At 35.0% G+C, this 64,738-nt stretch overlaps 9 protein-coding genes across 18 annotated transcripts; 8 read left to right on the top strand and 1 right to left on the bottom strand.

The window, feature by feature from the left end:
* The first annotated feature begins 5,719 nt into the window (after positions 1 to 5,719).
* LOC141701873 (ABC transporter G family member 29-like) lies at positions 5,720 to 14,573 on the top strand. Its single transcript, XM_074505489.1, has 23 exons — positions 5,720 to 5,909; positions 6,019 to 6,413; positions 6,998 to 7,207; positions 7,306 to 7,390; positions 7,561 to 7,720; positions 7,815 to 7,891; positions 7,998 to 8,051; positions 8,325 to 8,415; positions 9,314 to 9,615; positions 9,710 to 10,308; positions 10,423 to 10,583; positions 10,694 to 10,803; positions 10,938 to 11,091; positions 11,195 to 11,350; positions 11,435 to 11,598; positions 11,680 to 12,012; positions 12,101 to 12,391; positions 12,478 to 12,561; positions 12,655 to 12,788; positions 12,878 to 13,105; positions 13,222 to 13,393; positions 13,488 to 13,742; positions 14,027 to 14,573. The coding sequence occupies exons 2-23, from the start codon at positions 6,022 to 6,024 to the stop codon at positions 14,297 to 14,299; spliced, it is 4,485 nt and encodes a 1,494-aa protein (XP_074361590.1). The 5' UTR covers positions 5,720 to 5,909; positions 6,019 to 6,021; the 3' UTR covers positions 14,300 to 14,573.
* Positions 14,574 to 15,995: 1,422 nt separating this feature from the next.
* LOC141701876 (NADP-dependent malic enzyme, chloroplastic-like) lies at positions 15,996 to 21,612 on the top strand. The gene is made up of 20 exons (XM_074505491.1): positions 15,996 to 16,157; positions 16,589 to 16,839; positions 17,317 to 17,437; positions 17,538 to 17,612; positions 17,845 to 17,996; positions 18,086 to 18,191; positions 18,323 to 18,388; positions 18,769 to 18,864; positions 18,947 to 19,018; positions 19,108 to 19,191; positions 19,255 to 19,353; positions 19,636 to 19,683; positions 19,763 to 19,816; positions 19,893 to 19,991; positions 20,070 to 20,159; positions 20,251 to 20,328; positions 20,464 to 20,538; positions 20,632 to 20,722; positions 20,897 to 21,025; positions 21,151 to 21,612. Exons 1-20 carry the CDS (start codon positions 16,128 to 16,130, stop codon positions 21,237 to 21,239), a joined length of 1,905 nt encoding a protein of 634 aa, XP_074361592.1. The 5' UTR covers positions 15,996 to 16,127; the 3' UTR covers positions 21,240 to 21,612.
* A 563-nt stretch (positions 21,613 to 22,175) lies between these two features.
* Positions 22,176 to 29,135, top strand: LOC141701877 (protein PAF1 homolog). Of its 2 annotated transcripts, XM_074505493.1 has the most exons (14): positions 22,176 to 22,313; positions 22,557 to 23,571; positions 23,741 to 23,809; positions 24,606 to 24,713; positions 24,802 to 24,985; positions 25,064 to 25,140; positions 25,211 to 25,330; positions 25,746 to 25,851; positions 26,662 to 26,748; positions 26,829 to 26,897; positions 26,977 to 27,048; positions 27,120 to 27,233; positions 27,328 to 27,511; positions 28,700 to 29,135. In XM_074505493.1, the coding sequence occupies exons 2-13, from the start codon at positions 22,703 to 22,705 to the stop codon at positions 27,466 to 27,468; spliced, it is 2,016 nt and encodes a 671-aa protein (XP_074361594.1). In that variant the 5' UTR covers positions 22,176 to 22,313; positions 22,557 to 22,702; the 3' UTR covers positions 27,469 to 27,511; positions 28,700 to 29,135. The 2 variants fall into 2 exon arrangements, with proteins under 2 accessions (XP_074361594.1, XP_074361593.1); XM_074505492.1 differs by lacking the exon at positions 28,700 to 29,135 and having other exon boundaries at positions 27,328 to 27,662.
* A 4,851-nt stretch (positions 29,136 to 33,986) lies between these two features.
* On the top strand, positions 33,987 to 37,562 carry LOC141701880 (auxin-responsive protein IAA26-like). 2 transcript variants are annotated; one of them, XM_074505496.1, is made up of 5 exons: positions 33,987 to 34,692; positions 35,896 to 36,167; positions 36,448 to 36,592; positions 37,037 to 37,101; positions 37,202 to 37,562. In XM_074505496.1, exons 1-5 carry the CDS (start codon positions 34,250 to 34,252, stop codon positions 37,252 to 37,254), a joined length of 978 nt encoding a protein of 325 aa, XP_074361597.1. In that variant the 5' UTR covers positions 33,987 to 34,249; the 3' UTR covers positions 37,255 to 37,562. The 2 variants fall into 2 exon arrangements, with proteins under 2 accessions (XP_074361597.1, XP_074361596.1); XM_074505495.1 differs by having other exon boundaries at positions 33,995 to 34,692; positions 35,896 to 36,179.
* Positions 37,563 to 42,512: 4,950 nt separating this feature from the next.
* LOC141701869 (protein IQ-domain 26-like) lies at positions 42,513 to 45,727 on the top strand. Of its 3 annotated transcripts, none has more exons than XM_074505480.1 (4): positions 42,513 to 42,675; positions 43,814 to 44,212; positions 44,674 to 44,880; positions 44,965 to 45,727. In XM_074505480.1, exons 2-4 carry the CDS (start codon positions 43,817 to 43,819, stop codon positions 45,553 to 45,555), a joined length of 1,194 nt encoding a protein of 397 aa, XP_074361581.1. In that variant the 5' UTR covers positions 42,513 to 42,675; positions 43,814 to 43,816; the 3' UTR covers positions 45,556 to 45,727. The 3 variants fall into 3 exon arrangements, with proteins under 3 accessions (XP_074361581.1, XP_074361580.1, XP_074361582.1); XM_074505479.1 differs by lacking the exon at positions 42,513 to 42,675 and adding an exon at positions 42,780 to 43,212; XM_074505481.1 differs by lacking the exon at positions 42,513 to 42,675 and adding an exon at positions 43,258 to 43,426.
* Positions 45,728 to 47,446: 1,719 nt separating this feature from the next.
* LOC141701871 (uncharacterized) lies at positions 47,447 to 50,595 on the top strand. Of its 2 annotated transcripts, none has more exons than XM_074505483.1 (3): positions 47,447 to 47,681; positions 47,985 to 50,185; positions 50,295 to 50,595. In XM_074505483.1, the coding sequence occupies exons 1-3, from the start codon at positions 47,627 to 47,629 to the stop codon at positions 50,385 to 50,387; spliced, it is 2,349 nt and encodes a 782-aa protein (XP_074361584.1). In that variant the 5' UTR covers positions 47,447 to 47,626; the 3' UTR covers positions 50,388 to 50,595. The 2 variants fall into 2 exon arrangements, with proteins under 2 accessions (XP_074361584.1, XP_074361585.1); XM_074505484.1 differs by having other exon boundaries at positions 47,449 to 47,681; positions 50,298 to 50,595.
* A 368-nt stretch (positions 50,596 to 50,963) lies between these two features.
* Positions 50,964 to 53,532, top strand: LOC141701872 (putative F-box protein At4g09190). Of its 5 annotated transcripts, none has more exons than XR_012566932.1 (2): positions 50,964 to 51,370; positions 51,591 to 53,532. XR_012566932.1 is itself a non-coding variant. In XM_074505488.1 (2 exons), exons 1-2 carry the CDS (start codon positions 51,091 to 51,093, stop codon positions 52,156 to 52,158), a joined length of 840 nt encoding a protein of 279 aa, XP_074361589.1. In that variant the 5' UTR covers positions 50,964 to 51,090; the 3' UTR covers positions 52,159 to 53,531. The 5 variants fall into 5 exon arrangements, 4 of the variants coding, with proteins under 4 accessions (XP_074361589.1, XP_074361586.1, XP_074361587.1 ...); XM_074505488.1 differs by having other exon boundaries at positions 51,599 to 53,531; XM_074505485.1 differs by having other exon boundaries at positions 50,964 to 52,175; positions 52,706 to 53,528.
* Positions 53,533 to 54,558: 1,026 nt separating this feature from the next.
* Positions 54,559 to 55,632, top strand: LOC141701870 (F-box/kelch-repeat protein At3g23880-like). Its single transcript, XM_074505482.1, has one exon. It carries the CDS (start codon positions 54,559 to 54,561, stop codon positions 55,630 to 55,632), a length of 1,074 nt encoding a protein of 357 aa, XP_074361583.1.
* A 525-nt stretch (positions 55,633 to 56,157) lies between these two features.
* Positions 56,158 to 57,174, bottom strand: LOC141701878 (uncharacterized). The gene is made up of 2 exons (XM_074505494.1): positions 56,724 to 57,174; positions 56,158 to 56,598 (listed from the first exon to the last, which is right to left on the bottom strand). The coding sequence occupies exons 1-2, from the start codon at positions 57,038 to 57,040 to the stop codon at positions 56,292 to 56,294; spliced, it is 624 nt and encodes a 207-aa protein (XP_074361595.1). The 5' UTR covers positions 57,041 to 57,174; the 3' UTR covers positions 56,158 to 56,291.
* Positions 57,175 to 64,738: the final 7,564 nt, after the last annotated feature.

A 64,738-nucleotide genomic window follows, 5' to 3' on the forward strand; every position in this document is an offset into this window, starting at 1 on the left:
AAAATACACTGACTGACTTATATATCAAGATCCTTAAGCCTGCACTACTCTAACAAACTCCCTAACTAACTTTGCTGAGCTGGAGTTGCTGAGCTGGAATGAAGCTGTGCTGTGATGATGTTACCAGATGAATGCAGAACAGCCTCTGTATATGAATTACATAGGCCGAGACATGCATGAATCTTTTATCGTTCCAGGTCACGTGAAATTTGAGCCGAACAAATTTCGTATACGAGCCGAATTTGAATATATATATATATATATATATTGTATTCAATCTAATTTGGCTCAAATTTATTATTAAGTTTTACTTTTATTACATAGTAATGAATAATATATTTTTATTTTGTAAAATAATAAGCTCAAAAGACGAGAGAGTATATAAGTTCAGCTCGATTAATTCTGGAGTAAACTCAACTGATCACGTTTTTTATACGAGTCGAGTTGGATTTTACATGAAGTTTATTTCAACTAAACGAGTGTCTCAAAATGTTTAAAAATACTTGAACTTGAACTCATTTAACTTGGCCCCAACACCGATCCTCCTCAAACCCTAAAAAAAAGCTCTTTCAGCCACTCTTTTTTCTAGCCGCCGTTCGGGGCTTCTGTCGGTTTTCACCGGTGGAAAACCCCAAATCATCTATTTTTGTTGCTTTGTTCGTATTTTTCAATAATACTCCTCCCCGTGTAAGGATTTTTATCGTTTAAGATTGTATTTTTGTTTGATAAAATCTTTGTTGGGTGAGATTTGTTCCCAATTTATTTGGGTTTTGTTTATTTTCTCCTTATGTGTTTTGGTGTGATTCGATGTTCAGGACGTTAGATTTGTCGGATTTTCAGAGGTTTGATTCAGTGATAAAGATTTATATGAGATTGCAATTACGATCGATAGCTCAAATTGGTTTTGGTGAAGACGATACATGTGTATATATCAATTTCAACAAATCGCTTGATTGTGTCTTCATAAAGACTAGATTAATCAGCGATAAGATCTATTTTATGTTTGTTCGACTCGATTGTTCTTGTAGATGATTTTTCTTTATTGAATTAATTCTGATTTTTTTTAAAAATAAAATAAAAAATCCTCCTCTTATATTATAAGAGATTATTATAATTCAATTCTATAGGTTATTGATTAATATAAGAGTAAGTTGCATTTGGGTGGTGGCTATAATTTCAAATTTATAATGAGTTTATAATGAGTTGAAAAATAAAATAAAAAATAAAATAAAAAATAGCGTATCGGTTAATTAAATCAATTGATTATTTGTAAATAATCGATCTGATCGAATAAGTAATAATAATTTGTAATAAATAATAATAATTCCTAATAATTAGGGATTCATTATTTTAAAACACAATAATTATTAATTAATTATTTAAAAATATGATTAAGGATTGTTTAATTATAATTAATTATTTATAATTAATTATTAATTAATTAAATCTTGTTTAATTCATAATAATTCAACCGTTAGTCCGATTTGAGCGAAACGAAGACTCCTAGACTCAGAAAAATGAGACGAATCCAATAAAAATAGTTGTAAGTTATAATTTCTTCTGAAAGAAAGTGGTTTGGTGATAATTGATAGTTCGTAGGTCCTAGTAGGAGTATAATTGAGCCGAATAAATCCCGAAAAATTATAATAAAATCAGATAAGACTAGTAATGCAGGTATAAGTCTAGAATTGATTCTAAAAATATTTATAAATCTAGAAATTGATTATGTGCTTTATGTGCTACGTGTTTTACGTGATTATATGAACCTATGTGTTGTATAAATGTATGTGTATATATACGAGTCAGATAGAAATGCAGGGGTAGACCGATAAGGTTGCGTGTTATCAATTCAAGATACACGTATATAGTAAGTTATCTAAATGCCTATCTTTCCATGATTTGTTCAGTGTTAGCAAGGCCAAGCAAGTTAGGGTCAGAATGTTTATGTATTTAATTATAAACTCATTATAATGAGTTTATAATGAGTTTATTTTTTAAAAAATAAAATAAAAAATCCTCCTCTTATATTGATTAATATAAGAGTAATTTGATAAGATCTTTTTTTTTACAAATGGATGGCTGTAGTTTATAATGAGTTGAAAAAAGTAAATATATAATATATTGAAAAAATAGAAGTCAGCAATATACGTGAAAATAATAATTTAAAAACATATATCGATAAAAGATAGTTAATTTTTAAAAGTAAAAATGTTATCAAGTTCAAATTGAAAACAATTTTGAAATAATCGTATAATTATGATTTAAATCGAGTCATTCGAACCTAATGATAAGCTGACTCAAAATTAACTAAAAATAAGTAGTATACTATTTCGAGCTCTAGTTTCAACAAATTATTTAGAGTCAATAACGAATGTTTATGTATTTAATTATGTGTTATCAAATTATTTTCTAAATTATTAAGTAATATTTATTCCCATATATTACTAATTTTTTATATTTGCAAAATTATTAAATCACGATCACCTTTTTAAAATCAGTACAATTTTTTTGCAAATCATTATAAACTGCAGCTACCGATTTGTTAAAATTAATGTATTATAACTTTTTTAAAATTTCGTGAAAAGTTTGATCATTGAATTGCAAATTTGAAATTATAGCAATCTTTTTGAAATTCGGTATAAACTGTGAATCTGTGATCACCAAAAATATAACTAACTCTTAATATAATCTTTTTTTAAGGGTAATATAATCTTATTTTACTGCCAGTTTTATTATTCGGTCGGCTTAAAACAGGTCACGAAATAATCTCCGATTAAATAAAGCTGTAATTAATTTAAGGGGTACCAAACATGCACATGCACATGCACAAAATGATTATAAGCTTGGAAGTCGGAATAAGGCGTTTATACTTTATAGCAGAGGTGGTCACGGTTCGGCTAAAATCGCATAATCTGTATAAAATGAATCAATATTAAATTGATCCAAACCGAAATTAAAATGTGACTTGCGGATACGGTTCAACTATTTTAAAAATCTGCGGGTTATGAGTTGTTTTTGGTTTGAATTTAATCCAACACGCTTCCGACCCGAATCGCATTAATCTGTGTATATATAAACACAGTTTTATATTTATGATTATATAACATAAAACAATTATATCCTATGATTATTAACTAAATTCTTGTTAAATCTTATTAAATAATCACGAACTTATCATAAATTTCAATAGATTGTATATTGTTTTCCTTTAAAAATACTGTTCAAAACTTTTTTATTTCTTTTATATTGAACATTTATTATTGCTACTAACTCAACAACATTTTATTAGATGTTAATCATTTGTAATTAATACGAATCATATACTTTACTGTAAAAGAATACATAAATGGTAAGAAGGAAAGTTTAAATAGAATATATGTTGCTTAGATAAAAAAAATAAAGAAGAAATGTTATTTGAGTTCACCAATAAAAAATGCCATAAACCGCCAAAATCTGCTAATCAAACCGAATAAAATCGAACCGAATGGTCTGGTTTTATTGGGTTACGAGGTGCGGGTTGGTTTGAATTTTTTTCAAACCGCAATTATAGGGTTTGGTTCTGATTTAATATATAAACCGAACCAAATCGGCCCGCAATCACCCCTACTTTATAGGATCACAAAGTTGTACAATTTTATGTAAATAATATTGACAAATTTTTGCACGGCTAAACCTCAATAAATAAATATTCTTGTGATACATTATTTATTAATTTATCAAAATTATTCAGTTTAAAACATTTTAAATGCATCGCCTCAATTTCAATGCCGGGATAAAAACTTATTTAAATATCGAACATTCCTATATTATTGAAGTTGTGGTTTTAACTTATATAGGTATTATAAACCTACTAATAATGAAGAAATATCATAATTAAGAGGACAGCTTCCTTACAAAAGATATTAAGTTCAAATATAAGTAATTTAATGGAAGTATTTTAGGGGTTACTTAAATTACTAAAACACCCTACTCACTCCTCAACCTTATTTTTAAAATAATACAAGCCATATTTTATATCTTTTTCATCAATAAAAAAATTCATTTATCTCTTATTTTTATTTTTTTCTCCTTTTTTACTTTTTTTTTTCCATTTCTCGTCTATATCCTTTAAAATTTATTAAATTTATTATTATTATACTAGTAAGGAAGAAGTATAAATAAGATTGTTGGAGTTGAAATTCAATATCATATTCAAAATCACTAATTATTTTATAACATTTATAAGGTACTCGTTACCAGATTGTTGGAAATACTCTAAGCAACTTGCTTAAGGTCGTGCATGTAGTTTTGCTTACTTATTTTAACAATTATAAATATCAAACCAAAAATAAAAATAATTAATAAATACTTATGTAATTATGTCGAGTCTTAATCATAATTATAGAGTTCTGCCGATTTTTAAATTGGTCAAAAATATTTAACCAATTCAATACATTCAATTTTTTAAAAAATAATCGATAATTCATAAATCAATACCTCAACCGATTCCGATTTCCGAAATATATAATCATCGTCTTAAGCATTAAATAAAGAAATAAGACGATATTAAGAATTTAATCTAGGGGTAAGGTTTTATGAATTTCTTTACCTAATTTCTGAAGAAAAACAAACACTTAAAATTCTAATTTATGAAGGTGTGAACTTAATTCATGAAAATGAAATCTTAAATAATAAATGCATTTGAAAAGCTAAATAACACTCCTACTAGAGTACTAGTTTGTGGATAGAAATAAGGAGGCGAACAAATTGACTAGGGGTCATGTTGCAATTTGCATCACCATTCTCTCATTCATATTCAAGGCTGTGGACACTTGATTTGTTTGAACACTGTGTGCAACCGCAGTACTCAAATTTAGCACGAGGTAGTTTTAAAAGTACTCCCTCCGTTCCATCGGAATCGGGACATATACGTGCACTATTTGCACGTATTTCGAAATTTTGATAAAATATAATTTAATAATATTTTTTTCTGAATAAAATTCAAATATAAAAACTTTATCCAATAAAAATTTTAAAAAAATATTATGAAACTATAAACTAAAATTAGGAAAATCTAAAAATATTGTATTATCCAGTATGTAGTTTCCTGTATTGTACTCAAAATACGCGTTACGTGAATGCCTCTTAAAGTTGATTAAGCATTTTAAGAATGCTTACACAGTATATTACTGCGTCCATATTTGGGTATTCAGTAAAATTAAATATATAATACAGATTACTCCTGTAACGAATGTGTAATATATATTATTCTATTCTCAAATGCGTATCATATCCGTTAAAATTAGGCAATTTTTTCGAACCGGCTAGTTTTGTCATTTTCTTATTAAAATTGGCTTTTTTTATCGCTCGCTCTTGTAAAAGACCCCTACTTAAATTCGTGAATTAACTTGAAATTGAAGCTAAATGTTAAATATATGATCCAATTGGATCTTACTCTAATATCTTAAGTTTTTAGATTAACTGGTTACTTAAGAGCTTAGGCTCCCCTCTCCAACTCATAAATGAGTTTTGGGGTGAAGGGAGTGTTTAATATTTGATCCTATTGAGATTTTTCTTAACACCGCGGTTACTCAATACTAAAACCTTAGATGATAGGTTCTTATAGTCATGTCCGGTTGAGTTATTCGGGATATGTAGAAATTGTCTCAAAAGCCGTTCTTGTATACGTGTGATCCGGCCATCCCTATATATAAACAATAAAACACACCAATTCTTTCCACCTACATCTTCCTTCTCTCTTTCACAAGCCAAGAGAGAAAGGTCAAAATATCAAACTCTTTCTACAAATCTTTGAAAAAATAAGTAACACTTTCAACATTCCACCAACCCCACACCTTACATTTGTGTTAAAAAACACACAACCTGCTACAACAAATCAACTCAACTTCTCCTCTTTCTCTCAATCACAAGTAATTTCACATAATGTTCATTATTCTTGTCTTCAATTCATGTTTTTGTCATGCATGTAGCTGAGCTGACTAGTACTAAACGTATCGATATTTCTCGTAAATTTTTCAGAAAATGGAGGAAGAAAAAGCAGGCAGGCAACATTCGGAGAGGAGAACTAGCCGGAGCATGAGCAGGAGCGTGAGCAGGAGTGTGAGCCGAGCCGCGGCGAGTTTAGGCGTGGAAGACGTGTTCGGGAGCATGCGAAGGAGTAGCCGAGCTGCGGATGATGATGAAGAGGCCTTAAGATGGGCTGCATTAGAGAAACTGCCAACTTATGATAGGTTAAGAACTACTATTATGAAAAATTATAATGCAGATTCGAGAAACCAGGATGCGTTTCATAAGGAAGTCGATGTTCGAAAACTCGGGGTTGATGATAAACAACAGTTCATTGATAAGCTGTTTAAGGTTGCAGAAGAAGATAATGAGAGGTTTCTGATGAAGCTCAGAGACAGAGTTGACAAGTACGTGTTCATCATCATACTAATTATTTAATTTCATATTTTTATTAGGTTAACTACTTTTATACAGTTGAGAAGTTTACTTATATATTTAAATCCTATTTTTAAGATACATTTCGTGAAACATTCGTAAACATATGTCATGACAGAGGCCTCTTTCAGTTTTTGAGCAGAAATTATGTAAGCATTGTTCACCTAATACAGGGCGGCCGCTCTCGAGTTTAAGGAATTTTAGTCGAAATCAGTTTTCGGGGCACGAGAAAATGTCATTCATGGTTTATACATAATATCCTTTCCGATCACCGAAAGTTACTAGAATGTAAATAATTTTTTTTATTAGGGATAAATGATTATATTGTTAAAGAGTATAAGATCTTGTTCGGGTTTTCCCCTACTACCTTAAGGCTTTAAACAGACTATATCACCTTAATACAAGTTTCATGCAGGCTATGCAAAGTGGACTTTTGACATTAAAATACTGCATTTTGGGTTTTAGCTTAATCAAGTTTAGTTAAAGCAAGTACAACTACTAAATCAAGTAGTTAATTTGTTATCATTTAATTAATATTTTGAGGTGAAAATTGCAGAGTTGGAATAACACTTCCGACAGTAGAAGTCAGGTATGAGCATCTGACAATAGAAGCAGATTGTTTCATCGGAGACAGAGCACTTCCGACATTACCTAACACCGTTCGCAACATTTTTGAATCGGCTCTGAGTGTTTTTGGAATTAGTCTGGCTGAGAAAACAAGGCTCACCATTCTTAAAGATGCTTCTGGTATTATTAAGCCATCAAGGTATGTAGAATATTATAATGTTACACTTTTAATCATGCAAGTATGCAACTGGTATGTAGAAAGTGATGTGTTATATATGTTTTTTGCCGAAATTACAGGATGACCCTACTGTTAGGCCCACCGTCTTCCGGGAAAACAACTCTTCTGCTGGCTTTGGCTGGAAAACTGGACTCTAGCTTGAAGGTCTGTTCCAATTTGCAAGCTACTTTTGTTGACTTGATTGGTGCTTACTAATATGGATAGGATATTCTAATGATGTATTTGACGTTATGGTCAAGTATCTACTTGCTATGTGTTGCGAGAGTATTGTGCACTTAACTAATTAAATTTATCTGACTAACTATGATAAACAGGTTAGAGGAGAAATCACATACAATGGTCACAAGCTTAAGGAGTTTGTGCCACAGAAGACATCGGCCTACATTAGCCAAAATGATGTTCATGTCGGAGAAATGACAGTGAAAGAAACTCTGGATTTCTCTGCTAGATGTCAGGGTGTTGGATCCAGATATGGTACTTAAGTTCTTTAACCAAACTGTAAACTGACAATTGTCGGAGTTTTAAATCATTATCTTGATGTCTAAATTTATCGGTAAATAATGTGTAGAACTCCTGACTGAGTTAGCAAGACGAGAAAAGGATGCTGGGATTTTCCCTGAAGCTGAGATTGATCTGTTCATGAAGGTATAAACTTCTTAACAAATGATCTCATTAGTAATGTGTGTAAATGACATTAAAACGCGTAAATTTGTGCCATTTTGTTAATAGACTCGTTTTACTTCTTATCTAGGCGACTTCAATTGAAGGGGTCGAAAGCAGCTTGTTTACTGATTACACATTAAGGGTAAGTCTGAGAGCTTCAAACTGAACTCAACATTATCTTAATAAGCATGGAGCATGTCTGTAAGAAGGGCCCTCTATCACTGTTTGTTTCCTTTTGTTGGCGAACAACTCTTTTTTGTATAATAGCAGACCGTTAAGCTCTTGTCCTTTTGCAATCAAATGCAACAAGGGGTTTATATAAAATTACAGACTAATTGTAATATTGTTTGAAAATCTCTTCACCTAACAAGGAAAATGAAGTCTTATTTGGACCTTTTATTACCAACCAATGCAGATACTTGGACTTGATGTTTGTCGAGATACTATCGTTGGGGATGACATGATTCGAGGTATCTCAGGAGGTCAGAAGAAGAGAGTAACAACAGGTAATTAACCTGATTTTATTTACCTCCTGATATTCATCGAGGAATATCAGGAGGTCTTCCTGTTTGTCGATTGTCGTTCTGTATAATGGATTAAGAGAACCAAACAACTTTTCAACAATCATGGAATTTTGATTAGTCAGAAAAAAATTCAATATAGAATTGGTGAAGAAAATGATGTTGCTGACTTATTCTTAACATTTGGACCAACCCCATCAGTCTCATTATCTCCAGAGAATGAAGTGTGAAAATTCGCGTCTGTCTGTTCATTGAAGGTGACATAAAGATAGCAAGGTTGTTTAGTCAGACATTAATTTGAATGGTTACAAGAAAATCAAAGAAACAAAGACAATTAAGAGAGACAGTAGCCAAACCAAATAAAGTGCACTGGGTCACCCTGATAATTTTACACAGATTAGTTTCTATCTTAACAACTACTCTACTTGTATGCAAAACAACCCTGTCATTATTTGTTTTAGTGCCTCTAGATGAATCAATCATTATGTAAGTGTGACGTAGCTGTGATAATGTTATACACCTGTATGGTCCCTGCTGTTCTTTGTAGAGTATGTGAACATCTTCAGCCCGTGTCAAAACTTTATCATTTACTACACAAATGTTTATGACCTAAACCAGTTTTTTTCACTGGTAGTTTCTGCGTAAAAAACAGAAGCATTCTCTTATAGATTACTCCGCGTAAAGTTACCTATAATTTGTAAAGTGCTGCAGTTCTACAATGTATAAGTCTTAAGTTACTGCTGCATGAATCAAATAGTTGGACTCATTACTTGACAGACGCAGAATTCTTTAAGTACGGGGTTAAGAATGTATAGTTTACATGAAGTTGTGGACTGCAAAATATGAGAATTAAATTTTTTACTGTCTATGATCTTCTTTATAGGAGAAATGATTGTTGGACCTTGTAAGACACTGTTTATGGATGAAATTTCTACGGGTTTGGACAGCTCTACGACGTTCCAAATTGTCAAGTGCTTGCAACAAATTGTCCACTTAACTGAAGGCACCTTACTAATGTCCCTCCTTCAGCCAGCCCCTGAGACGTTCGACCTTTTTGATGATATCATCCTTTTATCTGAGGGCCGCATTGTTTACCATGGCCCGAGAGTACACATTGTTGAATTCTTTGAGAGCTGTGGGTTCAAGTGTCCAGAACGAAAAGGAACAGCTGACTTCTTGCAAGAGGTAGCTGCTTGATATTAAAAAATCAGTAAATTTTGTGAATGTTAATCCATAACTTTTATTTTGATAAGATACTGAACATGTGTAATGGACACAGGTTACTTCAAGAAAGGACCAGGAACAATATTGGGCGGACAAATCAAGAGAATACAGATACATTTCAGTGACAGAATTTGCCAACCGGTTCAAGCGTTTTCACGTAGGCCTGAGACTTGAAAATGAAGTGGCAGTACCATACGACAAGACCAGAAGCCACGATGCAGCTCTCGTGTTCAAGAAGTACTTGGTCCCTAAGATGGATCTCCTGAAGGCCTCATTCGACAAAGAATGGCTTCTGATACAGAGAAACTCTTTTGTTTATATCTTCAAGACTGTCCAAATCATCATTGTGGCAATAATTGCAGCAACCGTGTTTTTAAGGACAGAACTCAACACTAATACTGAAAATGATGGTGGAGTTTATGTTGGTGCCCTTTTATTCGCCATGGTCATCAATATGTTTAACGGTTTTGCTGAACTCTCTATGACCATACAGAGACTTCCTGTCTTTTACAAGCAGAGAGACCTTCTCTTTCACCCTCCCTGGACTTTTACACTTCCAAATTTTTTGCTCAGAGTACCAATCTCTTTTGTCGAAACTACTGTTTGGATGGTCGTAACGTACTACACTATTGGCTTCGCCCCGGAAGGCAGCAGGTAACTACTAACTATCCATTCATACAATGATAATTATTAAGTACTGCTGAATGCTATATTGCTATTATTCGACAAAAAATGTGAAATAAGAGTGTATTCTGTTGACGTTCTCAGGTTCTTCAAGCAATTTCTGCTGATATTTCTTATCCAACAAATGGCTGCTGGGGTTTTTAGGCTCATTTCTGGAGTTTGCAGAACCATGATCATTGCAAACACTGGAGGTGCACTTGTGCTACTTCTTGTATTTCTCTTGGGCGGTTTCATCCTACCTAAAAGTAAGTAAACTACGTAAACTTAGTTGGACAGAATCAGATTTTGTAGCTTGAACTTTGTGAAGACAACTGCGAGATTATTATAACTCACAAAATTCTGCTTCCTTTGACAGATGAAATTCCAAATTGGTGGGAGTGGGGCTATTGGGTTTCACCTCTGACTTACGGTTACAATGCCTTGGCTGTTAATGAATTGTATGCTCCGAGATGGATGAATAAACTGGTATGTTGTTCATCCACTTCTCGTACTTGTTTGAGTTTAAAGTCCGTGTTGTAAAAATTGTTCTCTTCAGTTAAAATAAATGCAGAAATGCTACTGCAAAAACAAGTTTGTTAACTGATGTTATACATTTGTAGGGCTCGGATAACACTACTAGATTGGGACTGGCGGTGTTGAAGAACTTGGATATCTATCAAAACCAAAATTGGGTTTGGATAGGTGCAGCAGCTCTTTTCGGTTTTGCAGTTCTCCTCAACATTTTGTTCACCTTTTCTCTCATGTACCTAAACCGTAAGTTTTGACTATATTTTTCAATATCGTAGTCCATAGACATGGATTGTTGATTTCTTACATTGCATTGAAGCTAATCTTTTCGGTCCTGTTCTTATGTCAGCTCTTGAAACTAAACAAGCTATAATATCCAAAGAGACAGCCATGGAGATGAAAGCTAGCCAGGAAGAATCTGCAGAATCACAAAGACTTAAAGGCAGTTCTAGGGGAGCTGAATCACTTACAAAATCTTTATCGAAATCTGATGGAAATAATACTAGTAAGACTTCTGAATGAACAAGTATATGACATTCATTACTGTCGAAAAAGAATTCCATTTTTCTAAATTGTCAGATGTTTTTAGGGGAAATGGCACTTCAGAGGATGTCCAGTAGAGGACTCAGTCGAAATGAAGATGCCAGGCTTGAGGCTGCTGCAGGTGTTTCTCCCAAAAGAGGGATGGTTCTTCCATTCACTCCCCTTGCTATGTCCTTCGATAAAGTGAATTACTTTGTTGATATGCCTCAGGTTTGAATCCTCTCTATTAACCATTACTGTAACATGTAGTAACATGGTTGCAATGCTGAAAGTTTGTTAACTTTTCTGCAGGAGATGAAGGACCAAGGCGTGAACGAGGATAGACTGCAGTTGCTTCAGGAAGTAACAGGTGCATTTAGGCCTGGAGTCCTGACTGCACTGATGGGAGTTAGTGGGGCTGGAAAGACAACATTAATGGATGTTCTGTCTGGAAGAAAGACAGGTGGTTATGTTGAAGGTGATATCAAGATTTCTGGATTTCCAAAGAAGCAAGAAACGTTTGCCCGAATCTCTGGATATTGTGAACAGAATGATATCCACTCGCCCCAAATCACGATTCAGGAATCATTGATTTATTCAGCTTTCCTTCGACTCCCCAAAGAAATTAGCAAGGAAGAAAAGATGGTAAGCATATAACAGTTCATGCCACATTAAGATTTTTTACGTTAGGTTCTTGAAAACTAAACCACTATATCTTCTTTTTTGCTGTAAGATTTTCGTGGAACAAGTGATCGAGCTGGTTGAACTGGATGACCTCAAGGATGCTATTGTAGGACTTCCAGGAGTCAGTGGTTTGTCTACAGAACAGAGAAAGAGGTTGACAATTGCAGTTGAGCTCGTTGCTAATCCGTCTATCATCTTCATGGATGAACCGACTTCTGGTCTTGATGCAAGAGCAGCAGCCATTGTCATGAGGACTGTTAGAAACACAGTGGACACTGGAAGAACTGTTGTTTGCACAATTCATCAGCCTAGCATCGACATATTTGAAGCTTTTGATGAGGTACAATAACGAATATGAATTCTTCATCTACCCCTAGCCTGCACATCTCTCCCAATTTCTTATATTATCATATTTTCGTGCATCAGCTGCTGCTTATGAAAAGAGGAGGACAGGTGATATACTCAGGACCATTAGGCAACAATTCTCACAAAGTTATAGAATATTTTGAGGTACCAGTTGTTTTGAAATTCTATAAATTAATTGGATATTAGTATACTTGTTAGTTTAATGGAAAACTGGGTGGATTTTCACAATCTATGAAGGTGATTCCTGGTGTCCCGAAAATCAAAGAAAAATACAATCCTGCAACATGGATGCTAGAAGTGAGTTCAGTTGCTGCAGAACGTCGACTTGGGATGGATTTTGCCGAGCATTACAGATCATCAGCCCTGCATCAGTAAGTCGAAAATTTAATAGCATTAGTAATGTGTTGAGGGGGTGTAGTATCATGTCTCCGGTCTAACTGATTCGTGTTTCTATAAGCAGAAGGAACCAGGCTTTAGTGAAGGAGTTGAGCATCCCACCTGCAGGGGCCAAAGACCTTTATTTTGCTACAGAGTATTCTCAGCCAACATGGGGACAATTCAAGTCTTGCTTATGGAAACAATGGGTTAGTTATTGGAGAAGTCCTGATTACAATCTTGTTCGATACTTTTTCACCTTGGCTGCTGCACTCATGGTGGGAACAATTTTCTGGAAAGTTGGCACCAAAAGGTCAGTCTTCATTTCTCCGTAAACTCTAAACTAATAATCTAGCATAATGCCTTTGCATCAAAGGTAATATCTCTTATTCTCTTCATTAATTCACTCCATTTCATTTTATGTTACAGGAACAGCAGCACCGATCTCTCAGTGATCATCGGTGCCATGTATTCAGCTGTACTATTTGTGGGAATTAACAATTGCTCAACGGTACAACCAATCGTTGCAGTAGAAAGAACAGTATTTTATCGAGAAAGAGCAGCTGGAATGTACTCTGCAATTCCTTATGCCTTATCACAGGTAAACATCTAAACCTTTACAATGTCATCTTTCAAATTATCAGTAAAACCATTCAGGCCTTATAATCACGACTCACGAGGCTTCATCGATGCAGGTATTTGTAGAGATACCATATGTGCTTGTCCAAACCACATACTATACTCTTATAGTGTATGCAATGGTGTGCTTTGAATGGACAGCTGCAAAATTCTTCTGGTTCTTCTTCGTCACATTTTTCTCCTTCCTCTACTTCACTTACTACGGAATGATGACTGTATCAATTACGCCAAACCAGCAAGTAGCAGCCATTTTTGCAGCTGCTTTTTATTCGCTCTTTAATCTCTTCTCCGGTTTCTTCATCCCTAAACCAGTATGTTACTTCCACTTCTTTTAACTTAAAAAAAACACCAAACATATAAAGGCCTGGGACTTTCTAAAGGCCACTACAGAAAACTTTTCTATAATGACGTTTAAATTCTCTTTCCCCGTATATAAAAATGTACACTCTCAAGTCCTTAAAGGCCACTACAGAAAACTTTTCTATAATGACGTTTAAATTCTATTTTCGCGTATATAAAAATGTACACTCTCAACTCCTAAGACTGTAGCCTTCGATACTAACTTTACATTTTGCGATTTTCAAAAAATTAACAGAAAATCCCGAAATGGTGGATATGGTACTACTACATCTGCCCCGTGGCATGGACCGTCTATGGATTAATCGTATCACAGTATGGCGACGTAACAGACACCATTACAGTTCCAGGAATGTCGACTAAACCAACAATCAAATGGTATGTGAAAAACCATTATGGCTATGAGTCTGATTTCATGGCGCCAGTGGCTGTGGTACTGGTAGGTTTTACGGTGTTTTTCGCGTTCTTGTATGCTTACTGCCTTAAAACATTGAACTTCCAGACAAGGTAGATGAACTGAGTATTTGTGCAGATCAAACAGAGGTCTGTGACTGAGTGTATATTGTTATTGTTTAGATATGGAAGAAATAGGGTTCATAATAGTTAGTTGAGTTGTAATTTGTAAGTGTCAAGTGTTGTGCATGTTAATATGAAGCAAAATATTAAGTAGATGTTAGCTAGCATATTGTTTAGTTGAGGTCTTGAGGATTCATTGTAAGACCTGATGGAGAATTATATTGAAATCCGAGTTCTCCATTCGAGATTATATATTCGTATTAATTTAATTTCATGAATTTTCTGACATCATCAATGACGATATCAATTATAATCGGTCGTATTATTATATGAACCAACGTTTCGAATACGATATCAATTGACCCGATTCGTAATTCGATTTATTGAAATAAAATTAGAAACGATCCAAACACGATTCGATTAATTTAAAATAATTTAAAAGTAATCCGTTAATAAAATTTGTATACTTCATACTTAATATATTCAATTTTATGATATTAATTTGTCCAAAATTGACCCGATACGATCGCGATCGGGTCCCCAGTCCAGATGCAAGTCACTATTTGTATAGGTTTCTAAAAGCAACAACTGTAGATTTGTAACCCTACTTGCACCGATTTACTGCCTACCTAACAAAGTGGTTCACCCCCCTCCTATAACTACACGTCTATATGATTATATTTATAATATGGGAAATAATCAGGAGCCAATGTGGGTTGGGGGACAGTCAGCCAACCCATAGCAATGAAACATTGCGGGGAAGGCAATGTTTCAATGCGGGTCTTGACTTCCGCAATAAAATATTACGGGATGTTGCCATGCACAGGAAATATTGCGCATTCCGCAATGTTTCATTGTTGGTTAGGCTCCCAATTTTTAATGTTCAAATTGCCTCTTTCTTTAGCTTATAGCGGATCCTAGCCATTCGGTTTTTACTTCAATGGTCCTGATTTGTTGGTTGTAAGTGGTCCCTATCCAACTATGGCCGTGGATAGGGACCCTTATAATAATTATGAAATACAAAATTAGCTAAAATTAAATTATATTTTTTTGTCGAAGAGATATAAAATCTCGAAACAAGATTGTACCGAGATAAAAAAAAAAGTTTCCTTCGTATAATAAAGTTTATCATCTAACCGAAAGTCATGCGTAATGGTCCCGAAAACTTAGACAATAACACCTAAAGATTTGAAGAGAGAATATCCGAATAAATAAAAGAAAGTATGGTCACTGAAATATATATTTATCTCAAGTATATGCTCAAGCAGACTACTTGTAGATTAATTCAAATTTTCGATTTTCGAATCTAGTCCAATTAACATCATGTTCAAAGACCATACCTGAGAATAAGCCCAATATTGCAGATAAAATTCAAGAATTTTTGGACGAAATTTATACGATCGATTCAAAATTATTTATAAAGTTAAACTACGATAATAATAATTTTTCGAAGGTCAATTAAAACTGGAACGGAATTGAGCCTTGCGGTGTTGCTTCTCACATTGTAACCATTTCCCAACCTCTGTCAACTTTCCTCCTCTTGTAAGTCACGCCAAACACTTCCTAAACAAATAAAGTAATGAAACCCCACGTTTGACAAAACCAAACTTTCAATCACAGCCGTTCATCAACATGTTTTTCATTTCATTAAGGGTATTAAAGTAAATTTGACTGAATTTGTATCTTGGCTACCATCTCCGCATAGTATAAATAAGCTGAGAAGCTTCGCCGTCATTTCTTTTTCTCTTTCTCTCACGGCGGCGAGTCGGTGCAGTTAACGTCTAATTCTCCGGCGCCGTCGTGTCTTCAGCTCACGTTTCACCATGATGTCTCTCAATGGAAGCACTTTTATGGTATCTCTCTCCCCCCCCCTCTCTCTCTCCCTCTCCCTCTCTCTCTTCCGCGCTCTCTCTCTCTCTTTTTCATCTCTTTCTCGTTTTCTCTCTCCCTCTCTCTCTCTCTCTCTCTCTCTCTCTCTCTCTCTCTCTCTCTCTCTCTCTCTCTCTCTCTCTCTCTCTTTCTTTCTCTCCTTCTCTCTCTCCCTCTCTCTATTGCCCTCTCTCTCTCTCTCTGTCCTTCCCTCTCTCCCTCTCCCTCTCTCCCTCTCTCTTCCGCTCTCTCTCTCTCTCTCTGTCATCTCTTTCTCGTTTTTTCTCTCCCTCTCTCTGATCTCTCTCTCCCTCTCTCTCCTCATGTGATCTATATACACGTGCACCTGTTTTAATTAATTGCTTCCAGTTAACTTTGATCTGTATGTAATGTGTGCTTATGATGACGTCGATAGTACAATCCGGTGATCGGAATATCCAGAAGCTATATGCAAAGGCGAGTTTCAGCTCCTTTAGTGGTGGTTTCATCGAGTTCGAGCGGAGATCGAAACGCTGCCGTTTTGATGGAGACTAATTTAAAATCAGCTGCTCCTGTGATCGAATCGGACTCGAAAGCTAGCGTTGGAGGTGGTGTTGAGGATGTTTACGGTGAGGATAGCGCCACCGAAGAACAAAATATCACTCCTTGGACCGTCTCGGTTGCTAGGTAAATTAGTATTGATTTGATATGAATTATGTTTATATAAGTTTGTCGAATGAATAATTTATTTTGGTGCGAATATAATAGGGACAATGTATTTTTTAATCTCGATGAATGAATAATATTCTCTGGTCTAAGAGTATTTGTTTGATATTCATTTATGGAGATTTAAGTGTATATTCATATTGTGTATATTCAATTATTCAGTCATTCACCTTTGGACATGGTGATCTTGAATTTAGGCCTTTTGTTAAATTAATGTGGTAGACATGGAGTAATAATTACTGTCGTCTTATTCTTCAAATTTAAGTGCTATTTGGCTGTAAATTTGAGTCAATATCTTTATTATGTAAGTGAGCTAAAATTTAGGGTTTGCGGAGCCTTTAAGAGATTGTGATCAAGTTAAGTTATTGTTTGTTCAAGCGAATTTGTTTTAAGTGACTAAAGGTGAAGATGATTTAGCTAATGAGATTATTTTTGTAGTGGGTACTCATTGCTGCGGGATCCTCACCACAACAAAGGGCTTGCCTTTAGTGAGAAAGAGAGGGATGCTCATTATCTTCGCGGACTTCTTCCTCCAGTTGTTGCCAGTCAAGACCTCCAGGTAATTAACGATGAGCTAAGAGGCACATAAAGCCTTAAGTAGTTCATCACTTACTTTTTTTCTGTTGTAAAAGTTGTAATTTTTTTTTGTCTACAATCAGGTCAAGAAATTGATGAACTGTATACGTAACTATCAAGTGCCTCTGCAGAAATATATGGCTATGATGGATTACCAGGTAAAATGTCTAAGAGAGCTATTAGTCCCTGTAAAATGTTTTTGTAAGTAGAAAGTGTCGCCCAAATATATAAGTTTACTGGACCTTTGTTGCAATTAGTGCTGCTTATGTTGTGTATCTCAATGCTTGTGGACTTCATTAATAATGTTAAGTTATAGACTTGTTTCCATGTAATTCTTTGTATTTTGTTGTACCAAAGACTTTTATGTTTAATTATTATCATTAATTGTAGGAACACAACGAGAGACTGTTCTATAAACTTCTTATTGAAAATGTGGAGGAGCTTCTGCCTATTGTCTATACTCCAACCGTCGGAGAGGCATGTCAGAAATATGGGAGCATCTTAGGGCGCCCTCAGGGTCTCTTTATCAGTTTAAAGGAAAAGTATGTGTATTCTTACCCTGTATATGTACACAGTAGCTTGTATATTGCATTATCTTGTTAGAAGTGATTACTGATCATATGTTTTGCAGAGGTAAAATTCTTGAAGTGCTGAAGAATTGGCCTGAGAAGAAAATTCAAGTCATTGTTGTCACTGACGGGGAGCGAATATTAGGACTTGGGGACCTTGGTTGCCAGGTATTCTACATCTGGTTGACATCTCAATTGTTATGCTTCATCGTTCAAAGTTTCAAGCAAAGCTAGTCGAGGGATTGCTTTGATTGACAAAAACTTTTTATGTGTGTGACTTGAGACTTCTATGTTATCAGGGTATGGGGATACCTGTAGGAAAACTAGCTCTGTATACAGCGCTTGGCGGAATTCGTCCCTCTTCTGTAAGTATTTTTTAGGCCAATGTTACCATTTTTTAAATGAATGGCGGACATTACTACTTTTCTTGTCATTATCAACTTCTGCGTCAAATCACACTGAAACTCAAGCACCACATGAATCATTTTATTGTCATTATCAACTTCTGCATCAAATCACTCTGAAACTCAAGCACCACATGAATCACATAATTGTTAATTTTGAACAGTAATTTGTAGTTGCTATTAAGTCGATGAAAGTTCTAATGCCATCATAGATTGAGAATACACATTGGTGGTTTTAGTTAGCTATAACATTGTTTCCTTGCTTTTTTCATTTTCTCTTTGTCCGTTCCTGAATAGAGAGATAAAAAACGGCACTTATAGTGTATTTTTACCATCTTTAGTGCTTGCCTGTAACGATTGATGTGGGGACAAACAATGAGGATTTGTTAAATGATGAGTTCTACATCGGGCTGAGGCAGAGAAGGGCAACCGGCCAGGTTATGATTTTTTGACATTCTCTGCCGCGAGTTGTCTTGGTGAGATTGAATTATTGAACCACGTGACCTTCCTTCTTAACAGGAATATGCCGAACTCCTACATGAATTTATGTCTGCAGTTAAGCAAAACTATGGAGAGAAAGTCCTCATACAGGTTAGTTACTTATTACTGCATGCTTTAGTTATTAATATCTGGACATTTAATTCTTACATTATTTGACATACCAATCCATGCATTTTCAGTTTGAAGACTTCGCGAACCATAATGCATTTGATCTTTTGGCAAAGTATGGAGCTACACATCTTGTTTTCAATGATGATATACAGGTATACCACGAGCCCCTCTGCGTGTTTAATGATTTATTATGTTTCTTACATATGTTGTTTCAGGGAACGGCCTCTGTGGTACTCGCAGGAGTTATGGCAGCACTAAAACTAGTTGGTGGCACCTTAGCTGACCAGAAGTTCCTGTTCCTTGGAGCAGGCGAGGTGTGGCTTTACTACCATCGTGAAAAAGATTTCTAGATATTATATTTTAGCCGAAAAAGACTAGGCACTAAAATGTGAATAAAAAAATTAATAATCAAAAGCATTTCCTCAGTCTTATCTGAGCACCTTCCTCTAGATCTTGCTCTTCTTCAGAACTTTCTTTGTATCTTCAAGATGATGCATTTTTTCCCCTTAAATCAGCTTGTTTCCACCCCCACAAATATGTTTCCCCTTCTAATAAATATGCTTATATTTGCTTAAGTCATCTCTTGGTTGCTTCAGGCTGGCACGGGTATTGCAGAGCTCATAGCACTTGAAATATCAAAGCAGGTAAAACTTTGCATAGTCTAAGTCTATAAGTTCAAAAAAGTTAGATTCCAGCAGTGTTTAAAACTGATGATATATGCAGACCGATACCCCATTGGAAGAGGCTCGAAAGAAGATTTTTCTTGTGGACTCAAAGGTAATGCAGCAGAGTACAATTCATTTTCTCTTAATCTGGAACAAACTACATTTTTATCTGTCTTTTCTTTGTGTAGGGTTTGATTGTCAGATCTCGCTTGGAATCACTTCAGCATTTCAAGAAACCGTGGGCCCATGAACATGAACCTATTAGAGAACTGGTGGATGCTGTGAAGGTTTGAAGAGACTCTCTTTTTCCGAGTTTAAAAAATATTGATTTTTATAGTCTTTATATTTTTGTTCTGAATCATCAGGCAATCAAGCCTACAGTGTTGATTGGATCATCGGGTGTGGGACGAACATTCACTAAAGATGTGGTGGAGACTATGGCTTCCTTAAACGAGGTTTGTAGTTATTATTTAAATTTGTTGTTTGTATACTAAAAATATATTATTTAACAGAGCTAACTTTGATGTGAATAATTGGTGCATGCAGAAACCGGTTATTTTCGCTCTTTCCAACCCAACTTCACAATCAGAATGTACAGCCAAAGAAGCATACACATGGAGCAAGGTAATGATGTGCAGAATCTGTACTTCACAATTGCAGAAGCTTTTTGACATCATTTATTATATTGTTAATTTGATGATTGGATTATGGAGTATGGACTGATAGTTTTGATTTTCTGTGATGCATTTTGTTGTTTAGGGCCGTGCTATATATGCGAGTGGAAGCCCATTCGACCCAATTGAGTATAATGGAAAAATTTATGCATCTGGACAGGTCTTTGATCATCTAATTTAACTCAAGTTAATACTAAGTACTAATATATCACTTTTTAATGACTTGTTCAATATTATTTTATTGTTCATTTAGGCAAACAACGCCTATATATTCCCTGGATTTGGTCTGGGTTTGATCATATCGGGTGCAATCCGTGTTCATGATGACATGCTTCTGGCAGCCTGTAAGTTCATAGCCTTATTGTTTTTATGAGCCCAGCTTTATATATGTATGTTCTAAAAAGAATAGCCACCATGAACCAGTTTTATTGAGAGTACTTATAATTAAAATTCCTTGTTTTCGTTTCAATTTCCCTGCGACTCATTCAATCTCCACTGTGATTGACTTCTTGCTGCAGCTGAAGCTCTAGCAGCTGAGGTTACACAAGAAAACTGTGACAAGGGACTCATATTTCCCCCATTTACCAATATTAGAAAGATTTCTGCACATATTGCTGCCAAGGTGGCTGCCAAAGCATATGAACTTGGTACGATGCACTTGTACTATCATTGCATTGCATTTATATATTTGTTTGTTTCCTGTGAGAAAAAAAGAAAGAGAGCCTGGAATAATCGAAAATCTGTGCCCTTCTGACTTGTTATTGCTTCATAGGTTTGGCTACTCGTCTCCCACAACCACATGATCTTGTAGCTTATGCAGAGAGCTGTATGTACAGCCCTAGTTATCGAAGTTACCGGTGATTCCAGAAGAATCTGAACTGCAATGTTGTAGACCATCATGTTGTGTTTCATATATTCTCCATTGTTTCCTTTATTCAAGTTGCTATGTAACTTATTAGGAACAATCTTGGTGGGGGTGTAGCTACCCTAACCAACAGCTTAAAACTTTAGCTTTGAAGAATTTTCGATGATTAGTAGTAATTCTTTCTTAATAAAATCGTAGATGGAAAACATATCTATTAGCATGCCAATGAGCATGCATGACAGGTGAATTTTCTGAAAAGTAGTAGAATATGTATAATTTGGATCCGATGATCTCGAAGTTTCAGATGTCGAAGAAAATCGAGTTATATTTTAATCTCGTTAAATGAATAAAATTTATTGGTCCCGCGTCTATTTATTTGTAGAGGTTTAACTGTATGAATGTTTTATCTGTATTTCTTCTGTAGGATGATTATACAAATATAGAAAGAAATAAATATAGAATCTTTGCTAATGACTTGACTAAGTACTATATATGTGTTGATGATGTCATATACTTTTGAAGAGTATTTGGTTATCTATATTTAAAAAGATTAGAAATAAATTAAAAGGGATGTCATTAAAACTTATTTTTTTATTAAAAAAATAATCTCATAATTTCTCTTGTTACATATAATAAATATATTACGGTATTTGATCATTGGTCAAACAAATGTAATACATATTTTTAGTTTCGAAAATTATATACAAAATTATAAATACAAAGTTAAATTTCTATTAACAACTTAAAAAAGTTAAAAAGATAAATCAAAATAAGAATCTTTATCCTACTTAAATACATATTCATTTAACATTTTTTTTCCTTTTTATATTCTGAAATCTATTTATATTCTAATTAGATTAACAAAATCCAGATTTTTATATTAATTTAAAAAACCATAAAATCCTATTTAGGAAAGAAATTAAAAGACCTATAAATTATCCAGTTAATTAAATAAATAGAACATAATAAAATAGATACATACACTGTATGCATATTTGAATTGGGGTGGACGGTCTATAGCTTAAACAACCGGAAGCTTCATAAATCTCTTCACCGGACTTCCTTTAAAGGTACAATCTTTTTACCTTTTTACCCTTTTACACACACTAAAAACACACACTTATAAATCTTGCAGGTAAAAATTGTATCTTTATGTGTTTTTCTTGTGTTTTGATTAGTTTTCTTGGATTTGTGATTGAAATTGGTATCTGGGTCTGTGTTGATTCTTGATTTTAGTTAAATATTGTGTTTTTAATTGATTGGTGTAGTTAAGAATTGAAGCTTAGTTGGGTTTGATTCATTTTTTGGTACAGGGTGTTCAAGATTCTGTGTTTAGGGTTTGAGTTGGGTGGAACTTGAAGTGAATTGAGATTGGGTTTTGGGTTTTTTTTGGTAGTGATTTGAGGTTTTAGGGGAGCCCTTTTGAGTGATTTAAGTAGGAAGGTCAAGATTCGGGTTTATGGCGTCGTATAGGCCATTCCCACCACCTCCTCAGTCTACTTTTGTTGCTCCACCTCCTCCCCCGAATCAGAACCCGCTTGCGCCTCCTCAATCACGAGGTGGATCAACTCAGTATTCGCAGAATTGGGGTGATGGGTCGGCTTTTCAACAAAGTTATCAGTCTAATGCGGGGTTTCAGCAACCGCATTATGGGGCTCCTCCGAGAAGTCAGGTTCCATTAGGTGTTCAGCCTCCACATCAGCAATATCCGTATCCCCCACCACCACCACCTGAGTCTTCTTACCCGCCTCCACCACCTCCGTTGGCCCAAAATTCAAAACCACCTCAACCGCCAATGTACTATCCTTCTTCACAATACTCCCAATTTAATAACCAGCCAATGCAACCACCTCCTCCTTCATCTCCCCCTAGTTTAAATGCTCCTCCACCTCCTCCCCCGCCATCATCACCCCCACCACCTCCTCCTACTCAAAGCAAAGATATCAAAGTAGAAGCAGCTGATAGGGTGGTTAAAAAGGATGGGGCTTTAATTCAAGGGTTGTCCTCTAAACCGCACAGGCCATCTATTCCTGTTGTACCAGGAAGAAGATCAAATGGGCCTTCGGGGAGGGTTGAGACAGAAGAGGAGAGGAGATTGCGCAAGAAAAAGGAATATGAAAAGCAAAGACAAGAAGAGAAGCATAGGCAGCAGTTGAAAGATTCTCAAAATAAAGTCCTGCATAAGACCCAAATGATATCCTCCGGAGCAAAAATGCCTGCATCGATCACCGGTTCACATATGGGTGACAGAAAGGCGACACCATTTCTGAGTGCAGACCGTATTGAAAATCGATTGAAGAAACCAACAACTTTTATCTGCAAGATGAAGTGAGTATGGCATGTATTTCTATTGGCAGATGTTATTCCACTAGTTACCATGTTTATTTACACAAAAACACAATGTTATTATGCGTATTGCAACTTAAAGAACACAAATACACAATGATATAGATTGTCTTGCAACTAATTGAATTTGTTCGTTTTTTGTTTTTGGAAGATTCCGGAATGAACTACCAGATCCGACAGAACAGCGAAAGCTTATGTATTTGAAAAGAGATAAAGATCGGTATGTAATCACTTTCTGATGATTCTTTTAGTAATTTTAGCCATTCATTACTAACAAATGCAATACATCCACACTTCTGAATTCTAAGAATTCTGACGCCAAGAACGATTCTTCAAAATGTTAGTTGAGATCATTGCCGATTTTGTGGTAATTTAACAATAATAGTGTTGCAAAATATTGTGACCTCAATCTCAGTGAGGTATTGGCTACATCATAGTGGTGTTATTGAGAATTTAGTTATTTTGTGAAAGGATGACACCATTTAGGGAAATCAGATGCAAGTAAAGGTGGCCATCTGTAACTAGTTAATTAATAAAGCTATGTTAATCAGTTGGCTTAGCTAAGCCAGCCCTTTTGCAGTTTTGCTTGTGCTTGGGTGCAATGCTCTCCCAATGCTCTAAAGCATTTTTTTTTTATCAATAATTATAAAAGTTAATTTTGGCAGAAGTTGCAAGAAAAAATTTAACCTTGAAATACAGCCTTTTCCAGTGGACTACGATATTTTGTGCTTTTTATCAAATTTAAATCAAGGAACCAATATGTTATATCTTGAATATCTGATGCACGTTAAATGGTAGGGAGATGTATTTTTTTATGTAATGCTTGGTCCAGACCCCAGTATGTCGAAGGTGCTTTATTAGGGCAATTTGAAGAAAGGGTATTCATAAATTGTTTTGAAATCAATTTGAAACTGTTCTTTAACTTTTACCATTGTGTCCTTCGGATTATTGTTGTTGCTAAGACTTAAGATGTTCCTTTTATTATTATCTTGTGATTTGCATGGTTATTTTTGCAGGTTATCAAAATACAGAATCACTTCCTTGGAAAAACTGCATAAGCCTCAATTATATGTTGAGCCAGATCTCGGTATTCCTCTTGATCTGCTTGATCTGAGTGTATACAAGTAAGCCTCTTCAAAGTTTATTCTTTAAGTATCCCAATATGCCAGAAGTTGTTATTTATGAGAAATACTCCCATCCCTACTTGACCAGTCCTCCAAAGGGTGAACACGTTTTCCTTGATCCAGAAGATGAGGAATTGTTGCGTGATGATGATCCTGTAACCCCAATTAAAAAGGATGGCATTAAGAGAAAGGATCGCCCTACTGACCAAGGGGTTTCTTGGCTAGTGAAAACGCAATATATCTCTTCTCTCAATATGGATTCCACAAAACAGGTATATATTAGTAAAGATAGTAGAAGCTGTTGATTTTATAAAATTGCGTGATAAGCTAACTATATTTTTGTTCTTTAGTCTCTTACTGAAAAACAAGCGAAAGAACTTAGAGACAAGCAAAGAGGCCGCGGTATTCCTGATGATTCTAACAATAGGTAGGTTATAACCATTCTTGTTTGCTGTATATGATGTTTGGGAAATGTAAATCACAAGTCTTTTTTTTAGTGGGAGGAGAATCCAAGAGATTCAGTCTTCATTTGAGGCATGCAAGACCCGACCTGTGCATTCAACCAAGAAAAATTTACAACCGTTAGAAGTTCTGCCGCTGTTCCCTGATTTTGATAGGTATGAATTTACTCTGCTAGAATCTGTACACAACTCTGACCGTTACGGGGTTATTACTTCCATCATTATGTATGTTATTTTCTACTGAATGCAGAAGCGAAAATATTCTGTAAACAAATGTTACACGAGAAATGGTAATTAGATTTTAAGAATTAGATTTATTGTAAAGCAAAAAGAAAAGGGGCTACAAAGTCAACCCACAAATATCATGAAACTCTGAACTAGCTCCTTGGCTTTGTATTAGGCTGCACTGAATATCTTTCTAGGAACATTTGATATTAACTAGACCCACTGACCAAGTATTTCTTGGTGTTGTGATTTACCAGCTGTAAATGTAATACCAGATCAAATTCTGTTTTAAATAACTTGCAGATAGTTTCCATGCTGATTGGTACATATGTTGTTTGTAATCCAGGTATGGTGAGCAGTTTGTTATTGTAAACTTTGATAGTGCTCCTACCGGTGATTCAGAAATCTACCAGAAGCTAGATAAATCAGTTCGTGATGCCCACGAATCTCAGGTAAATTTTATATGTTGACAAGGTGGTGATATATTGTGAATTTGGTCATGCAAGCTAAATGGAATATTAGACACGGTTAGCTTTTACGTATTATGTAGATGATCTTAGATTTCGACAGAGTTTGTGTGAGTAACTTTTTGGATTAAATAAGGATATTTGGAAATCATTTTGCATGTTCCTATCATAGAAATTTTAGTTTCCAATAAATTCGTGTCTACCCGTTTGGTACACGGAAGTACACTAATTATATACGAAAAAAATTAATGTGTAGAAAATACACTAGATATTAAAATTGTCTAGGATAGTAAACTACTAATTTCCGAATACATAATTATAGAGATAGAATATTCATATTTTTTATTTAGTATTAGAATAAGATATATAAATTATATTATAAATAATAAAAAATTAAAGATTATTTATATATTTATTTGTTCTGTGTACTTTCGTTCCGTGTCGTATACCTATTTCGGAAAACCAAACCCGACACTAATTATATTCATGTTTTTTCGTGTTCGTGTACCAAATTTTCGAATCCAAACACTAATTATTCGTGTCGTTTCGTACCGTGTTAACATGTCGTGTACCAAAATTGCCAGGTCTACCTGGAACAACTTTCCTTCCTGCTTGCGAAGCCAACACGCGGACCTTAAATTTTGTGTGATTTTTTTTACAACTTGTGTGATCTTGAGCATTCTCTATAGGATTTTCAATATATCTTCTAGAATAGCGGATGCTTACAAAGGCGAAAAACAAATCGATGTTTTCTGTAAGAGCTATATTCATTCGTCTGTTCTCTCTCTGTTACAGGCCATAATGAAAAGTTACAAGGGGACAGATTCGGACAATGGTGAGCAAGATAAATTTTTGGGTTACATGGTTCCTTCTCTGGATGAGGTAGATTTCTCAATACTAGTAAATTATCAGAACTAGCTACAAGTAACACATATTTATGTAATTTTGCTGTACTGTTGCAGCTCTCTAAAGACATGTATGATGAAAATGAAGATATATCATTCACATGGGTCCGCGAATATCACTATGATGTATGGGCAGTATTTTTATCAATCAACACAATCTAATTTTACTGAAATTTCTTTTTAGTAAAATCCTTTGCATGGACAGGTACGTAGCGAGGAGGCAGCAGATCTAACAACATACCTCGTCTCATTTGGTGAATCAGCAGCACACTACATGGTATTTGCCACTATTACTTCATAATCATATCCATGGTATTTGGTCTCACTGATTTGTATCTTTATACACAGCCTCTTCCTACTAAACTCGTCCTAAGGAAGAAGAGGGCAAGAGAAGGGAAATCGACAGATGAGATAGAACATTTTCCGGCACCCTCTGCAGTTACTGTAAGATGTGAATCTAAGGTAAAATAACCCGACCGGATTTGGCGCGTTATAAATCAGATTTGGATATCTTCCTTATTCCTAATGAAAGTCAAATGTTTTTGGTCTCTTACAGAGTTACTCAAGCGCCAGGGCGAGTGCCTCAATGTCCAAACGTCAAAGAATATATAATGGAAGCACTTCTCGACAGCGAAATGTTATTCACCATGAAAGAGATTATTCTAGTGGTGCTGAGGATGACTTGAATGATATATGATTAAAATTCAGCTCTAAAATGAAAATTATTCAGGAAGCTCAGGGTAACAAAAACTTCAGTCTTTCAGTTTTTATTTTTTTATTTTTAGTAAAGTTAATAGTTTTGTCGGCCAAAATGTTGGCTTCACCTTTTGTTTGACTCTTTTGGTTTAGATTATCTTTTACCTAATCTCAGCGCTTCAATTTCGATGGAGATTCCTCTATGATGTAAATTATCCGGGGAGGGTCGGGGAGGGTCGGGGAGGGGGGGGGGGGTTAGTCATTTTACCTAATATCAGCGCTTCAATTTCGATGGAGATTCCTCTATGATGTAAATTATCCGGGGAGGGTGGGGGGGGGGGTTTAGGCAAGTTGTGGGGAAAAAATGTAAACTAAACCAATATCAAATTGAACATGCAGTTTCTTCAAATAGCAGTTTGTATACTTGTGTGTAATTTTCTGCCAAACTAAAATAAATCAAAAATTAAATAAAGGTTGTGTAGTTGTATTTTTGTGCAATAAATAAAGTGAACTAGTTCCTTCAAGTCTCCAACACATTGCAATGTTCTGGTCCAATTATAAAGTTACACAGACTCCCCCGGAAATGTTTAATTGTCTGTTTAGATAGTTTTTCTTCGTTCTCAATGATAACATAACAAAGCAGGAACTCCCCCGGAAGTGTTTAATTGTCTGTTTAGATAGTTTTTCTTCGTTCTCAATGAGAACATAACAAAGAAGGAACTCCCATGGAAGTGTTTAATTGTCTCTTTAGATAGTTTTTCTTCGTTCTCAATGAGAACATAACAAAGCAGGACTACGGATAAATATGGCCTTTTAGATTAATTGTGTTGAGAATTTAACAAGAAGCTTTAGAGGCGAAAAAAAACAAGTAGAATAGCAGGAACTTCGATGTTTGTCGATTTCTTCTGGAGTTATCGTAGATTCTAAGCTTCCCTATGAGACATTGTGAAGGTAACATGTAAAGACTAAACCATGAGGATTAAGATGTAGCAACTTAACAGTCAGCACATAGCTAAAGTACCTGAGTCTGGAATAACGTTTGTATTGTATTCGATTTTATTGCACATCAAAACAAATTCAGTGGGGCTTAATTAGGACCCGAGGAACACTAGGTTACAAGTAATGCGTGATCTTAATTTTGGCCCAGTGTATAGTTAAATAGTTTCATTCATTTTGCTGCATGCTTATATTAGAAGATAGTAGAACTGTTCTCTTTACAATATAATGGGCAGGTCGGCAAGGCCCGGAGTGGTGGGGTTCCGAATGCCCAACAAACAAGTGGTGAAGAATACAGTAAAGCCTCCTCAAACTTAACAACATCAGTAATCATTGTTCAAGTTTGCTAATCATGAAAGCCTGGGGGATCTCGAGTCTTGACTCAACCTTCTTCGAGATTTGACCTTATGCTGATGATATCTACCTCAATCACAAATATAATTCCTAGATTCTAGCATATATTTGTCATTCTTAATAAGAAGTCGAGAGTTTGAGTTCTATTGATGGTAGATAAATTTGGTTACGATAAATATATAAAGTCGATAAGATGCTATGATTGGTGGCCTGGTGGGGGAGAATGTAGGGAAGTTGCTTTTTTGTTCCAAGTAGCAAAGTGGGTAGCTGTAGTTGTAAGAAATTCTTATATGGGGACATGTTGAAAGTGAAGTCACTAATATAGGACTAGATTAATTTTCCCACGTTCTTCAAAGGAAAGGGCGGTGTGATATCGATCTATATACTTATAACCTTGTTACCAGATATCGATTCTCTTATGTTTAGGATAGATTCTATCACTTAATTAAGGTATACTTAATCATTAGATACTCTAATGATGACGGTAATTAGTGTTGATTATTCCGTCTTTAGAACCACTCGAGTACAACATATGCCTTTATCATCTTCCATATTTTGTGAAGAGAGTGATTAGGAAGGGGGTAAATAGTTTCTATTGACATGGGTTTTATAAGCTAATTAGTATGCATTTATCTTATAGTTGAGCATTAATCGAATTCAGGACGCGGGATAACTCGTGACATAATTTTTGTTGGGTATTTGTATGAAAAGCCGACCTTACGTATAACGTGGAATTTAACGAGTTTAACTCGATCAAACATAAATTATTATGTCGGAAATATAGGATTCGTAATCAATTGTCTCAGAAAAATCGAAGGAAGCCTCCTAATTGTAACACTATAATCATCCTTCCCTTTTGCACTAAACCCACGCTTCTCATCATTACAAACACTAATTTACTTTGTTTATATAATCAGGGCATTGTTCAGAGTATTACGAGCAAAAGGCAAAGCAAGAACTGCTACAAAAGTATAATAACTTGGATAAGTAGGTGTCCTGTAGTAACTTAAGTGATTAGATTTGTATGTTTAGTAGTAAATGTAAGTAGACAAGAAACACGAAGATGACTCGAAGGGTAGAAGACTTAAAACACATCACTAACGGTCCTCGACTAAGGCGGACAAGACCTGCGGTCCTCGACTAAGGCGGACAAGACTTGTGTTTATACATAAGCGTTATTACCCACGGTACTCGACTAAGGCGGGCAAGACTTGCGTTTATATATAAGCGTTATTATCTCAGGGATAATAACGCTTATGTATCGCTTACGTATCTTGTAAAGATATCGTTGAATCAAATTCGTGATTTACCTCGTAAAGACATTGAAAATCAAATTCGTCTTAAATCACGTAAAATTTAGGGCTGGTCCCGAGACCGGAGTATACTTTTCTTGACTTGTAACATTATTTGTGTGGTTGGGATTCAAAATGTTAAAATTCCTGTTCTTCCTTTTTTCGCAAAAGTTAACATGTGGAAACTTCAAATGGGGCAAAGAGGAGTTGAAAAACAAATGGTGTGGGAGCAATTAGAGAAGTGAGAGTGATATTTGATCACAGTATACCAACAAGGAATTGGAAATGGTAGGCTACTTTGTCAATGTCTTGTTTGGTTTGTTGTACATGTTTTCATTTATAATGCATATGTTATTGTGCATTTGATGATTTTTCAAATGAAAAAATATTGTTTAAAATGTGTCTAATATTTGACAACAAATTTGGTAAAAGAATTGATGTTTACGTATGCATTTGAACTCGACTCAATGAGCAGGAGTCGGACCATGAACTATGTTTTTACGTTCTATGACCGAGTTAACGGGAACTGGAATCTATCTTATATTTATATGAACTATAATCGATTATAGAATACTCGATCGCTCAAGAAAAAATCTATAAATAAGTACTCATTTTGTCTCCCGGGTAGTATACGTTGGAGGACGGGGATTCAGCACGCATTTTAAGACTTCTTTAAAGTATAGTTTCATGAATAGTTTTTAATATATTTTATTTTGAATAAAATTTGTTGTTTAAAGTTTAATACATAAAAAGAAAAATATACAGCAATACTTAATATTTTCCTTAAAATACGTGTTGAGTATTGAAAAAAAGGGAATTTACCAAAAATACCACTTTTATGAAAATATTTGCAAAACTACGGATGATACGAGGTTGCATATGAGACTGAAACGGTTGCATAACCGGATACGAGTTTGGTCCGTATTTCTACAACTTGGATATTTATGCAAAAATCCCAAAAAAAACTACTCCCTCCGTCCCAAAATGATGTTCCTATATTGACTTTCGGTATTGTTTACGGTAAACGATTGACTACTAATTTACGTCTAATCTATAATATCAAACATAATCATGAGTGATCTCGTTGGATTCGTATTTATCAGTACTTTAATACAGTGAAATTTTTATATTTAATACTAATACGAATTTAAAGATTTTAACGATAAAAAATGTGCATTGGTAAACGTGTCCAACACAAAGAGAAAACGTTTTTAGGGACGGAGAGAGTATATGCAATTGGATGGGAAGTAACTTATAAGTCGAACCCAAACAGATACCTCTCGAACTTTTTTCGTTGTTGAAAAATTCTGCAAACCCTTCAATCTTACAAACATTCTAGAGGAGCCGGTGACTGGTTTTTTCGAGGGGACCATCAATTCAAACCCCATTATCTCACAAGTGTGATATTGAACAGGAACATCAAAGGTGGAGAAAAAGTAGAAACAAGATCGAACAAGACGATACCTTTTAAATCTTGTTTAGGTGATTTAAAGTTGAAAGAGAGAATAAAACATCATAAACACAGTAATTACATTGTTGATTTCTCTTAATAGGAGTCCTGATCATGGAGTTTGATGTGATAAAAAGTGGGGTGGTCTTGTTGAGTGATGTGAAACAAACCACTAACAAACAGCATTCTTAGAGTTTGTAGGCGCGCCTACTATCTGGATGCTCCATTTGTGATTGTCAGTTTTAAAGGCATTTGATTACACATGCTATTTTTTTAATTTTTTGTAAATTCTAATGTAAAGAAGAAAAAACCAAGATATATATACAGGAGTTACTCCAATAGAAACCAATTTATAATAAAAACTGGAAATCAAATATTTTTTTAAAAAATAATTCGAAATATAACACATATGATATGCAAATCGATCGTTGAGAGGTGTAGAAAAATACAGTGAAATCGGATTTTAAAAAAATTACGGTTTGACGGGAAATATCAAATTAAAAACGGAGGGAAAAGGCTGAAATTGGATGTGGGAGGGTGCAGGGTAGTTGGGTGGTGTGATTTAGGGGGAACCATTAGATTGGGTAGATCTAATGGCTTAGATTAGTTCTAAGTTTCTATTTTAATTTTAGTTTGTATTTGATCATTTATATATAGGGGTGTTTGTGTTACGCTTCAAAATATTGTTGGATCGCAAGTAAGGTTTAACTTGAAGATGGTATTATCTGCAGTAGTATGATATTGTCTTTTTTAATCTAATACGTGTATATTTATGTGCGCATCCGAAAAAGGTATCGCCTGCGGATTTCGTACGACAAAAAAAAGATATGTTACAGATAATAAAAAGACACGATATTTATGATAAAATTAACTGACCGATCTATATTTATGAGAACTCATTAATGTCATACTTAAGTTAGACACATCCGGACACTTGCACAGTTGTCATGTGCGGATTAGACATGTTTAAAAAATTCGAAATCTGAAATTCGATCAAGTTCCGAAGATAGACCGAAAAGATCGATCCAGAATAAAATCCAACTCAGTTTGGCCTAGTCCGCGGACCTTAAACAGGCCTCATATTTTTTAAAAAGTCCGGCCCGCCTGACCCGAATTTCAAAAAGCCCCGCCCGATCCTTATAGGTTGGCAATTTTGAATTTTTGGTCGGGTTCGTGTCGGGTTGGACGCACCTGAATTTTTTTTAGTTTGAACTGACCCGAAACGGGTTTTAAAAATAGTTACACGAACCCTACCTGGTAGGTACCCAAATTTCCTGAAACTTACCCGTTTGAAAAATTAACCGGCTAATCTATATATAAGAGAACTCCTCAATGTCATACATAAGTTGACACATCCGAATACTTGCATAGTTGTCATGTGCGAATTAGAGATGTTCAAAAAATCTGAAACCTGATTTAGTTAGAAAAAAGTTCGAAAAGTTTGATTCGATTTGGCCTAGTTTGCGAGCCTTAAACGGGCTTCATATTTTTTAGAATGCCCGGTTAGCTTGACCCAATTTTCAAAAATCCTCGCCCGATCCATTTTTTTTTTAAATCGATTTTTTTAAAATCCAGATAAAACCCAATCATCTCAGTACGGACTAGTTACATATTCGATTACTCCTCTTTTCCGTGGTGTTAATAAGCGTTAATGAGCTAAGGACGGCATTAGAGAGCCAAAGACGGGAAGAAGAGTGCGCACAAACTAAAAATCACAGGATTTGCATGCTCCCTATTGCCCTGTCCAACTCCTACAAATCTTCTTCATGCAAATCCTCTTTTTTTTTAAATTACAGAGTACATATTTTTTCCGACACATTCTCCCTAGCATCCTCGATATCTTGTAAAGGAAGTGGAATACCCTCGACTTTTTTTTTTATTCATCGTAACTAACCCGCGGCCGCTACTCTTCGGGTGCGTACTGAGTAAATCTTCAAGACTCATGCAATAGCCTGCAAATCACAAATTTTCCTCCTCTGGGATTCGAACCTGTGACAAAGAGGATAATTATCCCCTCTTTAACCAGCTGAGTCAACCCTTGCGGGCCCCTCGACTTTCATTAAATAAAACGAGAGTCATACCGTTGCATCGAGAGTTGTTTGGATGATTTTCAAAAATCGCCGATAAATCGCTTAAAAATTGGTTAAAAAAATTTGTCTGAATTCCAATAAATCGCTGATAAATCATCCGATTTTTTTAAAAATCGTCCGATAAATTGTAAATCAGTACCCCAACCGAATAGTTCCGATTTCCGAAATCTGTAACAATGATTATAATAATAATGATTAACTTTTTATTAAAATAAATATTATAATCAAGCTTGGCAGATGCTAATGTATAGGTAGAACAAAGGGTAGTAGACAATAATGTCAACCCACCAACAAACCAAATAAAAAATTCATATTTCAAGGCTAAAAGCCTTGCTTGTTCTCTCCTTAACTTCTCCTTTTATAAACCACTCCCACCCTTCATAGTTCATTCAATATATATACAACTCTCTCTACCTATTTCCTCTCCAACTCATCACAAATACTATAACTCTTCATTTACATACAACATATCTTCCCTTTCATTTTCTCTCATTTTCAAAAAAAAATAAAAATCTCCACTTTCTTCTCTATTCTTCAAGAAACTTGATTCTTTCACTTGGGTTTTTAAGTTTTCACAATTTTCACTTGTAAGACATATAAATGGAGGAGGGATTTGCAAGAAATGAGCTAGAACTAAGGCTAGCACCACCAGGTGATCAAGAACTCAACTTGACACATACTAAAACCACAACCAACACTACCAAACACATCTTTCAAGAAAAAGATCATAACCCTTCTCTCCTTTCTCTTGGAAACTCATATTCCACAATCATATCTCACACAACTTGTTCTGGTTCAAAAAGAGTTCTTGAAAAGAGCTGGTTAAATGAAAGTCAAACACAAACACACAAGTTCTCATCTTTAGATACCTTGAATGGTACTCCATGGTCATCATCTTGTTCAAAATATTATGACCAACAAAAAGACATGAAAAAGGAATCATTGGTGGCAGTGTTGCAGAACACAACTGAAAAGCAACAGGCATTTTTAACTGATGCTTCTGCTGTAAAAAACACAGATGGTCCCAACACATCTCAGAAAAGGTTTATTCTTTTTTCACTTTTTCAAGTTTTTTAACTGGTCAAGTGTGTACTATATTGTTTTCTTGTTGTACAGAGCATATTCACCTTGTTCACATTGTATATAGACTTATATTTGTACATGATAAGATAGGCCTTTAATCTTTTTTCTTATTTTCAAAAGAATGATTTTACTTGTCTTGCCAGGATTAGTTCATTGTTCCCTTAATCTTTGTAACTATTTAACCAACTTTATGAAATGATCACTTATTAAGTAAGTTATTAGTGTGCACGCCAAGAGTTATTCGAGATTAAAGACTAAATCTTTTTGGGGAAATAATTAATGTTAATAACTTGATTCGGCTATATGGAAAAGGTCTGATACCATGTTAAGTTAATAACTCACCTAAAATCGGCTCAAATGGAAAAGGTCCGATACTCTGTGGAAAAGGTCCGATACCATGTTAAGTTAATAACTCACCTAAAATCTCGGTGTTTGAAGGAGGGCGTGTGTAAATTAAAATTTGCTATTATGTGAACTAAAATTAAAAAAAAATCTTTGCTAGAATAAATTTTTGAGTCCATGTTAAAGGATTTTTGGATGTAGCAAAACTAAAAGAAAATTGGTATTTTTGAAGTTCTGGCTACTGGTTAGTATGCTGTATTGTTTTCTTGTTCTACAGAGCATATTCACCATATTCCCCTGCAATTATTTTTGGACTTAAGTGTGGGCATGTGGTCCATGCTATGATAAGATTATGCCTTTAATCTTTTATCTTCTGCAGTATCAACAGTGATGTTACTTTATACTACTTGTCTTGACAGGATTAGTTGATTAGGTTATTGTCCCCTTCAACAGCAGTTACTTCTATGTTATTACTGTGCAAGTATAAACTTGTTACTTATGCAATGACGGATCTAGTAAGGGGCACGGGGCACGTGTTCCTTCTAAACAAAATTTCACCTTTTTCATCGTTAAAATTTTGAAAGTATATGAAAGTGCCTCCATAAAAATTTGAAATTATAAAGGTGTCTTTCTAAATTATACTCGGTGTATCCCGAGGAAAATTTTCTGCATCCGCCCATGCTTGTATGTCCCCATATTGACGGCTTGTTTCTTCTTGTATGTATGTCATCTATATGATAAATAATTTTCACTGGAATTTTATTTGTGACTAAATGATTTTAATTTCTAACAATGGTTCACGAACGATGATGATACAACAGAACTGCTCCTGCTCCAGTTGTTGGATGGCCTCCGATTCGATCATTTAGGAAGAATATTGCAAGTAACAATTCAACAAAAGTGAAAGTTGAGCCCAAAGAACAGAAATTAGCACCGCCACTTAAGAGTGCCAACGAAAAACAGGTCGAGAACTCTTGTAATGGTTTGTTTGTGAAGATTAACATGGATGGAGTTCCTATTGGAAGAAAAGTTGATCTTAAAGCTTATGATAGCTACGAGAAGCTATCGTCTTCGGTTGATGAGCTTTTTAGAGGTCTCTTAGCTGGTACTCTTTCTCCCCTTGCATAAATTGAATGCATAATATATGCAATTACCTTAGATGATCTCTATTAAGCGTCGTATGAAGTATTGTTCTATTATTTGATCATGCATGCAATTGAGCCTTTTACGCAACTTGTTTAAAATGGTCTGTGTTGCTACAACTTGTTGCAGTGCATATAACAATGTTTTTTTTGTAATCTAGTTATGCAAATACATTATTTTTACAGTGAGAGATGTGTTTCTCACATGGTATGTTTTTCGTTCTTGTTTAGCTCAAAGGGACCCCTCTGATGAAAAAATCCAGAACGACGAGGGAGATAAGTTAATTACAGGGTTGTTAGATGGAAGAGGGGAATATACTCTTGTGTATGAGGATAATGAAGGAGACAGGATGCTTGTTGGAGATGTCCCATGGCAGTAAGCACCTCACCTCTGTGGATCTGATCATATCAAAATCTATTTTATGTTTTTAATATTTGTCACTTGCTCAATTATTTTCTTCTTTCCAGAGAAGAGTTATGCCACTTGGTTAATTATTATATTTTTAACATTGATAAATTAAAGTTATCGGTTAGAGAGAGTCCGGTTTAGAGGTTCTGCAGATCGATAGTTGTAAACTTCACAGCCACAATATCCTTTCGGCATTACACTCTTCATAGTTAACATGCATCCAAAGCACTCAAAATACAGTTTCTTCCCATAAACAAATCCTAGTGTGCATTCTTTTGCCTACAGCACTTGGCCACTTGACATGTGCCTCTATAGAACAGTTTCATAGAGGCAGAACTGCATCATATAAACAAATGATTTTGTCAGATTTGTTGTCATGTGCTAAATCAATCTTCAACATGCGATTTGCAGCATGTTTGTGTCTGCTGTCAAGAGGCTGCGTGTATTGAAAAGCTCTGACCTATCTTCGCTATTTGGTAAGTACTTTTAGATTCACATAGCATAGTTTTTATTCAATTCCGAGCTATACATCAAGCTAGTTCAGTCGATTAACTTGGAAAATCTCGGTCTTTGCAGCTGGTGGTCGAAAGCAGGGCAAGAATCGAACTGAAACTGCAGTAATACAGTGAGGAATCTATATCAGGTCAAGAGTACCAACTGAGATTGGAGGTGTCATGTTTTGTTTATACCCCTTAATATTTTGGATTAAAAATTGTATCGTCAAAAGGCGTTTGCTAAGTCATACTTGGTGTACAAGACTTCCGTATTAGGAGAGTAATTTTTCAAATGTAAGCAGTTTATCCTTGCTTGTCGGTTTTAAGTAAAAAGGTTTGTTCTCTGGATTCCAACCAGTAACCTGTCTAGACACAATCAATTGTAATTTGAAATCCTTTTTTATTACTGTTTTAAATCATTTGATTTTGAGACACTTTGACTAGGTTACGAGGCTTGAAATTGTTTGGTTGACTTCTATATCATAGTTTTTTTTTAATTCGGTGTCCGACCTAGTTTTCGCGCACCTCAACTAATCCAAAAGACTACTAACACACTCGTATTCATCGAGTATGACAATTCACTTACTTCCGTGTCTTCCAGTGATTCGAATTTTTGATATTGAGATGGTAAGCTCCTAAAGTCCACTCTAAACTAATTAGGAGTCTGTTGAATACAGCAGTGTAGTGGAGCTTTACCAAACTGTCTGGCCCATGATGTTATTAGTAATGATTAAATCAAGAAACTGGTTTCTAGTATTGGACTAAGGAGAAAACTAAACAAGAATATTCGAAAATGGAGGCCCATTTTAAAAGTGACTGGTGTTGGATAAACTTTGATCTTCAACTTACTTGGGCTCCAGTTCCAGTCCTTGTAGTTCCCAACAGCTATGCAAGGACTGGACTTTGCGTGTATCATTGTGTTTGAATAACCGAATCTGGTCGCATTAGGTGTCAGTCAATGTTTTGTAACAATGTCAGGACACGTGTCCGAAGTTGACGATTGTTACAGCATATTATATTTTTAAAATTTTTGAAATATATGCAAGCGGCAATTCTCATGTATACGTCTCAAAAACTCTATTGTACATGTACCATAAAATTTTTTTATTACGCACATATATGGTGATTTTTTTTCGCAATATGATGTGATGCATACTTTGCTCATGACCGAACCCTAAATATAATAAGTTGCAATGTTTCATATATTTTAACTAAATTAAGATTATAAATAGTATAACGAGAATCGGATCTGAACATTGTTAGGATGAAACACACACATATTCGAGACTCGGTTTATCAATTCAGAGTATACACACAACAATATATTTGACATGAAAACTCATGTCCCAACTTATATTGTTAATCAAAACTATGGACGACAATCAGGTCGGTTATTGCAGAATCCATATCCAAACCCGAAATTTTATCCATACTCGAACCCGATCCGAAAAATTCCGCAAATGAATACCCGAACTTGATCCATCAGATTTCGGATCGGATTCAGGTATACCCGAAACCCGAAATATTTATGAATTGGATATTCATACCTGAAACACGAACCTGAACCCGAAATTTGAAATTTTGTATAATTATTGATATTGCAAGTGTTTGGGATCGAACCCGCGACTTGCAGATGAAGAGTTTTAACTTGTCATCTTCAACCACTCCATCACATCATTAATCGTGTTATTATATGTATAGCTAATATCTAAAAAATCAAATCAATTGATACCCATTTTTTTAGATTTATTATTAAAATATATTTTGTTAACTTTATAAACCTTATCACCCGTTTAAACGATTGAATAATTATATTTCATTGAAATTTATAATTAGTTATTTTTTAACATAAATAAAAAAATATATGTTCGAAAATTTATAAAATAATATGTATAATGTATATTATAATATATATATACATATAATATTATAACGTGTAATATATAAAATTCTAATATTATATATATAATAATTTGGTTTTTTTTCGGATTTCGGGTTTAGAAAGAGTTTCGGATTTCGGATCGGGTTTCAGATCGGTATACCTAATATCCAAATCCAAATTCAAAAAATTCCGGGCTTAAAAATTAAATTAATATCCAAATCCAAATCCAAAAAATCGAGTTCGGTAAATCCAAAATTTCGGGTTTCGGATCGAGTATCCGTTAGATCGGATTATTTTGTTATCCCTAATCAAAACAGTTATCAATAATACACAATCAAAACTAAAATACTCAAGCCTAACATACTCAAGCATCCGCTCTCGAGCGATACTTAAAACCTACATCTTAAACATTCTTTTACCAATCAAAACAATAACACCTCAATGATGTTCCAATCGATACTTGAGCCAACCGATACCTAAGATGACTACATCTCTTAAGCATACATGAAAATAATAACATGATTATGTATATATAGCCATCACAAACTTAGCCAACAAAATATACATAATTTGATTATAACAATAACTGTCTACCCATACAATTATTACTCAATCCCATTATGATAATAATTTTCAACACATACAATTATTACACAATCCAATTATGCCTTGTAACATCAAGCTCATACCACATATTGGATTTAATCCCCTTCAACCCAATACAATTTCACAACCGAATTAATGGTCATCTTCAAGCCATCGACGTCCGTTCGCCCATGCCTCCCCTCGAACAAGAATCCCTTCATCTCGTTCTTCCGACTTTTGAAAATCATTAAGACCCGTATAGTGACCTCTAATAACTCCAAACTACAGTTACTCATCATAACCACATATCCATTCACAAAAACACGTGCATCAACCACGAGTCCCTCCTTTCACCATTGAGTCACATGATCCTTACTTTCACAATCCTTCGACCTCTTTTGAAGAACATCACGAGCATCATCCAAATTCTTCACCTGGGTAATTAACCATCAAACTGTTGAAACTATTGCAATGATCCCTTCCATCTTCCATCTCGAGTCCGAGCGACTTGACCCATTGTGCAAGTCAACCGTCATATCGCACGTAACTTTGTTAACATATCCATCAACGTACCCCACCATACCAATTCAGAGTACACATACAACAATATATTTGAAGTGTAAAACTCACGTTCCAACTTGTATTATTAATAAAAATAATTATCAATAATACACGATCAAAACTAGAATACTCAAGCCTAACATACTCAAGCATCCGCTCTCGAGCGATACTTAAGTCATACATCTTGAGCATTCTCTTATCAATCAAAACAATAACACCTCAACGGTGTTCCAATCGATACTTGAGGCAACCAATGCTCAAGCATTTCCCAACCGATACATAAGACGACTACATCTCTTAAATATACATGAAAACAATAACATGACTATATATATATATATATAATCATCACAAACTTAACCAACAAGACATACCTAATCTAATTATAAAAATAATTGTCTATCCATAAAATTATTACTCAATTCCATAATGATAATAATTTCCAATAAATACAATTATAATTCAAGAGTAAAGTTCTATGGAGTCCACCTTTTAATTGGAGTCCTCGGAGTCCATCTATGTTCTGCAAATAAAATATCTTTTAAAACCTGTTATCTTACAAAACATGTTTCAAAAATATCATTACTTCAATAAAATCACGCAAATCTCATATATTTACAAGTATAATATGTATGTTCTGCAACATGAACATTTATGTTCTGCAAACTAAGCATGTTTTGTAGAATAATATATTTTATAACGTTCTACTTGTAAAATATATGCCATATGCAAGATTTTCAATAAAATTGTGATATTTTTAGAATATCATTCGAAAAATAATACATTTTGCAACAATTTAAGCTATATTTTACTTGCAGAACATATATGGACTTCAAGAACTTTAATGAAATAGGGGACTTCATATAACCAAACCCTATAATTCAATATCTACATCTTGTATATGTCTTGTATCATCAAGCTCATATCTGTACTGGGTTTAAACCCAGCAAACATGAGATCAACCAAAGATAAATCCCACCGTCACGCTCATTTCATTTAGAATAGATATGGAATCGGTGAATTGAACTTGTTAAAAGTGAATCGACTAAATACTAATTATTTATATTTAAAGGATACGTCAAGAAACCCAGCATGATTGCCTGAAAATACCCCATACCTTGCCCACTAGAATGACACGTTAATGACATTTCTACGCATGTGATGAGATATGAAAACAAAACAAAAGGTTTTTGTTTCTACTTATTAAACTGTACTTAAATAATTTTAAAACCAATTAAAATTAGAACCCAAAATTTACATTTACATCCTAAAAACTTTCGGACCACAATCAGATTTAATAACTTTAACTCGATAAAGGGTCTGTTTGACCCTCCACTTATAAGAGACTTATTAATTCATTAGCCGTAAATATTTATCGACAAGTGTTTCTTAATCTAATTTATAAATCAAATTTTTATATAAGCTGATAAGTTTAATGTTAGTAGCGACCTATTTTTTCCGAACTTATTTTGATTTTTCATTTTTTAAATTAATTTTAGCTTTAAAATATATATATTTTTAAATGTTAATTTAATCTAAAATTTACGAATTAAGATAATTATCTTTAAAAATTATTTGTTTTAATTCGTGTAACTAAAAATTATGACATATAAGTAAAATTATCTAAACACTTATATTACTTGAAATCATTTAACTATTTATCAGTTATAAGTCGTTTTTTCAATTTAGATCATAAATTACTGATTTTAAAATTTTTCGGGCACAAACATTGAACGTTATTCGACTAGTTAACTACTCGGTCTTCAATTAATTAACTACTATTCGTAATTTGATTCGTTAACTACTCACCAGAAACTCGAACTAAATTCAACAAATCAAGTAAAAAAAATTTCCTTTTGAGAAAAATGTTCCCGAGATTAACTCAGGAAAGTTCCGTGAGATATAAGTATATTTAAGTATAAAATAGTAAAAGTGTTTTTATAAATATATATAACTTCATGTAGTTACTACGATAGCTCGTCTATTAATATGATAATATTTTTTAATCTCAGATAATGTTTGTGATGTAAACTCAGGAACATCAATCTTTTTTCGTTTACATTAATTCAACAAGTAAGATTAGATTTTCAGATAGTTGTTGTTACACCTATTTTATGGGGCTAATGAGTAAAATTTAAAGGAAAATGTTTTGTGTAAAAAATACAAAATTTTGTAACATGTGGTGAGTTTTAATTGGAATGAGCACATCAACAAGTCCAATTAAAACACCCACGTTAATTGGGGTACAATTTTTTTTACAAAATTGTGTACACCTACACTACTCAAATTTAAATCCCATTTTCGGTCTACATCATGAACCCTATCTAGGCCATCTGCATAGATAATGCTGTCAATAAAAATGGCAGACTATATTTAAGTGCATGTTACAAGAAATTATTTTCTAGACTGTGGCATGGCAGTGATGAAGTTATATTTGTATTCGGAGAAGCAAAATCAGAAGATCTTTCTCTATACAGCTTTTTGATTGATGCAGAGGACAACCCATCACATTTATCCGCTTTTTTTGGGTATGTGCCTTGATGACACTCCTTACATTTTTTTACAGTATTTATTTACCAACTATGATATTATACTTTCTTGGAGATACCCATATGGTCAGCTCTCAGCTGTAAAGAAGGCCCAAGAAAAAAGTTTTTATTTTAAAGTTGAAAGTGATAGCATAGTACCAAAGCCTGACTTGTTAAGACCCAAAAATAGTGTGAATTTATGTAGAGAGATTCACAGAGAGAGAGAGAGGTAGGAGAGGGAGAGAGAGAGAAAGATAAAGAGGGAGAGAGAGAGAGAGAGATAAAGAGGGAGAGAGAGAGAGAGATAACACAGGGAGAGAGGGAGAGAGAGAGATAACACAGGGAGAGAGAGAGAGAGAGAGATAAAGAGGGAGAGAGAGAGAGAGAGAGAAGTTCTGAAATTTGTACAGCAGAGCTAAAAGTTAGAGAGTCTGTGAGTGTGAGGAAAAAGATAGAGAATAAAAGAGGCTTCTTTTTAAGTTTTTGTAGTTAGTCATTGGAGGAAAAAGAACTCAAGCTGCATTTGAATTTTAGAAGGTAACGTGGGTAAATAAATCCCTACAATAATTTTCTTTTAAGTGATGATTACTACTTTATGAGTAAGTTACTTCTTGCATGTTGTCTGTAATTGTTTGTTTGTTTTCACTGTGAAGATAGTTTTGCATGTTTATTGTAAGAAGGCAAGAGATATAAATGATTATGCCTTTTGTATGTTTGTAACTCCAGGAAGCTTTGTTTTGAATTTGGAAAGGTTAGCAAAGCTTTTCATAATTAGTATCTTTTGATTTTCACTGATTTTGTCTGTAAATTCTTGTCTATTTGGTTGGTAAACTTTCAGTTTTAAAATTTTAGATTCTTGTTTAAATCTGTTTCATTCTGTGACCATTTTGTCTTGTAACTCATTTCTTCACGAGGAACTGTCAGATGTTAGAGATTTTAATAAAAAGACAAGAGAAGATGGTTTATTAAAAAACCAATCTTTTATCTCTTTGTAGTATTATTTAAAGATTTGATGCATTTGTTAACCTTTGTCTCCACACCCTGTACTTCATTTCATCACTTACCTAGTGTTTTTTCAGTAAATTACAACTGGATTTGTTAGTTTTCACCAGTTGTAAAGTTTGTATTTGATTTTCAGGAGATGGGAAAAACTACAAGATGGTTGAGAGGCTTGTTGGGAATGAAGAAAGATAAGGAAAATGTTGATACTTTTAATTTGAATGACCAGAAAGGGAAGAAGAAGTGGACTTTTGCCAGGTCTGTGAAAAATTCTCGGTCTGCAAATCAGAGCCCGGCAATTAATCCGGCTACTGATAGTTCTTGGCTGAGATCTTTTACTGAGACGGAGAAAGAGCAGAACAAACATGCAATTGCTGTTGCTGCTGCCACAGCAGCTGCAGCTGATGCGGCTGTTGCTGCAGCGCAGGCTGCAGTTGCAGTTGTTAGGCTTACTAGCCAAGGCAGACAAAATTTACGCGTCGGTGGCAGGGAAAAATGGGCTGCACTGAAGATACAAACTGTTTTTAGGGGTTATCTGGTAAGTTAATTTTAATCCATTCTGGATTATTAGTATAATTATTCTACTGTTTTCACGTTTGTCGATGTTTACTATTCCGGATTAATATGCATATGATGGTATAGCAAGTTTGGGCCTTGTTCTTGATCATGCTTTCTCTTTTCCATTAAGTATTTAGTCACCAATTCTTACAAATAGTAAAATGCCATTTTAGTCTACTTATGTTGTCTCCATTAGTTCATTATATGTTCTGCTAAAGGTCTTGTCCCTTGATTTATATGCTTGTGTAATTGGGCTTTTTAATTGTGGTGATGACTGGTTCTCACATCAGTTTTGAAATTTGGAGTATAATCTTTGGACAAATGTGGAGTGTTTATTATGCACATCATGCTCAAGCTGTAGAACATTACCATACATTTACAACTTTTATTTCATTGGTAACATACTTGCTTATTAAGTAACTGTTATTGGCCATCTCACAGTCAAGAAAGGCTCTCCGTGCTCTAAAAGGCCTGGTAAAATTGCAAGCTCTTGTTCGAGGTTACCTTGTTAGGAAGCGAGCCACAGCCACTCTTCGTAGTATGCAAGCTCTTATGAGAGCTCAAGTGGCTGTCCGATCTCAGAGGGCTCGCCGTTCTTTTAACAAAGATCATCTATCTCATCTAGAAATTTTACAGAGGAAGTCCATTGTAAGAATCACTAGTACACTTTTTAGACCATTTCTCTGTCATATGTGCCTAAAAATAAACTCTTGTGTACTTGGTTGTTATCAGGAAAAGTTTGAGGAGCCAAGAGGGGAATATCATAGTAAGAGGTTATCAGCTTCTTATGAAACTTCAATCAATACTTCTGAAGAGAGCCCGAAAATTGTGGAAGTGGACACTTTAAGGTCCAAATCAAGATCGCGGAGAATGAATTTCTTTGCTTCTGAATCAGGGGAAGACCCCTATGACCAAACTGACTCTTCGCCCCACCCCTGTATGATTCCTACCCGTCTTTTCATACCAAATAATCGACAAATTCAAGATTACGAATGGGGCTTCATTGACGAACAATATAAGTTTGCCACTGCTCAAAGCACTCCAAGATTTGCATATTCTGGCCGCTACAATACCCCTGCAACGCCAGCCAAGAGCGTCTGTGGAGAGAGTTTCATTCGGCCTTATTCTAACTATCCTAGTTATATGGCTAAGACACAGTCCTTTCGAGCAAAAGTAAGGTCTCTTAGTGCTCCTAAGCAGAGACCAGAAGACATTCAAAAGAGAAGGCTTTCCCTGGATGAGATAATGGCATCAAGAACTAGTCTTAGTGGAGTGAAAATGCAGAAGGCGGTTTCACATGGTCAGGAAGATATGAACTTCTAATCAATCCTTTGAACCTTTTGTGCCTGTTTCACCAATTGCATGATTTAATTTTCATAGAATAGTACTAGTTTAGTGAATTGTGAAGAAGCTAAACTAACAAGATGGTTCTGTATGGTCCTGTTCTTCCACCAAGTTTTAAACCCTATAGAATATAACATAGTGCTTGTGTAAATCTTTTATAGAGTTTGAGTGAGCCACTTTTCATGAATGAAACTAGAGTCTTCTATTAGGCCTCACAAGCAGGACTAAGAAAGCCACTCTTTCTCAGAATTCAACATTTTTGATATGTTTTGCATTTTGTTCCGTCACTCTAACCTAGTCACACCCTTCGCTGACAAGCACGATCTCTTTCTTAGTGAGGGAGATGATGCATTCACACCCTTCGTTGACAAGCACGATCTCTTTCTTAGTTAGGGAGATGATATATTCACATCCAAGACGTTTTGTATAAATGTATAAATATATGTCAAGAAAACAACAGTTAACAGAATAAAGTGCAAAGGTGAAATCTTTTGTCACACAGTCAAAAGAGGCTAAAATGAAAGTTTTTGGAAAAATGGTAAGAAAAGTTAGGAATTTTATTGGGAAAAAATACAGAGAATTGCTTTTTTTTTTCCCAGTACCATAAAAAGTCACTGGAGGTAACTTTCATGTAAGTGAGTCATGCATTAACCAAAGCAACCTGAGTTGTCTGTATCTGCTTTGTTGCAAAACAAGAAGAAAAAGGCACTGCTTTTAAACCCAAATTCACCTTCTTTCTGTTATGTGAGTTGTTTTTATTCACTGTGCTTGGTGAGTAGTCAAGAATATTCGCTGCATTATGAATAAAAAGACAGAAATTTTATCAGCTGCCAAAGAATATATCAGGAAATATGTGGGGTCGTGGGGCAATTTCGAGTTTCGGTGTCGGGTTTGTGTTTGTAAACCAGTCAATTTTGAGTAAGTTAAAATCATCTAAAATTAAATGAAATTGAATTTGTAAGTGTAAATGATCGAAATTCTAAATTCCGGTCATTTAAAGTTACTTTTGAGTTATTAACAATTTGACAAGCCGCCTCCATTTTTTCCCCTCTTTCAAAAACCTTAAAATTTGTTGTTTAGGGGCTGTCGTCAATTTTTGGTCGGTGAGAAGCCTAATTTTTCCTTAAATTCTGTCGATTTGATTTTATTTTCAATAAAAACCTCTCTTTATTGAGAGTTTTAATATCCTGTTTGTGAATTTTTCTACACATGTATTGAATTTGTTCTCTATTCATATGAAAGTCGGTTTATTTTATTATTCGAGATCATAAATCTGCATGATTTTATATACTTCTTCGTTGATTTGGATTATATGAAATCACAATCATGATCGATTGATGGAATACGGTTTGACAAATCAATTATATACGTTCGTCACGACTTCAAAAGGTTGCTAGATTATTCATTCAAAAATATTGTATATTTTTGATATTAGTGGGGAATTGTACCGACAGTATCGCAATTAAAGATTTTCTCAACGATCGCAACTCAGATAAAGAAAATGATGATTTATTCTATTTTACCGCGTGTTTGATCAATTTTGATTATTTTTATAAATATCCTATGCCTTTCTATCAATAAATTAATTATCTTTATAAAAAAAGTCACTTCGAGTTGACAATGACATGTCATTTTCGGCTAACTTTCGGATTTCATATCACTTAATTGGGCTGTCGAATTGTTCGGGTCATAAAATTACTAAATTGGATTTTCTGTTAAAATCCACTTAAGCTTAGTGCCAAGTGGGTAAGTCCAATCCTACATATATTCAGGCCCAAATGTAACATTGATCCAGTTATTATTTAGACCCGAAAACAAAACAATTGAGAAGATTTGTAGCCGTTACAAGTGACGTCAAGCTAACTCTTAAAATGAAATAATAAACAGGGGGGTTTCAATATTCAAAGAGTCCAGATTTTACACAGAGGGTCTTTATATTTTGTGTATACAGAGCAGTGCCCAGATTTTATTTTCTTTGTTTTTGCAATTTTGATCAAAATCTTGAATATAATCATATAAGAAATAAAGAAGAAGAAGCTTTGAAGGAAAGATGGATGATTCTCCTGTTAAGGGTCTCACAAGCCCCCTGGTTTTCAAGAATGATGGTATTCTCTCTCTCTCGCTCTCTCTCTCTCTCTCTCTCTCTCTCTCTCTCTCTCCCCCTCCCTCCTCCCCCTCCCCCCTCTCTCTCTCTCCCTCTCTCTCCCTCCCTCCCTCTCTCTCCCCCCTCTCTCTCAGTTCTCAACTTCTCTCTCTCTCTCACACACACACAAACACACAATTGGTTTTTCTTGATTGTTTAGACTTGCTTTATATATATTAAAATCTTGAATATATTGTGAATGTTGTAGTGTTATAATAAAGGATCAAGAATTTGTATTGAGAAGAAATGTTATAAAATTGTGCAGGAAATAATGAAAATGATGAAAGTGGTAGCCCTAAATTAGACAAATCTAAGAAAGTGGCGAGAAAACACTTCATGTCCCCTACTATATCTGCAGCTCAAAAGGCTGCTGCTTTAGTTCCAAGAAAGAAAATCTTGGCTGATAGAAATGAGGGCTTTAGTTTTACGATTGGTTCTGCTCATTCTATTCGATCGAATTGTAGTACTGGTTATGATTGTGATGATGAGCATAATAGTTTTGGTGGTGATTTAGTATTGGAGAAGAAAATCTTGGCTGATAGAAATGAGGGCCTTACTTTTAGTATTTCGCCAAAACCCCTTGTTGGTTCTGCTCATTCTGAAAGATCGAATTGTAGTACGGGTAAAAATTGTGATGATGATCAGATTAGTTTTGATGGTGATTGGGTATTGGAGAAGAAACCATATGATCCTTTGACTAATTATCTGTCTCCTAGGCCTAAGTTCTTGCGTTATAACCCGAATAAGAAGCGGAGGATCTTTCTGTGTGGAGAAGATGAATTTGAGAAGATGAAGGATGGGTTGGGTTTTGTTAGTACTAGTAGTTCTGTTGAGTTTCAGAAAGTAGTGGAAGGAAAAGAAGTCGAGGAAGGTGGTGTGAAGAAAAGGGTTGAAGAATTGGAGAGGACTGAGAGTGATTGTAATGGTTGTGATCTTGAGGAGACGGAGGAGGCTGGGGAAAGTGAAGAGTTTGAGGAGGAGAAAGATGAGAAGTGTTGGAGCTTTTTAAGGTTTTTGAAATTTTTGCTTGTTCTGGGTTCTTTATTTTTGTCTACTGCTTTCATGTACTCCATGGATTCCCCTGATTCGTTTTTGACTCGAGAAGCTGTTTGGGATTCTAGAGGAGGGTTTGTAAATCAAACTAATGTACATGAAGAAGTAGTCTTAAGAAAAGAATTTGTTATCAGTGAATTTGAAGTTCTGGATGGAAAAGAAGAGGAGACTCACTTTAGTTCACTACAGATAGTTACACAAAACGATGTGGTTGATAATGCGTTTGCGGAGGCAGGGATTTATGAAGACAATGGTAATGGAATGTTAGAAAGTATTTCTAAATTGCCTCAGGCAACAATTGAGAGATTTGAAGATATATACAATGATGAGTTGATGAGAAAAGCGGAAGCTTCTGATACTTTACTGCGGGCTGAACCTAATGAAAGTGAAGTTAATACTGATAACAAAGTGGTTCATAGCGAAGCTGAAGCCTTAGATTCTAGAGTGATTGAATGCATAAGGAATCTGGAAATGGAAAGTATTGATGAGGTGGTTTTCAACCAGGTGCCGATTGCTGAATCTGTAGAAGTTTATGAATCTTTTCAAAAAGATTTGTTTTTTGAAATTGAGCCTAGCAATGATACATTACCTTGGGCAGAATCTGAAGTAAGTGAAGGTAATGCTAAATGCGAAGTGCTTCATAGTGAAACTGAAGGCTTAGATTCTAGAGTGAACGAATACACAAGGGATCAGGAAATAGAAAGTACCGAGGCTTTCGACCAGGTGCACAGTGCTAAAACTGTAGAGATATTTGAATCTTTTCAAGAAGATTTGTTTTCTGAAATCGAGCCGAGCACTAAATTGAATGCTGAAAATGTAATGATGGAAAGTGAGGAAATGAAATTACAGCTTTCAGTACTTGTTCTAGCTGTGTTTTTTAGTATAGCTGCAGCTTTGGGATTTCTTTACCAGTTGCAAAGGATCAATGGTAAAGCAACTTCTTTCCCCGCGCAAAATAACAATGGCAAAGAAGATTCTTTGCCTATGGAAACACTACATCAGAATGCTGAACCTGCTATAGCAGCTCATCAAATACACAACGGCATTGCAATATGTGGCGCGAAAGAAGATAAGACGAAAAAGGTAGAATCCATTATTAGTCCTTCAACAACACCCTTTCCCCCAATGAAAGAAGCCACGGAAGAGCTTAGCGGGCAGCGCCTGGCTCCTAAAGTTGAGCTGCTTGGTGAGCTTGTAATTGGAGAAGAAGCAAATGGCTCTTTTAAAAGTAATAAAAGGAGAAGGGTTCTAGCTTCTGAAGTGAAGAATGACAGCAATCATCTTTTTACAGAAACGACGATATCACATAGCAAGGCCCCTTTGGTTCAGGATCAAAGGTATTCACCACAGTTCGAGCTCTCAAATGCTTCCGATTCTTCATCACGAAAGAAGAAGAGTGTTTCTAAGAAAAAGGTAAAGCTTTTAGCATCATTTTATCATAAGCTGGGCTCTACTCATTTCATTGCATGTTATATATGTTTCTTTCGAAAATGTCTCAATGGGTCTCTTTTCTGTACTCAAGCAGGAAAGCAGAAGTGGGGAAGTGAGTATGGCGAGTTCAACTCCAGTTAGACGATCAAGCAGAATCCGCAATAAGGCCATTTCTCCGCTTTGAATCATAAATCACCTCTACCTATGATGAGTTCTTTTGGACTTAACCATTTGAAATACCATCTTTGTTGTTCCATAAGACTTAATGGCAGCACATCTCTCTTTTATCTGTAACTGTTTTTTCATTTTTATGAAGGATGTATTAGATTCTGAAATGACTAATCTCTGATACAAAATTTTCAGTAGCTCTCATCTCTTCTTTGCAGTTTGAAATGGCTAAATATCTGTTTTGTTTTAGATAGTTCTTTCATCTTTAATTTTGTTTTAGTAAGTTTTCTTGACATATAGTTACATATATAACAAATCAAATTTACAAATTGAAAGGTAACACTGTGCCACATCTATCTATTCTGTTAACATATAGTAGTTTAAGAAAGATCTAATAAAATATAGATTTTAGAATTCTAATCAAAATATTTGTTAATTGTAAAGTTATGCATTTTATTAACAAAAATGTAAGAAATTAAAATGAATATGAACTTGTAAGAGAAATACACAGTACCACAAACATACCTCCCCTCTCTCTCTCCCTCCCTGGCCCCTGTCTCCCCCCCCCCCCCGCTCTCTCTCTCTCTCTCTCTCTCTCTCTCTCTCTCTCTCTCTCTCTCTCTCTCTCCCCGGTAGACAGATGAATTATCCAACGAGGGTTTAGGGTTTAAAACAGAGCAGTATCAGATTTCTCGTGTCTTGACAATCAAACACTCAAAATGGCTTCAATAAATCATCTAGATGAAGAAATGATCTTCAGAATACTCTCATTACTGCCCGTACTTTCACTTCTTCGATATAAATCAGTCTGCAAATCATGGAAATCAATCATCTCCGAGCCTCATTTCATCCAAGCTCACCTCACCGTTTCTCACAGTAAACAACCCCCTTATTCTGTACTCAGGGTTGTTCCGAAAGGTGCATTGGAAGGTTTTTATATTGAAACTCGCGGTGAAGACTCTGTTAAGCTCACTCTCCCAGTCCCTGAGTATATGTTTGGTATGAATATTCATGTTTGTTCTTGTAATGGTCTTGTTACTCTTGCTGATGTGTTTGTTGGTGTTTTATATATTTGGAATCCGTTGACTAGGTTGTTTAAGTTGCTTCCCAAGTCGAATATAGGCCCAAATTGCTTTGATCTTAGGTTTACGAATAGTATTGGGTTTTGGTTTGATTCTGTTAGCAATGATTATAAGATTCTTAGGCTTGTGTTTGGTAGTTTTTCAGATGGTAATAATCATCTTGATGTGATAGTCGCGGAGTTGTATTCTGTTAATGCGGATTCTTGGGAAGAGATTCGAGTTCCTAAAGAAATGCACGGTTTTAGGCGTGATCCGTTCTCAAAATGTGTTTGTGTTAATACTGGTGTATTGTATATTGAAGGTATGGAAGAGTTTCTGTCATTCGATTTGCACGATGAGGTGTTTAGATTGCACCAGTATCCCAACTCGGGTAAAAGAATGTCATATTTTTTGAATTTTTATGGTTCTCTTGCTGTGATTATGAAATCTGGTGGAGATGGATCCGTTCTTAGTCTCTGGAAGTTGGATGGTGTCGGTAACAACGTTTCTTGGACTAAAATGTTCAATATTGAGCCTAATTTGAAAATGGATCTTGTAGTTCTTTATTTGGGTGATGCACACTTTCTTGCTCTAGATTCCGATGTTGGATTCTTCTTTTATGATGATGGGAAGAAAGAGAATAAGACACCCCTAGCTCGTGTCTTTAGAAGAGGTATGTCAGCCGTTCAGTTCACTGGTAGCCCTTGTTTCACTCGAAGGGTTTGAGCGACAAGAGTAATTTGGTAAGAATTTAAAAATGTAACTAATGTTTTAATACTATCTCTGTTTCAAGTTTCTAAGTTTGCTAAATCTGTTTCCACACATTGGATGAAATTGTTGTCTAAGTTTATTAGTATAAGATTTGCTTGTTAATGGATAGATGGTTTTCAGAATATGTTTAATATCTATGGTTTTCTCATCTGGATTCTAATTGATGGATAATACATTGAGAAGTTAAGATTGAGACTCTTAAAAGGGCACAAGGGTTGAGGCTCAATCCTCGGGCCCTGAGCACTTGTTTGATTCTGGTTTAGCCACTTCAGGCAGGGAAGGAGTTATGTGGATTCTAGTAAGGGGATTATTTAATTTCCTCTTGGCGTTGAGGTATTGAATGACGGCTTTAGTGATAATCTAGTAAGGGAATAAATTAAATTCCTCAGGACTTCATCTGTACCCAAAAAACTTTAAATATCGTCTTCTCGGATTTTCAGCATTAGAGTCTTCTGTTGAATACTAATCAGTAATCTGTATATTGATCTTTTTAAAACGGCAGAAAATCTGAAAAGTAACGCATATTGATTTGAAGTTAATCCAGTTATGGTATCTGCTTGTGGAAATGAAGGAGATTTAGAAAATGAAGATCATTTCTTTTGTCTGCATTTGGATTCAAGGAAACAGTTTGGAAGATGCGATACAAGTTACTGAAGTAGCCGGGCTTTGCTTATGTTTCGAGGAATTCTGGGCTTCTTGTACTGCTGCAACATGATAAATATCTGAATTATGGCTAAAGCTACCTGCTCCCTATGTTCATTATCAAAGTTTCTGGGGCTTAAACTCTGTGTTGTTCTTTTCCTTCTATAACCTCATTGGTTCTTGATGTATCTTTAGATTCTCGACACCCAATCCAATACAATCCGAATCCTTTACTAGGAAGAACTTAAAGCAGGTGAAAATTCGTTAACTACATTTTGTAATTGTTTGAAAAATATCTCTAAGTCCCTTACCAGATCAAGCTTTCGGCTCCTATGGAACATTTGAGAATATATGACAGCTATTTTGTAGTTTTTCGTGTTTGATATGAGCATGACTAGAGTCAATACAAGTTTGTCGTATGGTATATCTGGAGTCTGATCATAGTTTTAAAAGAATGAACTATGCAATGTAGATTCGGATCTAAGGTTACAAGAGCCCTAGTTCTTTGAAATCCAGAGCTTCATTTATATCGGTTTGTTATCGTTCTTGTTGTATTCATTCATCCCTGGCTACTTCCATTCATTGTTGGTTCCGGTGATGGTACATTTAAGTCGATCAGTCCAACTATCATCATATTTTTTGCTTCTCGGAAGTTTGCTTTGAGATTAGGATATATGATCAGTCCACCAAATTTCAGTAGCTCTCATCTTTTTTTTTTGCTAATTTAGTAGCTCTCATCTTGTGATAGATGTTTTCAGTCTAATCAGTCCGATCATTTGACATGTTATGCAGTTTGGCTAGGAAAGTTTTGACATTAAGCAAGATTTTATAAAAAAAATACTCTCAGTTTATTTTATTGTCTATTAATTTTTGAACACACGTCTCAAGATGCATTGATCGTATAGTAAAATTATCATTTTTATAAATAAAAATTTAAGTTATATATTTTTTATTCAGGAAAAAAATATGAAAATTAATATTTAAACTATGCTGTCAAGGTATTTAAAAATGATTGCAGGACAAATAAAAAATTATCAACACACAATATAAAACTTTAAAAATGTCATCACATATTTTTTATTTGTATAAATTTTCCATTTAATAAACTAAAATAAAAATTTAATAGAAAATTGTCACAACTTTATATTTCAAACAGGTACGAGGATTTTACGGGTGGTGGCCCTAAATGTCACTTGGGGGTTAAAAATGACCTTAAATGTAATTTCAAAACGGTATATCGTGTAACGTTTATGCAAAATACCTAAAACGGTATTTCGTGTAACGCTTTGACATTTAAATTTTTTTTTACGCGCAAAACGGTAGATGAAGTTACGTTTTGGTACAAAACGCTATATGATGTACGTTTTGAGCCAAAACGCTACTTCAGCTAATGTTTGACACATTAAAAAAAATTTAAAATAAATAAATAAAGTACCAAAACGGCACATTATGTACCGTTTTGCATTAAAAATACAAAACGTAAGACGAAGCACCGTTATGAAATGATATCTTGGGCAATTATTTTCAAAAATGATATTTTGAATTTTGGGCCATTTTAACTTCGGCCGCACATATCATTTCTATCCCCCTCTCTCCCTCTCCTCTCCCTCTCTCATAAATCCCTCTCTCGTACGACCAGAATTCCAGAATACTCAAATTAGGGTTTAGGGTTTAAAACAGAGCATTATCAAATTTCACAATCAAACACTCAAAATGGCTTCAATTAATCATCTATCCCAAGAATTGATCTTCAATATACTCACATTTCTGCCTGTATTCTCACTTCTCCGGTGCAAAGCAGTTTGCAAATCATGGAAATCAATCATCTCCGACCCTCATTTCGTCCAAGACCACCTCACCGTTTCTCACAATAAACCACCCCGGCCCTTTTCTCTACTCATAGTCATTCCAACTGGCGCATTGGAAGGTTTTTATCTCGAAACTCCGGGCGAAAACACCGTTAAGCTCACTCTCCCTGATTTTATGTATGGTATGCATATTCATGTTTGTTGTTGTAATGGTCTTGTTATTCTTGCTGATATTAAGGTTCGCGTGTTATATATTTGGAATCCGTTAACTAGGTTGTTTAAGTTGCTTCCCAAGTCGAATATATTCCGAAGCTGCCTTAATCTTATTTATGCGAATGAATTTGGGTTTTGGTTTGATTCTGTGAACAATGATTATAAGATTCTTAGGGTTATGTATGGTAATTTCACAAATGGTGTTGATCATATTTATGTGATGGCTGCGGGGGTGTACTCTGTTAATTCGGACTCTTGGAGAGAGATTCCGGTTCCTAATGAAATGCGCGGTTTTAGGAGTGTTGCATTCTCGAAACGTGTTGTTGGGAGGGATGCATTGTATTTTGAAGAGAAGGATAGAATTGTGTCGTTTGATTTGTACAATGAGGTGTTTGGGTTTTGTCAGTATCCTGACTCGGGTGAAAGAATGTCATATATTTTGAATTTTGATGATTCTCTTGGTTTGATCATGAAATCTGGTGGAGAAGGGGCTGCTCTTAGTCTATGGAAGTTGGATGGCTTCGGTGACAATGTTACTTGGACTAAAATGTTCAATATTGAGCCTGATGTGAAAATAGATCGAGTATTTATGTATCTGGGTGATGCTCAGTTTCTTGCACAAGATTCTGATATTGGATTCTTTATTTATGATGATAAGAAGAAAAAGAATAAGACACCCCTAGCTCGTCCCTTTCAAGGATGTATATCAGCCGTTCAGTTCACTGGGAGCCTTGTTTCACTCAAAGGGTTTGAGCGACACGAGTAATATGATAAGTTGTTTAATTACTATCTATGTTTAAGTTACTAAGTTTGGTAAATCTGTTTCCATACATCGGATGGAATTGTTGTCTAAATTTATCAGTATAAGATTTGCTTTGTTAATGGATAGATAGTTTTTCAGATTATCTTTAATATTTGTGGTTTTCTGATCATCTGGATTTTAACTGATTGATTACATTGACAAGTTTAAATCTCAAGCCTCTTAAAGGGGCAATAGGGATGAGGCTAAATCCTGGAACACTGAGCACTTCTTTAGTTCCGGTTTAGCCACTTCTGGTAGGGGTGGAGCTATGTGGAACTGAGGGTTTCCCGTGGCATACCCTGTGAATTGCCTCTGTATAGTTAGATAGTATGATATGTAACCGGTTGTTGATGTGGCACCATCCTCTTCAGTTGTGACCGTTTCTTCATTTTTATGATGTATGAAGTAGATTTCTGAAATGACTAATCTAGTGTCTCAAATATTTCCCCTTGAATATGGGACTAGGTATTTTCATCTGAAGCCTCAACATATCTGAACAGAGATATATAGCATTAAATTAAATAATGATACAACAAATTTCACTACCTCACATCTTATGATACATATGTTCAATCTAAGTATATATGTTTCACTATAAGGTTTCTCCATCCCTTCTTTGCAGTTCAAATCATTTGTTCTTTTGTGTTGTAATCTACAGGAGCATGATTGCAGTTACTCAGATAACTTTTCTTTAAATCTGTAAAGGAAGAAGAACCATATCCTCTAGAAATATTCTTCGAGATAACAGGCTTAGGAAGAGTAAGTGATTTATAGTTGTTAAGTCCACCTGCATAACTCTTGCTTGACTTCATCAATTTCCTTTTGTTGTTGTAAGGACTTTCTTTCTTAGGAAGATCTTCTATGCTTTTTACCCTCGAAAGAGAAGTATATGATTGCGATTTCCCTTGATAGAACTTAGATAAACCCTTCCTGCAAATATACAACAAATCCTTGTTAAAACTAAAATTATACCATGATGCTCATGAGCTCATCAGCTCAAGCATGATTCTTGATCAATAAATATCGATGAATTTCGATAAAGATATAGCACTTACTTGATTGGTAACTGGGGGACAAGGTCTGTTAGATCACACAGAGAGCCACTAGAATTTGCAGATGCTGAAGATGCATCATCTTCTGTATCTAATGAAGTTAAAGAACCATTTAAAGCTGATGAATCCTCTCCAATAGAAGTAGAAGAAGAAGATGTTGATTCATTTCTGCTATTGTTAGCATCATATATTTCTCCTTCCATGATAACAAAACTCTTATCCTTCTCCTTCAAATCACTAGAGAACACCAATTGTTGAGAGCATGGATAATCTTGAAAAAACTGTCTCCTGCCTTGACTATTATCCATTGGTAGCACCATGATATATAAAGATATAGAGAGAAAGATGAACAAGTAATTAAGAAGAAAAGTATACACAGTTGTGAATTTTATATTCTCAGAAACTTCTTTAAATACTTGTAGTAGATGATGAGATGAAGGAGTTGAGAAGATGCCTTGCATGCAGACACAGACAAGATCAATTGTAGCCACATGAAGTTTCTATGGATAAGTTGTATCCTGATATACATCCAAGACAACTTTGTTGACTCTAATAGTCCAACTTATAGTATAATCTACAGTATATAATCTTGGAATATTTAAAAATAATGTAGTGAATGTGACACATGAAGATTGATTACATAATTCTTTTATTCTTGTTCTTTCATATAGTTATCCTCTATGCATTTTACATATCTTTCATAATTTGTCCAAAATTGAATACTCAAACACACAAAACAATTTATTTTTAATGAATTCTCGTTTTTCTTGAATATGTCTGAAAAATCTTGAGATGAGCGACGATTGAAGTTGGTTAAAAAAAAATATGCCGATCTTTCTCAACTTCTACTAACGGGCGTAAAATTTCAAAATTTTAACTTATTTCTACAAAAATTAAATCAATCAAACTGAGTTAAACTTATATAATTACATGCTTAGCATGTGTGGCACGCTAGAAAAACCCTTATGTTATTACGAAAAATTAAGAAATATGGCTGGTATGAATTATTGACCAAGTCCTGAAAATTAGCATACTTTTTCTAAACCATAGGAGTAGAATAGAAGGCCTTATCCCGAGTTGAAATTGTGCTCTTGACTTGGCAATTATCACATGGATTATATATATAAAATACATGGAAGAGGAAGAATGAAAGAAAAATGTTAAGATAAGTTCAATTTTTGAAATTGATTAGAGACCATATATTATTATCCACTAGAAGGTCATCTTCTCATCCCACACAACACGTTTCTTTCTTTTGATAAGAATTACTTATCGTGTAAATTATATGTACCACAAAAATCTAAAGATTAAATTAAATTAAAGTATTAATTATGATACAATTGGACATTGACTAGGAGACATTGAGGGCCAATTATTCCTTATTACCAACAATAATTCCCAACTACTTTTGCTACCTTATCAGGACTCTTGCTGGCTATTGTTTTCATTTTAGTTGCACCGACTGCATTATTTTCATTGAGAAAATAAAATATAAAGATGAAGAATTTTCGTTTGTTTTTCATTTTGAAACATGTGAAAACAGCGGTGTAAATTTATGTTCTTAAAATTTTGAAAACATCGGTGTAAGTTATCACAATGGACAACGGTGTGAATTAGCGTTAGTTAAAGTTAACCTCGGTTTAGATCCGTTAATTTAACGAAAATTTAATCTAATTCTATTCAATTCAAGATCATTTTTACTAATATGGATCCATTTATTAAAAATTCAATTCAGAATTTAATGTGATAAGGAAAATTTGATTATAAATCAAGCGGATAAGAATTTAAAAAAAGTTTTATGGTTCCTTTTTTAAAAGGTTTCTCCATAAAAGATTACTCATAGAGAGCTATTCTATTAGAAATATTTTAAGAATAAAAACTAAAAATTGATGACATTTTTGTAATTATTTACAATTTAATGACTTAAATATTATACACGCATATACACCAACCACCCCCCTCTCCTCCTTTCCCCTTTTATCCACCCTAACCTCTTTCATCCTCGTATACATCCCGTCGAAGCACCGCCACCGATGGCCGCAACACCGCCACCTACGGGAAGGACTCTCAGATACTCTCTCTCGCTCGCTTGCTCCCCCTCCCTCTCTCTGTCCACTCACTAACTGCATTCCTCCCTCGCCCTCGCCGCCGCGGCACAACCCCACCACGCCACCTTCCTCCGCCCTCATCTCCCTAAAGATTCCGCCGTCGTATTTCAAATCTGTAATTTCGATGATTTTTTAAAAAAATTTAGAACATATGCACATCAGATTTGGTGATTGTGAACATATACATATGGTGATTTTGTTTATATTCTGCAGGTGTTGTGCGGTAGAGATGATAGATGACATTGTTGGGGCGGTGAAAGTTAGTAATAGTTTAGTGATTTATTGGTGGCCGTGAAATATGATTGGAATGATAACTGAAAAAAGTGTGGTGTTTTTTTGTTTTTATACGTGATTTCAATATTCTGGTGATGATTTTCATTTTACAGGTAGTGATTTTTCATTTGATGGTGATTTTCCGGTTATGACGGGGCAATGTCTATTGCTGATGTGGCGATAACGTGGCAGTGGGGTCCCTGATGATGTGGCAGTGGGGTCACTACTGATGTAGAAGCTAAAATGTAAAATTAGGGAAATAATTGTGTGAATTAGGAGGCAAAATATAAGTTTTAAAAATAAAAGAAACATAATGTAAATTTGAAAACATCGGTGTGAGTTATCAAACAAACGATGGACAACAGTGTGAATTAGCGTGTGTTAAAGTTAACCTCCGTTTAGATCCGTTAATTTAGCGAAAATTTTTAGACACGTTAATTTAGCGAAAATTTAATCTAATTCCATTCAATTCGAGATCATTTTACTAATATGGATCCATTTATTAAAAATTCAATTCAGAATATAATGCAATAAGGGAAAATTCGATTATAAATCAAGCGGATAAAAATTTAAAGAAGGTTTTATAGTTCCTTTTTTAAAAGGTTTCTCCATGAAAGCTTACTTATATATATGGGGAACGGTCTGCAACAACCGTTTGTTGTAGACCGTTTTATAACAAACACATTTATAGCCATTGGATGGGGAATAAAGGGTTCAGATCACAAACGGACCGCGGAAAATTTCTGCGGTTGGTAACCTTGTCCCCTTATCCCCAGCAACCCAATAGCCCCCCTATACTACACAAAAAACAGTTTTCTCCACAGCAGGCTATTACGTGAACCCGTAGGGTTTACCCAGAGCGCACCCGAAGGGTAGCGGCTGCGGGTTACCTACGATAAAAAAAAAATCACTCTCCAAGTGACCAAATTAGGCGATTTTGGGGCATTTTCATCAAGAAATTCAAGTAGTTTTGTCAACTCAAGGTATATTTCTTGTCTTAAATTTCACATTTTCATGGATGATAAATTATTTGCTCGTATGTTTAGTCATAAACGTCAAAATGAAAAAAAAGAGGCTATTGATCATAGTTTACATCTTGATGATTTAAATACTAGTGAAGAACCTAAAACCCCTGTATATATTGAAGATGATGATTTTGTACATAAAAATGAGAAATTTATTAATTTAGATGACGATTTGGTTGATGTTGAAGATGAAAATGATGAAAATGAGGTGGAAAACGAGGTTGAAAATGATAGTGATAATGTTGAGGGTGAGGATGAAGATGATAATGTAGAGGATGCAAATTTGTATGAAAATGTTGATGGGGGGGGGTTCCATATTTGAATCAAAATTTTCAAAGTGTGGATGAGGCTGGTCATTTTTTTAGGGCTTATGCTTTATGAAATGGATTTGCTACTAAAATTCAAGCTAGCCATCGTAATAAAGACAACGAGATATATGGTCGTTTATATGTTTGTAGGCTTTATGGAAAAAGTGTCGTCGCCAAGAGTAGTCAAAATAAACGGCGTAGAGAGGTTCTTCCTAAAAGCGAGTGGAAGGTGAGGATGTATGTCAATTATCAAAAGAAAAAACTTCACTGGGAGGTAACTAGCCTTGAATTGGTACACAACCACAGTCTTGTTTCCCCCAGTAAGATGAATTTGGTACAACGAGAAAGACATGTCAACACCGCGACCCGTAGTTTGATTAAAACGTTTTATGGTTCGGGGGTTCGTAATTGTCAAGTGATGAATGTGATTGGTAACATTCATGGAGGTAATGATAAAGTTGGTTTCAATGTTCAATATGTTAGGAATGTGTTAAGAGACGAGAGGAAGAAAAGGTTTGAGATTAGTGACGCCCAAGCGGGGTTGGACTTGTTGCATAGGTTGAATGAAGAAAGTGGTTCTAATATTTTATTAGGACCGAAGTCGATGAAGAGAATCGCTTGAAGTGTCTAGTATGGATTGATCCGAGATGTATAATGGCTTACCAAAATTTTGGCGATGTTATGGCTTTTGATACCACTTATCGGACAAATAGGTATGCAATGCCATTTGTCCCATTTACCGGAGTCAATCATCATTATCAATCGGTAATTTTCGGGTGTACATTGATGCGGGATGAACACGCGTCGACTTTTGAGTGGATTCTTCGTACTTGGCTTGAATGTGTGGGGAATAATCCTCCATTGACTATAATCACGGATCCAGATCAAACCATGGCAAGCGCTATTGCGGTTGTACTCCCGAATACTACCCATTTATTGTATTCTTGGCACATTAGTCAAAAATTCCCCGAGAAATTAGCTCATTATTATTCGGCTTTTCCGGAATTCAAGACGGACTTCAACCATTGCATCTATAAATTTCTCACCGAATGTATTTTTGAGGCTAGATGGGCGTCGTTTGTGGAAAAGTATCACTTGCAAGAGCATAAATGGTTAAATGTGTTATATGAGTTGAAGCGCAAGTGGATTCCGACATATACCAGAAACACATTTTCGGCGTTTCAAAATAGTACATCGAGGAGTGAGGGGATGAATTCTTTTCTTTGATAAGTATGTGAGTTCGGCAACGGGTTTGAAGAAATTCATTGAAAATGCCCAAAAAGCATTGGCAAGGCAATTCATGAGAGAGAAGGAAGAAGATTATGTCACCATTAATCTAAAACGTCCCATGAAATTGCATACCACATTAGATTATCATGCTTCTTGTATCTACACTAAGGAAATGTTAGAAGATTTCAAGATGAATTGGTTGAGTCTTCAAAATACTTTGTTGAAAAAGACCGACGAGCTAGTGAAGAAGCGGAGAGAATGAGGGATGTTTATACGTACTATAGTTGTTATAGGCCCATGTCCGAGCCTACGAGAAGAAATGTTTATTTTGTGGCATTCGAGAAAGCAAGCTCTTTGGGAATGTGTACGTGTAGAATGCTTGAACATTCGGGGCTACCTTGTAGACACCTATTGGCGGTCTTCACTAAGAAACGGGTTTCGGAAATTGCCCCCGTATTACATAAACCGGAGGTGGACAATGCATGCCAATAGAGTTGATGGTGTGTTGCCTTACAATTTGGATGTTGGACAAAGTCATGAGATGACCTCAACCGATCGATTTAATAGCATGGACAATGTTAACCATGAGTTTTTGTCAAAGTAGCATTGCATCCAAGGAAACGGTATGATTATGCCGTTGGAGTGATGAATCGAGAAATACCAATTCTCGAAAGAATGAGCGTTAATGGAATTAAATCTTATGAAAGCAATTCGCATGCTCCAAAAGCAAGTGCTCATGAAGAACCAATACTTGACCCTATTATGTCCCAAACTAAAGGGAGGAAGAAGGACGTTCGTTTCAAAAGTCCCATGGAATCGATTGGTAAAAAGGAGAAGCCGCCAAGAAAGTGCACATATTGTCAAATGGAAGGCCATGATAAAAGAAAGTGTGCTAGTAGACTAGAAGATCTTAAAAATGTTCAAGAATCGTAATATAATTAGTAGTGTAACATTTGTAACCGAATGTTGTAATCTTTGAATGGATTTGAATTTTTAGTGTTTAACATTGTTTTTTTTTATGTTTTATTGTCATATAATTGTTAATTATTGTCATATAATTTTGTTTTATTGTGATAGGTAACATGACTAGCGAGTATAGTGGTGACAACAACTCCGATCATAGTTTTGATTCGGTTTCCCACGTTAGCAACACATTCTCGGACTCCCTACCAAGCGACTCGTGGTATGAGGACAATGACGAGAAAGATGTGGTCTCACCAACCTTTAGTGAGATGGAAGATGCATGTGCTGAGTTGATGCCCCTTGTGGACAATGACGAGCCGCCCCATGTGGAGGAAGAGGAAACAGACTTGTACCCACCCAATGAGGAGGCTTATTGGGCCAAAAATTGGATCGAGACATGCAATTGGATGGAGGGTACTGAACCGTGGAGATTGGTGAAATTAATTAAATCTCATTTAATCAATTATTAAATTTGCTAATTAATTATTTATTTCATAAATAAATAATTACCAGTCATTATTAATTAATTCCTCCACCATTAAATCATTCTCTTTTATGGTGTGACCCTGTAGGTTCAATATTAAGCCGGTAGTAGAAATAAATAATAATAAAACTATTTTATCATTATTTATATAAATTCTCTAATTCATTAAATATGATTAATTAATTAATCATATTTATTCTACATCATGAGGGATACTTCTCAGCATATCGCGACTATGCCGGATAATACGAATTTCACTGCTTAGAATACCAAGAACCTATTCAGTGAGTAGTTACCGGGTACAATCAATTCCTTCTACCCTGCAATGTCACGATTAAATACAAGGCATGGAACTTGTGTCAAGCCTATCTTATTTAATCATTTGTTTTCCCATTCACGATGCTTAGTTTCTATTTAATGTAAATTAGAAATCCTTTCTAATTTATTCACGCTGGCCAGAGATTCCTGAACTAGCAAAGTGGATCGGCATTGAACATTCTCTTCCTTCAATGGAAGGGGTAGATCCTTTATTGATCATACACTATCTTCGTGTAACAAATTCCCATACCCAGTAGAGCCCTTATAATTGTCCCTGGAGACTAAGAACTAAACCAAAGTATAGTTCAGTGTACACAAGATGACTATGATGACCTCAAGTCTAAGAATACTTGTACACTATCACTATGTGAACAACTTGTTATTCCCTAATGAACTAACAATGAGATTTACAGAAGGGGGGTTGAATGTAAATCTCAAAACTTTTTCAAGTTTTGAGCAGTTTTCAAAGGCTATGTGTTTAAGATAAACAAGTGTATGAATTGCTTTAAGCTAATACAACAGATATATATTCAAACACTAATGTAAAGAACACAACAGACCTTAAAAACTTCTCTGGTGGAGTGTTTTTCACCAGAGATGGTATTTCAGAAAATCTGTGATTCAGAAGTTGATCACAGCTGCGTCCTAGTACAAACTAGATAATTTTTCTCTCAAGATTTTTCTAAAACAGCTCTGGAAAAATTCTCCTCTAATTACTAAGCTGCTAACTTGGTTTATATATCACCAAGTTTACAAGTGAAGACAAAGATAAAAAGTACAATAATAAAATAAGTTCTCCATCTTGTTCTCTCCATTTTACTCCAGTGCATTGTTGACTATTGCCTCGTTATGCTATAGTAGAACGGCTGCGTTTTCTGATGTTCCTGAATTAGGCTACCACATCTCAGTTGTCTCTGTCCACCCATGTCCTCTGTTTGTAGGTACAAACTACCACTTGTCAACTGCTAAGTAACAGAACATTCCGTTGAAGCCTTCATCCGTTGATGGCTTTAATCCGTTGATGTGTTAGCAGGTTAAAGCTCTATCCGTTGATGCACTCATCCGTTGAAGATGTTATCCGTTGAAGCTTTAGAGACATCCGTTGAAGTTTAGGAGCCATCCGTTGAAGCTTTGTTTCTCATGCCGTTGAAGGGTCTGTAGTTATCCGTTGACACCATTTCATTTATACAGAGATTACAAGGCATGAATATGTTATTCCTAGTGGACTAACAATGAGATTTACAGAAGGGGGTTGAATGTAATCTCAAAACTTTTTCAAGTTTTGAGCAGTTTTAAAGGCTTTGTGTTC

The sequence above is a fragment of the Apium graveolens genome, unplaced genomic scaffold (assembly GCF_009905375.1).
Source record: "Apium graveolens cultivar Ventura unplaced genomic scaffold, ASM990537v1 ctg4465, whole genome shotgun sequence".
NCBI classification, from domain to species: domain Eukaryota; kingdom Viridiplantae; phylum Streptophyta; class Magnoliopsida; order Apiales; family Apiaceae; genus Apium; species Apium graveolens.

What these genes read in the sequence shown, in the direction of transcription:
- LOC141701877 (XM_074505493.1), top strand. Translation starts at nt 22,703, where the DNA reads ATGGCGTCGTATAGGCCATTCCCACCACCTCCTCAGTCTACTTTTGTT. An exon ending in TGGTTCCTTCTCTGGATGAG is followed by an intron (nt 26,749 to 26,828) that starts GTAGATTTCTCA and finishes GTACTGTTGCAG; the next exon opens with CTCTCTAAAGACATGTATGA. An exon ending in TCCGCGAATATCACTATGAT is followed by an intron (nt 26,898 to 26,976) that starts GTATGGGCAGTA and finishes TTGCATGGACAG; the next exon opens with GTACGTAGCGAGGAGGCAGC.
- LOC141701876 (XM_074505491.1), top strand. Translation starts at nt 16,128, where the DNA reads ATGATGTCTCTCAATGGAAGCACTTTTATG. An exon ending in TTTTTCTTGTGGACTCAAAG is followed by an intron (nt 19,817 to 19,892) that starts GTAATGCAGCAG and finishes TTCTTTGTGTAG; the next exon opens with GGTTTGATTGTCAGATCTCG. An exon ending in AAATTTATGCATCTGGACAG is followed by an intron (nt 20,539 to 20,631) that starts GTCTTTGATCAT and finishes TTGTTCATTTAG; the next exon opens with GCAAACAACGCCTATATATT.
- LOC141701878 (XM_074505494.1), bottom strand. Translation starts at nt 57,040, where the DNA reads ATGGTGCTACCAATGGATAATAGTCAAGGCAGGAGACAGTTTTTTCAA. An exon ending in GTCCCCCAGTTACCAATCAA is followed by an intron (nt 56,599 to 56,723) that starts GTAAGTGCTATA and finishes GTATATTTGCAG; the next exon opens with GAAGGGTTTATCTAAGTTCT.
- LOC141701872 (XM_074505485.1), top strand. Translation starts at nt 51,091, where the DNA reads ATGGCTTCAATAAATCATCTAGATGAAGAAATGATCTTCAGAATACTC.
- LOC141701873 (XM_074505489.1), top strand. Translation starts at nt 6,022, where the DNA reads ATGGAGGAAGAAAAAGCAGGCAGGCAACATTCGGAGAGGAGAACTAGC. An exon ending in ATCTGATGGAAATAATACTA is followed by an intron (nt 11,351 to 11,434) that starts GTAAGACTTCTG and finishes AGATGTTTTTAG; the next exon opens with GGGAAATGGCACTTCAGAGG. An exon ending in AGATCATCAGCCCTGCATCA is followed by an intron (nt 12,789 to 12,877) that starts GTAAGTCGAAAA and finishes TTCTATAAGCAG; the next exon opens with AAGGAACCAGGCTTTAGTGA.
- LOC141701870 (XM_074505482.1), top strand. Translation starts at nt 54,559, where the DNA reads ATGGCTTCAATTAATCATCTATCCCAAGAATTGATCTTCAATATACTC.
- LOC141701869 (XM_074505480.1), top strand. Translation starts at nt 43,817, where the DNA reads ATGGGAAAAACTACAAGATGGTTGAGAGGCTTGTTGGGAATGAAGAAA. An exon ending in CTGTTTTTAGGGGTTATCTG is followed by an intron (nt 44,213 to 44,673) that starts GTAAGTTAATTT and finishes GCCATCTCACAG; the next exon opens with TCAAGAAAGGCTCTCCGTGC. An exon ending in TTTTACAGAGGAAGTCCATT is followed by an intron (nt 44,881 to 44,964) that starts GTAAGAATCACT and finishes GGTTGTTATCAG; the next exon opens with GAAAAGTTTGAGGAGCCAAG.
- LOC141701871 (XM_074505483.1), top strand. Translation starts at nt 47,627, where the DNA reads ATGGATGATTCTCCTGTTAAGGGTCTCACAAGCCCCCTGGTTTTCAAG. An exon ending in CCTGGTTTTCAAGAATGATG is followed by an intron (nt 47,682 to 47,984) that starts GTATTCTCTCTC and finishes AAAATTGTGCAG; the next exon opens with GAAATAATGAAAATGATGAA. An exon ending in AGAGTGTTTCTAAGAAAAAG is followed by an intron (nt 50,186 to 50,294) that starts GTAAAGCTTTTA and finishes TCTGTACTCAAG; the next exon opens with CAGGAAAGCAGAAGTGGGGA.
- LOC141701880 (XM_074505495.1), top strand. Translation starts at nt 34,250, where the DNA reads ATGGAGGAGGGATTTGCAAGAAATGAGCTAGAACTAAGGCTAGCACCA. An exon ending in CCCAACACATCTCAGAAAAG is followed by an intron (nt 34,693 to 35,895) that starts GTTTATTCTTTT and finishes ATGATACAACAG; the next exon opens with AACTGCTCCTGCTCCAGTTG. An exon ending in TTTTAGAGGTCTCTTAGCTG is followed by an intron (nt 36,180 to 36,447) that starts GTACTCTTTCTC and finishes GTTCTTGTTTAG; the next exon opens with CTCAAAGGGACCCCTCTGAT.